This window comes from Manacus candei, unplaced genomic scaffold (genome assembly GCF_025592945.1).
Source record: "Manacus candei isolate 608988 ecotype Guabito, Panama unplaced genomic scaffold, ASM2559294v1 h1tg000008l, whole genome shotgun sequence".
NCBI lineage: Eukaryota > Metazoa > Chordata > Aves > Passeriformes > Pipridae > Manacus > Manacus candei.
The window spans coordinates 13,559,041-13,631,129 of NW_026138056.1; positions in this window are offsets into that span (position 1 = coordinate 13,559,041).

A 72,089-nucleotide genomic window follows, 5' to 3' on the forward strand; every position below is an offset into this window, starting at 1 on the left:
TCTGCCTTTCACAGGCATCTATCATGGAGAATTGTTTAATTGGGAATGCAAACCGCAGTAGACGTGGATATTTTTAACCACAATGCCTCAGAAAGATCCTGTTACTGTTGCAGAAGTTATAGGAGAAATCTGACCAAATTAATTCAGGTATGTTCCAGATTAGTCACGGAGGCAGAGTCACTGAGGCCATCTAACCATTTATGGCAGGAGCAGCATACGGCCACAGCCTGCTGTCTTCCCTCAGAGACTGTTTAAGGAAGCAGGCCAGGAATGCAACTTATGCTTCTAGAAGGGTAGAGAGGATTCATTAAAACCTGATAGTTTGTTTCTAAATAGACAGTTTAATATATTCAAAATGAAAAAGACATGCAATTAGTGTGCAATTTGGTATCTAACAACATAGCTATAAGCATGAAGATGTATTTCAGCACTAAGGTAGTCAGATCACATTCAGATTAAAAAAAAAAATTTAAAAAGGAAGAAAATAAGCCTTGTTCTTCAAAGTATTAAAGTATTTATGCCCCTTAGCTCTGTGTTCAGTTGCATTCAGTTCAACAGGTAGGTCCACACCAAGAGACCATCTGCTATGCAAAATGTAATCAATCTCTTTTTTAAAAGGATAACAAAAAATCTCCTATTCTATACTGGCATTCATAACATAAACAAGGGCATCCTGTGTCCTTTCTGCTCAGCCATGAGGAAGAAGAAGGAATTATCCCTTCCTAAAATAATTTGCCCAGTAAAGGCAAAAGGCATGTGAGAACACCTCACTGATGGCCAGATAGTTTTGGAAGACAGAGGTCTCTCTTCAGAGCCAAGAAGCAGTGAGGTGTCACCCTTGGTGCCATGGCTGTGCATGAAGAGAGGACATACATACGGTGCAAATTTTGGTTACATAAAGCTTTTGTGACAACCCACACCCAATGATGAAATAGAAAGTGATATCTAAAGGTAAAAACCATAAGAGAAAAACACTTAGAGGAAGCAGCTGTTCTCCCACTGCTGCTTCATCCTTATTCTTCGAATCATAAACCTTTCTTCCTGTTTAATTTCAGAAATGCATTTGTTTTACGTTAACCTCATCAAATTATCTGTCTGATAACAAAACAAGAGATTAAGCAAAAAAACCACAAGCATCTGTATGAGTTCAGAATTCAAAATACAACTTCTTTTTTTAATCAACTTTTCACTTCACAAAAGTTTAAAATTTGAAAATATAGCAAGTCCACTTCAAGACTCATTAAATGCAATGTACATAGCCTGACCAGGTAGCATTTTTCCAGACCTTTTTTTAAATGTTACTCTTTTATTTTTTGTTTTATTTCAAACTTCTAGGGCAATAAATGACTTCAAAGTCATACTCTTACAGAAGATGTTTACATATAAAATGGAGCCTTCTCTTAAGGGCAGTTTTGAACTGGTGCATTCTGGCCCCTTTGGCTGCCCACTGGCTCAGGGAAGGTCAGACTTGTAAGCCTTTGTGTTTCTGTGGTGTAAGTCCCTTCTTATTTTGTGCTCAGTTTTTCTGTTACACTCTTGTTCTGACAACAGTCAAATAAGTATAATAACATTTACCTTATCTACAGTTTCTAGTTAAACTCTGGAGTTACTAAGGCTAGATGTTATGCAGTGGTGGATACAGATCAAATACCACAGTTTTACTTTTAATCCAAGAGGATCAATATGAAGGTATCTTCTCTTTCTCTCTCTAGAAGGGAGAAAACTATTAAAGGGTGGGGAGAAGAGCAGTTGTTTCTTTCATAATAATGAGTATCCTGCTTTGTACTCAAATGCATCTGCTCTGTAGATGAAGACCAATGAAATCCATGAAAAACTTTCAATAAATAATTGTTCTAGGCTATCTGCTGCAGTTTATATAATGAATATTAGTACTGTAGCCAATGGATGCACAAAACACGTGCAAAACAAGGGCAAGTTTTTGACTTTGGTCCCATCAAAGAGAGTACATTTTTATTGTGGTTAAAGAATCACAGAATCATTTAGGTTGGAAAAGACCTTTAAGGTCATAAAGTCCAACTGTTATGTATTTAAAATTAATAAGAATAGCTTTAAAGTTTTACAGAGGGAGAGAAGTGCTCAAGGAAAAGGATTTGCTTCTGCCTTACAGTGTCATAGTGACTAGTTACTAAATATTCATGGAAGATTCAGTTCTGTACTGCACTGTTAATATTCTTGTGTGAAGGAGATGTGACTTGAGGAAACATCACTCTTCAAGCCATCAGTTTTCTTTGGCCTTTCTGTTGTGACTGTGAAACATAGTGATAATATTTCTATTTGTGATAACAGCAGCTCAACTCTGGGGCAAGTCACCAGGTCACATTATGCATCTGACAGGTTCTTTTGTACTGTTCTGTTGAGAAGTCAAAGAAGTCAGATAGTTTGTAACTCAGTTCTGAATTCATTTTCTGGGGGAAACAAGCAGTTCCTTTTCAGTCTGGGCCCTGGGAATGGTAAAAGTAACTTAAAGAGTTTATGGGCATTGTGAACCACAATGGATGTGTCTTTCTATCCCCCTCATCACATTCAGTTGTGCTGAGGACAAGTGGACTGCAGGGAAGAATAACATAAAATTTATCCTGTCTTTCAGCTGCTCCCACAGAGTGTGAAGGAAATACTTCTTCTTACCACAGCAGTATAATCTGTATGTTACCATTTTCACCGGTAATATGGGAGATTGAATTTCCCCTCCTTTTTTTTTTTTCCTCATGGGAATTGTGGATTCAACATTATATCATGGGTGACGGGGAATATGGATGCACATTAACATATCCATCACATCCCTCCATGTACATCCATTGCATATATTCCCATTTTTGTAACTCTTTAAATGTCACTGGAGTAAAGAGCTGAGACACTCACTTTACTAGAAGTTTTTTCTATAAATTTAGCTGTACAGACTCCCTTCCAACTCAGAGCATGTCTTCCTATTGGGGAACTGGACTACCATTTCCCTGTATATTTCAATGAAATTTGGGTCAAAAACATCTTCTCATGACCCAATTTCTGTTGAAATAAAACCTGGATGTGTGGGCAGCAAAGGACTTGTGGTCTGCCCTAATACCTCTGGACAGAGAGATCAAACTTCAGTGGCCACCATGAAGAACAAATATTACACATTTAGAAAAAGATTTGATATAACTAGTAAGTATATAATGAAACAGACCCTGTGTAATGAGAAAGATTGAGGTTTCCATGTGAGTTTCCATGTTGAAATGCTTAGTGGTTACATTATTTCTCATTAAGTTTTTCTTATCTCACACTTTTTTGTCCTACTTAAAAGAAGGGACACAGGTTCTTTCTATTCTTATTGGTGATCTCCAAGCACTTCTTAAGGGATGGCCCTCACTTGCCATGTGTATCTAGTTCATTATTCATTGATTTTTCTTTTCATTTGAAAATGAAACATTTCATACAGAATGAAATTGCAGTTTGACATAACACAGTGTAGTGGGTTTTGTTGGTTTTGTTTTGTTTGGTTTTTTTAGCCAGTACAGCAAAATTAGAAAATAAAGTTCAAACTGAACAGATAATAGGGTTCATTCCAGCAATGAAACTGGAAAAAAAAAAAATCAATTATCCATTTAGCTTTTTTAGGAGCTGTTTTTAAGTAGAAGGCTCAGATTTCTACTGGATGTCTACTCTATTTGGATTGCCTAATGGCTTTGGACCCAAAGTAATCCCTAACTCAAGACATGAGTTGGAGAAAAATAAAACCATCCTTTTCTTTTTGTTGCCAGAAGACTATCAAGCAACAAATTCCAAGGCCATATATTTTCTTTCAGTTTTAGAACTTTTGGAAAAGATCACAGACGGTGACGGATGACATTTTGTTACGTATATCATAAGCTGCTTGCTTCAAGCACCAAGAACTAGGTAAGCATGTAGAAAATGCTACAAAACAATGAACAATTTTGAGCAAGTCCACTAAAACAATATATAGTTTTATGTGATATCCTGTAAAAGATACAATGTGGAGGTAAAAATGGTATTGGGCTGAACGAATAAATATTGTGTCCCAAAAGACAACAGAAACTTGATGCCAGATAAGGAAAAAATAAATCAGGTGTGCCTCTATTGAAAACAATCAAACAAACAAACAAACAAACCAAAACAAAACAATCGTTGTATAATAATTTCAATCCTTTGTCTTCCAAAAGAATAAATCCTTAGTTCAGAACCCAGGAGTTAGAATTCAACATGAAAAACTGACATGAAAAAAAGAAAGTGTAATTCATATTCGGGGTTATAATTGTAGAAGTAGTAAGAAGCACATTCATGTTCACAGAAGCAAAGAACTTGCAGGAAGAGTTGATGGCTAGTGTCAGAAATGATTTTGTTCAGTTCCTATTTCAATGGGAAATGTTCTAATAAATATATTTAATAGGAATATACCATTGCAGAAGAAATATCTATTTCTCTGGATTAAACCCAGGGGGTTTTATTTTTCTGAATACTCTCTGTGTCATACTCCTGTTGAGAGTTATTCACTGAAGCTGTTCAATTAATGAACATATATTAAAGAAAACTGTAATTTGAGGAAGAGGTGAAATTCACTGAATAAATGATTTGTTATGAATTATTCATTTACATCTAGTAAATATGTAATTTGCTCTATTTTTTAGTAAACACTAAAGCATTTGGTTTTCAAAAGACATTAAGTAATCAGTCAACATATCTACTGCTGTCATTTTTCAGTTGAGGACTAGGAAGAGGTCTATGGGCTGAATTCAGAGCTCTTTCCCTTCAAAGAAGGTTTATATTTGTTATGTCAAAGTCACTGGAGTGTCCTTGAATTTGTACCTTGTAAATGAAACTAAAATCTTACCTCTTCTCTAATCATTTTAGTTACTTTAGATAATTAAACAATGTTTTCACTTTGTTGTAAGCACTCCTCCAGCTTATACAATTTGCATATTTTAAAAGGTTTTTCTTATTTGTTTCTTTATTATAATATTAAAATGTCAGAAAATAATGAGTCAATGTAAAAATGGAAAATGAAACCGTTGGTACAGTTGTCCACTTCAAAAGTTTGCTGGTTGCTTTCATCAGTGCTGCAAAAGTTTATCAAGATTGTATGGAAATTCCCAAATTACCAAACTTTTGTCCAATTATAAAGACAACTAAAACAAGGAATTCTATGTCTTTGAAAGCCAAACAAGCCACACTGACAACTTACAACAGGTCTAAGAAGATTCCTCATTGAAACTTCACTGCAAAGAGCATAAGAGCTTCTGGTAAAAAGCACCTCATCTTAAGAACTTCAATGCTTACATTACAGAATGTAGAGCTAGCCAAATATGCTGTATCTATAAAGATAGAAGGACCTATCTGAAAAGACACAGTAGTCTGGAAAATTTCCATGCTCAGAACTTTGGTGAAACAAAAGAAGACTTCCACAGGTGAGGCTTTGTGAAATAGGCCTCTAATTTCATTTAATCTTGTGTATAAAAATATGTCAGCAGGAAAACTTAATTTCTCTGGTGACATTTCTTGTTCAGTTATGCATTAATTACCATTATAAATTCTTACCTTGTAGCTATTAGATCTGCTCAACATTATAATGCCCTGTACTTACCACATTTTTTTGTCCTTTCTCTACCAGTTTCATCTGTTAGCTGGTTTATCCTGGGACGTTCTTGAAGGGAAATGGGAAATCTGCCAACAGCTTGATTTCCTGGTGGAACGTGGTGAAATTGAAATTACATGTTTTGCTAAGTGGCAACAATATTTTCACTTTAAAACAACAGAATGTAATTTGTTCATTTCTTAAAACTGGATAAGCAAACTTTTACTTTTTAACATGCACCATGTCACTTCAGTTCACTGAGAAGCAAAACAGTGGCATGGTATTAACTGTAGAAATATGTCATATGCATTAGTCTATTCTGAAAACAAGGTGCTTATACGACCTCTTGGCACCAGATAACTAATTAGCTTTGCCTGTTTGGAATTACTGTCTCCAACTACAGTACTTATCTTGACTAATTACATGTTTTCTCTTTTCTATGCCAGAATCAATTGTGTAAGTGGAGGGCTTTCATAATGATACTCCATACTGTCAAGGAACAGATTGATTCCAAGAAATCTAGAGGATGAATTTTTTGAAACTTAAAGCAATACAGTGACTTCAAATATAGCACATAGTAGATGTTAAACTGGGTCATCATGTGCAAAATACATCAGATATTTAACTGTAGCTATTCCTTTGCCTGATTCTCTGCTTTCCAAACTTATCTGGAGAACCACTTTCCATAGCCCCTTTCAAGAGTGTGTCCCACAGAGCAATTTTCCCATTCATCTCTGACTCTAGTCTACACTTCTCTTCATCTCAAAAAGTCCATCAGGTCTTCTTCCCTCGGCCTTTTCTTGTATAACAAATCTCATGTCATTAACACTATCCATTGCCTCCTAAGTTGCTTCTCTCAAAGTATGGGTGAGATGTGAAAGCATTTGGAAATGGATGGTCCACTGTTGTTGCTGAGTTAGAAACCAACACTGAGGCTTCCTGTCCTTGGTGCTGCAGAGCATCAAAAAGGGATCAGAGAGATCATCTGCCACTAGAAGAGTTCATTATTGCCCCTCCACTTCTTTGGTAGTATCCACTCTATGAATTAAACAATGGAATCTTCTGATACAGGCAAAACAGACAGCAGAACAGTGATTTTTCCAGCATACTGCTGTCCTGTAAAATGGCCTGATTTTTGTACATCTAAGATCAGCTTTGTACAGTGCTAACACTTGCATCATTCCAGATTTGGGTGTTGCAAGATACAAGAATAAATGGTAGTTGTAAAAATAAAACTCACTTTAAAAACATCTTTTTACTGCTATGATGGAATATGATTAAAGGTTTTTATATTCTGCCCCCCCATTAAACTGTGATTAACTTTTAACAGAATTAGACATGCTCAGTCTGTCCCCCAGACTAGACCCCTTCTCTATATTTGTTCTGTCAATTAAGTATATTTTTGCTTAGTTCCTGAACTCAGATATGTATTTTTTCCGTATATTAAGTCCAATTTAAATGCATTGTGAATGATACATAGAAAATGTGACTTACCTTTGATAAGTCAAGCTAAAGAAGTTCTTTATCCACCCTATTAGATTTCACGGTAACCTTCGACATTTGTTTCAGATAAACATTTTTCTACCAGAACTTGCTTTCACTTCTGACATTTTATCCAGCATTTCCTTTTTAAAACTCATGATCGGTGACCCAGAAGTTGTTCAGACACACAGTAATCAAGTAAGGGGTGGCCTTACTTTCAGCAGATCTTCTGTCTTTGCCCTTTAGTCTAACTACAAAGTTGAATCATCTTCAAAGATGCATTTAGAAATATTTCAGTGGGGTACTCTTTGGAAAGTTTTACCTGTTTGGCCCCCATCCCCTTTACACAGGATTGCAGATATTCTGAGTCACCACTATTCATAGTTGTGTCCTGTTGAAAGAGACTAATATTGTAATTACTTTCTGACATCCATTTCAGTACTTATGTTCATACCTAGCATAGAGATACAGATAACAAAATTTAAAGTACAAGTCTATAACTGTTAGCAATACCTCCAACTGAAATATGCTAAAATATTAATACTTTATGTGAATTTAAATGTACTTCTGTTTACAGAGTAACTCTTACATCATAAGTGAGGGGATATCCAACAAATATATTAGCATCCCATGCAGAGAGTGCTCAGTATTGAAAAGGTACCTAAGTATAAGAACACGGGGATTTTTTGAGGATGTGGAAACTAAATAGACATAATAAAAAAAACCCTGTTTCTGAAAAATGTTTTACAAGTGAAGTACATATTTCTACTGAATATAATTATGTTACTAAATTCCAATTTGTTTTATTGATATTTAAAGAAAAATTTTAATAAAGAATGATTTTGAGGTCTTCAGATGCTAAGTGACATTAATTTAAAGGGAACATACCCCTAAGAAAGAATAATGCCCAAAAGGTTATTTATTCTTATAAAAGATATGAAGAAAACATTTGAATATTTCTTCACAGGAGAACTGTTTATGACTTTTTAAAAATAAATATAAACTTTGTCTGCCATGGGGCTGAAGTTCAATATTATGTCATAACTTAGGCCTGACCAGGAAAGGATTTACTCTGTCAGCAATATGTAAGTCAATTATATTTTTAAGATTATGATCTCAGTGTATTAAGAATGATGACATCAACATCTATAACATCAGTGATTTTTATATTTAGGAGAGGTGCAGAAAGAGAGATAAGAGAGCATCAACAGAAATGGAAGTAGCCATGTTGCAATGACTGAAAGTTACTTGTAATTTCTGTAAAATGTCAATGTTCCCACATTCATGAACTCCATTTCTCTAAAATCCACAGTGAGATAGGCTCACATTTCACTTTATTTATTTTGTTTTTCCTAACTGAAATCCAAATGAGCACAAGTTAAGATGAGCATGCAACTTAATCAGTTTTCTTTATAGCATGAACTAATTAATGGGGATGATCACGTTTTCTTAAAATATAATAAGCAAGGAGTGCTTAAGTCCAGAATTATTCAGAGGAAGAAATGATAGCTTTTGCTGCTATTGATTTATAGCTGCCATCAGTGAAGACAAAAGATATCCTTGGACAGTACTATTGCAGATAAATTTAAACCTGACTACAAAATAAGACATTACGAAGCTCATGTATTACAAAGTACCTACATAATACCTTTCAGTGTAACCAAGAATTTGTTACCTACATCTAAAACAGTCCTGACTTTTTCTTTTGTTTATGAAGTGAGATTAGGTCAAGAACACTGAAGAATTTTTAGTTTATTTTAGGAATATTAAACTGGAGCTGAACTTTCATTACTTTTTATACAATATGTAGTTCAGCATAATGAACAGAATTTTAGAGTGAAATCAGTGGTACTCATTGTGTTTATATGTATAAATAAAATAAACTATCTAAACTAAACCAAATTTGTTTATACTACCCCAGCATAAAAAAAACGACAAAAGATGCCCTGGTTTCAGGCAGTTGAATCCCATACCATTTGCATAAATGAGAGAAAAAGAGGTCAGTACAGCTGTCTTCACTTGGATCTCTAGTATGATTTCAGATGCTCAGGAGCACCCAACCTGGCCTCTGGACAAGGTATTGGGTTTCAGACATGACGTAGCTAATATGGTCAGTGGAGTCTGTGGCTGCTAAAGAACTGCTCAGCTCAAAGAAGACACCACTGTGTAGCCAGTTGAATAACTCTTAAGGTCTCCCTAGTTTACTGACCAAAGACTTGTCATTTGCGTGCACTTAGGCATCCAATACTACTTGATATGCTTTAGGGTATAAGCCTGCATCAGTCTGGCAGGCATGATGGCACATTCAACTCATTACTCTCTGGAATGGGAGCTGGAGATGGGTCATAAATACATCTAGTGCATCTCAGATGGTGTGCGTGTCTGTGTGTAAATAATTTAATCAAGAAGAAAAATTATTGAACTGTAACTACCCAAGAAATCTAATAAGACAATAAAACCATATTTCTCACAATTCTGTGTCCATGATTTCTTTTTTACTCAGTCTTTCTATTCAACAACATATGAATATTTGGCTTGGTATCTACGTCATGCTGCTATAAAACATTTTGATGCTCAAGTTCCTTTGAATAACTAAACTTAATCTGTCTTTCTTTGGCAACAAAATGGGAGGACAAGAACTTATAAGTATGAAGTGATGTGATAATGTTGCAGCCACCTCTTATTGTTTCTGAGTCATCAGAATAGCTCTGAGACATTTTGCTTTATCTTTTGCTGAACAGCTTGAGTACTACGTTTTAAGTACACAAAAGAAAACTATAAGCATTGGACAGCAAAGGAGAACCTGATCTTGCATTAATGAGACTTCAGTTATTGGTTACCAAATTAACCTTGAGGAGAAGCAATAAGGGCAAGGCCAGAGAGATACCAAGGAGCTAACTGCATGCTTTTAGTGCAGAGAATCAACAAAAAACCCCAAGACTTTTTATTACATCTGACCTACCCATCTTTTTATAACTTACAGCATAGAGAGAAATGCAACAACCTATAAAGGCAGTAGCAACTGTCATGTAAGAATAAAGTTTTTGGGAAGTGATGTTATAGGTTCACTTAGGATGAGAAAATACAGACAATCCAAAGTCTCTGTCAAAGTTTTGGACATTTTAGGGTTGTACCTTTGCAGTTTGCAATTCCATTATGACTCAAGGCACTTTTTTCTTGCACTTTAAAGCCACTTTAAAACTAATTTTGCTTTAGTACACTAAAACTAGTTTAGAAATTCAGTATCTAATCATAGGCAATTATGTTCATATTTCTACACTCAAGCGACTCCCTTTATGAGTTCAGAACCTTGTCATAAAGTCTAACATTTGACATATAAAAAGCAGTTTATTTGATTGGCATAAATGAGTCCAGTCCATCAGCCACTTTAGGAGAATTTGCTTGTCTGACCTCATGTATCTTACTGATACAGACTCTTGGCTTTCACAGAAGCTGACTCCAGAGGGGGGAAAAAAAAAAGACAATGCAAGTATTCGAAAAATACCTGAGAGTCCCCTGTTTATGTTGTAGGAAGATGTTGTCAGGATACTACCATATCCACGATTCTGTCTTTGCAAGGTGCCATTGATCAACTGGAAGAACAGAAACTTAATAGAGGTAACTTACCATTGTGAGAATCCAAGAATTTTCAAACTGAAAAATCATTTGACATGCTGAAAATTCAGATATGCCTTCATACCTACAAGCAGGGAAGAACTGGTCAGGAAAGTGAAAGTTGATATCGCCCTTGGTTAGCAGTGTTAATGAGATAGTGGAGTTAAGAAGGGAGTAAAAAGCATGATATTGACTATGGATTTCAGGAGAGTAGTCTGTTCAAGGATCTGCTGTGAAGAATCTAACAGAGAACAAACCTGCAGAGAATCATAGAATCACGGAATGGAAGAAGTCCCTAAAACTATCTAATTCCAACCCCCCTGTCATGGGCAGAGACAATTCCAATGATAAGGAATCCACGAATTTTCTGGGTAACCTGATACAGGGGACTGCCCCAGTGCAAGACCTTGTTCTATTTGGCCTTATTGGATGTCTTGAAGTTCACATGGGCCCACTCCTCAGGCGTGTCATGGTCCCTCTTGATGGCATCCCTTCCCTCAAGCAAATCAGCTGCACCACTCAGCTTGATAGACTTGAACCTGATCGTCTTTTCTGATGGGAGGGGCTCAGTAGGCTGTGACCAGCAAATCAGAATCTCGATGGAAACTAGTCAGTAATGACATGTTCCAGGTTCAATGGCGGGTCCAAAACTGTTAAGAATTTCCATTAACAAATTGGACAAGGGTTCAGAGTTCATCCTCAGCAAATTTGCAGATGACACAAAAATTTGGTGAGTGGCTGTTACGACCCGCCCCAGGAAAAGGGGAGAGGGGGTAACTCAGGTTTTTATCAATAATTCCCTTGGGGTGGATTAAAGTGAAACAACACTAAATAATTGGTGTCTGAAAACATACACTGGCAAGGTTTATTTTAACAATTCTGTATCAACAGGCATGCTAGCAGTTTGGGTGCTATCATACAACAATGTGACACAGAGATAACCTTGGGGGGGGGAAGAAAATGCATAGGGGAGAGAAAGGCAGGATAAGAGCAAGGGAGAGTAAGAGAAAGAAAAGCTGAGAGTGGACAGATGTATATAGTCACCGCCCACGGGGTCCAGCGATGCTTCCATGTCTGTCAGTTGAAGTGGTGGCCTTGATCTGCTGGGGGTGAAGGAGGGAAGCCCCCATACTCCAAGAAGTTATGAGTTATATCCATGCTTAGTGCCACAGGCCATGCCTCGAGCCTCCAACATCTCCTGGGTCTGTGCTAAGTTTTTTTTGTCTCGCCTGGTTCCCGCCTTGTTCCCGCCTTTCAAGATTAGCAGAGGGAGGGAGGGGCCTGATTGCTCATCAGATGTATCAACAGTCAAAAGCCTGCAAGCTCAGCTCTTGCCTTTTTAGGGCTTCACACCTTCAACACTGGAGGGAGGGAGGGGCCCGACTGCTCATCAGAGGTATCATGCAAGTCAAAAGCCTGCAAAAGTCTCCTAGAATGCATAAATCATCAAACATTTCAGTCTCTGACAGTGGCTGATGGGCCAAATGGATGTGCTGCCTTTCAGAGGAACCCTGGCAGTCTGGAGAAGTGATCAAATTGGAACCTCTTGAAGTTCAACAAACCCCATGTGTCAGTAGAGGCTCCATCCAGTTTTCTCACTTGCACCTGTGGGTCCCATGGACTGTTGAACTTTGCATTTTCTTCACTATTTTATACTTCCAACACCTGGTATAGTGAAAAGTGTCACTGCCCATGGCAGGGCAGTTGGAACTAGATGATCTTTAAGGTTTTTTCTGATCCAAATAATTCCATAATTTATGGTTTAGGGATGGAGTTGGCAGTGCTGGGTTAATAGTTGGACCTGATGATCTTAGAGGTCTTTTCTAACCAAAAGGATTCTATGATTGCTTGGTGAAAAGTTTTGAATTCTTTTTCTTGCCCTAAATTTGGTGCCTAGGCTTTAAATTTGGTGCCTAGGCTTATTTTTATTTTTAGCCTGTTTGAAGGAAGAGTTTACTTTTTCTAAAGCAATACGGTTACAGCACAGCCTAACACTAAGATTCCCTTGAATAGAATAAAACCAAGTAAAGTGGAAAAGTATAACCAAAATATACATATTAACATGATTAAATCATTAGTAGGCAAAAGGGTGGAATAAACTCTGAAAGACAATATGTTGTCATCTTGAGATCATTTAACCATAGTTAGATCTAGACTATGAAATGAGAGTCAAGTCCATAGGTATATTTTGGCTTTTCAGTTCTAATTAGCCCATTTGGACTAGAGGAGCAGCAAAATATGTAATTTTTAGTTTCTGAGCTAAATATAGCTTTGTGATTTTTTAAAAATACTGTATATAGCAGCTGATGTACAAATTAAGCTATGCAATTAGACATCTGTTCCAGTATAATAGTAACATCGCAAAAATAAATGCACCTGGCATGTTTTTCAACAGGAATGAAAGAGCTCCTATCCACACAGGTCTTATTCAGACCTACTTTACCTACAAACGATGAACTACACTTCAGGAAGATGTATGACAAGAGTGATCTGTAAATTAACTCTTGGTTTTGTTTACAGCAACTGGCTACCCTCAAGTAAAGGCATAGAATCATAAAAAGTAAGAAATTATTTTCCATTTACCCATCAGAGTATCATCAGTGGTAGAAAATTTTCTGAGGGAAAAAAAAAAGCTAAGAAGTGTTTACAAAGAAGAAAACTTTATCCAGCACAAGAAGTTTCACCTCAGTATGAGGAAGAATTTTATGTTGAGCCTGAAACAGGCTTCCCAGGGATGTCATGGAGTCTCCCTGTCTGGAGATATTCAAAACCCCTCTGCACACATTCCTGTGTAATGTGCTCTAGGTGATGCTGCCTTGGCAGGGGGGTTGGACTGGATGATATCCAGAGGTCCCTTCCAACTCTAAAAAGTCTCTGATTCCAGACTTTTATATTATATGTGCCCCTGTACCTTTATATTTTCAAATATGTCAGCTCAGAATGACCACTGCAATGGAAAAGAACGCCTAACTTTAATTTCATAATTAATTAAAAGATCAATGGCTGTTCCACACAGCTGGGTGTTAAGCTGTCCTAGAATCTAATTCCAGCCTTTAGATACATAGTTTGAGGCCTTTTTTCTTCTTTTCCAAATGTCACATAAAACTGACCGAGTAAGTTTACAGAATACCTAATAAGAAAACACTACATCACTCTTAACACAGAGCACAAGCAAACAGTTTTATTCCTGTTTGTGCAGCTTAACCTTCTGCAAAAGTAATTAGGTCTGTAATTAAAAAGCTATTTGGAATGATTAAAACCCTGTTATCTAGTGGCATTTAAAGACAAATGCAAATGTCAGAAAGGATGAATTAATTAAAATTACTATTTAAAAGAAAAAAGTATATTAGTGTAAGAGCTGGAGGATGTTATTTACTGAAATGTTACAATATGAGGTGAAGTTAGATGTTCAGAGGATATAGAGAAGGTTGAAACAATTTTATCTGGCATTTTGTAGTGTGATCTGCTGCCATTCATGAATATATAGTGTTATGTACATGCATAGCTATATGCCTCGGTCACTATTTTAGGAGCTACAGGGTTGCTCACAGAAATCCTGTGTTTTGTCTCTGCTTTCCTGTCCAGGGCAGAGAGAGAATCACTCCAACAAGATGTGCCAGCTAACAGCAGATCTCCCAGGTAAAGTGCAGAGGTGCTGTGGAAAGGTCTACTTCCTTCCTTCCTTCCTTTCTTCCTTCCTTCCTTCCTTCCTTCCTTCCTTCCTACCTACCTTCCTACCTTCCTTCCTTCCTGCCTCCCTCCCTCTCCTTTCCTTCCTGCCTCCCTCCCTCTCCTTTCCTTCCTGCCTGCCTGCCTTCCTGCCTGCCTGCCTTCCTGCCTTCCTCCCTCCCTCTCTCCCTCCCTCCAGTAGCTGCTCTGCATTAACCTTTGGGAAGAAGCTGTCTCCCTTCTCTGATAATAGAAAATGAACCTAAGGAGGTATGTTTAGTCTTTGACTACTGTGAATGCCCTCTCTTGTGCCAAGAGGCCTTGTGACTTTCTTTACCAGCCTTGATATAGAATCATGAGAGCATTTTTTCTTCACAGAAGATTCTGCTTTCAGAGCATGAACCTCTCTTCTTTGTATCTTAAACAATTAGCTACAACATAAGAGTGTAATAGAGACAACATTGCTTTGCCCTCCAATGACAAACCACACTCAACCAGTGGGCTTGGTCTCAAATGATTGCATACTTGAACAATTGCTGTAATTTACTTCTGGATTTATCATTGTAACTGTGAATTTTTAGTTTACGGTCAATATATGGCTAAAATGGCTATTTTTCAAACTGCTTTTTAAAGGCAGTGATACTCATTACAAGGTAAATTCTCTTCCCACTATATTGTTAAAGCACTATGACCAGGAAAGATTAATTTTCAGTGCACACTCCCACATGCTAACACAAAAATCATCCAAGTTTTTATTACTCATTCAGAGACAGTAACCTCTATTAATTCGTATGACTTAATTTGACAAATCTCTGTTTATAAGGCTAGTAGTGTCTTTTCAACTTCATTATAAGGAGTTCAAGAGACATGTAAGGAATGGCTATGTGAGGGGAAAAAAATCCCTGTGAAATACAAAAGATCAATTAGCTACAGCACAACATATCTCAGTGTCTTCAAGAAATGTATCGACTCATTATTTCTTAAAAAGATTCACAAAAGAAGAACTGTAAGTTTTAAATTATTTGAAAAATGCTACAAATTTCAGATTTTAAAAGATTATCTTTTGGGCTGAATATTTCAGGATGCTTCCTCTTCACTTTAAAGGGCACAGGAAAGCTCAGCCAAAATCATTTGCATAAAAGACGTTATCAATGACCTATAGTTCTACAACAAACATTTTATTATTGATTAAAATGCCTAACCTCTGAAAAACCTGGAAAGAGGAAGAGGAAAACCCATCACTAACTCATTAATTTCTAATATCTAATAAGGGATCGCTGCCCTGATATTAATTTTTGGATGTGCCTTCTTTTACTCCTTGTTTATATTGCCAGTTTCCACTATAAGCTCACTGGGGCTGGGGCTGGGGCTGAGGCCTCGAAGTACAATGCACAAAGTAGAATGCACGAAGTACAATACACAAAGTACAATGTGTTTTCACAGTCTCATTCTGATTCACGTTAGGGCATTTAGATGACGCTGTAACATAAACTGAACCATTTTAAAGTAATAAATCAGTTAACTAATTTCAGATCTCTCACCAAAAAAGGTCAGCGAAAGTGTGTTTCTTCATTTTTCTTTGCTATGTTATCAAATAATTTGATTAAATTATTAGCATGTTAAATCTATTACTGTTTATGTGTACTAAAGCCTTTTTTGTACAGAGCACAGCAGGGAACACAATGTCATTAAATTTCAACCCCAGTGTGAGTTTCTGCTTTATCTGAACATAGGAAAGGTTATGCTCTAGGCATAATCCTCTGCAGTGAGGTCTTGATTCACAGACTCACTGCACAGTTCACAGTAAACAGAGGAAACATCAGAACTGGTTAGCTTAGTCTTCATGTGGGAGTAAGAGGTTAGACAGAAAGCACTTGTAAATCTCAAGATACTTACGCTTTTGCTCCTTCATCATGAAAAAAATAAGGTTAGAAGAGACAAGAGGGAGTGATTGAAATGTGAATGGAAAATCTTTGAAAGTCATTCTCCACATGTGCAGGTGCTAGAGAAGAATTCCTTTCTTTGGCCTCGTTACTGTGTGTAGAAAGGTGTAGTTCTGTAGGTTTGGGGTTTTTTCCCCCTAATCCCACTCCAGCTCATCACTTCTTTTCTCTTATTTTAGGAAAGCTGTTGTTCTTACTGATTGTGCGTTGTGCATCTGAGCTTATGTCATCTTTATGTGGGAAGGGGCTGAAATAAAGAAGTTGACACAACCTAGGGCCTGTTTTGCCAACGTGTGTTTTGGCTGTGCAAGTATTTATTTATTTAAATTTCCTTCACATTACAGGTGTTGACTTATCTGATATGAACTATTCTATATGTCTTTTTATATTAACAGCCTTCTAGAATTCCAAATAGCAGAGTATAATGGGAATTATAAATCTTATTTGTTCATTTTTTTTAACACGATAGACATAATATGCCCTCCTATGGATGTTACTTTTTTTGGTTATCGTTTTGCTGTTGTTTGATAGGCTTCTTGGCCTCCCAAAATATATGAGCAGTTATCACATCAGACTTAAGTTTGTTTATTTCCACTGAATATGTATATACTAACATGTTATAGGATAGTTAATTATTAAACTAATAAAACTGACAGACCTCTAAGTACTAGATTTATCTTCAACTGCCATATTCAAAAGTAAATGTAAGTAAGCCTATAATTCATGTTGACTTTTAGGAATAGTAAGTTGTTAAAGCCTTTTTGGAGACAGAAATAAACATGATCTGTTTCTACTTCATGATATAGATACATAATTATATATATGCTTGGTCTTATGTGAAGGTCTCATGGTATTCAGTACTAGCTATTTAGAGCTATACCTGTCCCATGAATTATTCAGAGTTGAATGTTGTATTAAGGTTATTGTTCTTTATTTTCATTTCTAGAGTTAATTTGTGGAAAATTTCAATGTAATTGATCTTATTCCCACTGTCTCCTTGATCTTTTTGGGGAAAATAAGATATATGGGTGACTATGGTAGAAATTCTTTCAGTGATGGGAAAAAGTACAGTAAATAGCTATCAGTGAAGTTCTTTAGCTGTGGTAACTCTTGCTTTAGCAGTTGCATTTCCTTTGTTGCATCCTCCTCTGCCACAAGTCACTTGCAACTCCTATCTTTATATGGGTCTGTTGGCTAAAGCATCTTCTATATGGAAACAAAATCAGTGGATAGCAGTCCTTGAAATGCATGTACTCATCTTTTTTTTTCTTGAAGAGTAAGAAAATGAACAAATCACTACCTTTCACTGGAGAAAGAGAATAAAATTCTGGCAGGTGGGATTTTTAAATGGAATGCATCTCATCTGGCTTGTAGAGAGCCAACAATTTAAATTAGAAGCAGACCTACATAAACCTATGTCAGAAAGACACAAGGTAAGGTAATGAGAAATGTGATCTAGACCTATTTCAGGAAATATCTGTACTCAAAACCTGATGTTTAGCATTCTAAACTGTCTCTTTAACACATTCTTGATGACTTTCATTACATTGCCACAGAGAACAGCATAATAATAATGCAAATGACCATCAGCAACAGATGATGCCTAAATCACCTACTTTCACCAACCACCCATATTAATCCTAAATATAGTACCACTCCAATATGGCACATCCTTAATGATCTGAGCCACATTCCAAATTTTCACTTAGTCAGACACTTAGTCACAAACTGATCCTGTTAACTGCAAGGCAGCAGACTGGAGATAGAGACTGAAGAATGACTGAAAGAAAATAAAAAGGTAACCATTTAAAAAGACAGAAGTGTGATGATTTATTCAAATTCAAAAAGAAGAAGGCTTAAGAATCTAAATAAATTAGACATAGGCAGATACTATGAATCTGTCATAAACTTGAAATTGGATAATTTATAGAGAAACCTCAGTTCCATATGAGCTGCAGTTAATGTTTTAGTTCCCTAAGTGCCATCTGCACAAGTGTCTCATTTTGAATACAGGTGAGTTCAATGAGGATCCCCAAAGTAGGTGCTTGATCTACTGGGGTATTCAGGAACATTCCCAAATCCTTTCAAATTGTAGTGAGACCTGTCACTTTCATTTAAATCACAGCTTGAGTGGAAAAACAGAAACCCTCCTACCTTCCTGTCTTCTCCTCTTTTTTATTTATCAAAGTAACTAATCCCTGTAGCCTAGTAAGCAAAGCCTGATGAATAGGGGCCTGCATTTACTGTGTGACCCAATACCAAAACATTGAAACTAACACTTTTCAACACTCTCCACTCCTCTCATTCCTTACTGTGCCATTAAGATGGTCAGCCAAACTGTCCTGTGCTTTGGAAAAAGGAAGAGAGCAGTTCTCAGGCAGGGTGTAAACATGGTACTCCAGCTCACCCAGAGGAAGGGGGTGACCTGAGGGTGCAGGGGATTTAGGTAAACTAGGCAGTGCTGCTGCAGCCAATCCAGTTGAATCTCCTCATCCTGGAGGAATCACAGAATCAGAGTAGTTGAAGTTGGAAAAGACCTCTGGAGGTCATCTGGTCCACCCACCCTGCTCAAGCAGGGCCACCTAGAGCCCAGAAACATGACCAGAAGGCTTTTGAATATCTCCACAGCATCTCTGAGCAACCTGTGACATTGCTTTATCAACCTCACAGGGATAAAAGGTTTCCTAGTGTTTAGAGGGAAGCTCATATGTTTCAGTTCGTGTCCATTTCTTCTCATCCTGTCACTGAGCATTACTGAAAAGAGGCTTGCTCTGCTCTCTTTGCATCCTCCCTTTATGTATTTATATACTTACTATTATATATATATGCACTATATGTGATATACTATATATATACATAATTTATGTACTCATTATTTAATAATAATTTCCCTCCTTAAAATTCTCAAGGCTAAACAGTCCCACATGTCTCAGCCTTTCCTCATAGGATAGCTATTCTAGTACCTCATCATCTCTGTAGCCCTTCATTGGACTTTCCAGTAGGTCCATGTCTCTCTTGTAGAAGAGCCCATAACTGCACATAATACTCCAGGTGTGGCCTCACCAGTGATGAGTAGATGGGAAGGATCACTTCCCTTGACCATACGTTGTATTAGTATTAAGTATTACGACAATGTATTAGGCAATACTTTGTCTAATGCAGGCCAGTATACAAATACATTGGCTATGTTTGTGGCAAGAACACATTGTTGGCTCAAATTCAGTTTCTTTCACTGCCAGCTGTCCTGCTGCTATAAACCTCCTTCTTGTCTCATAACCTGCTTCCAAACTGCTCATGTGTTCAGATGTGCCAGGTTATGCCCAGGTGCTGATGGCACCAGAAGGTTCTGCAGCCTCACCACATTTCTGGGGGCTGACAGCTGGTGTGTGCAAAGTCATCTCTGTTACTGTGCAGCTGTGATCCTGGATCACTGTGAAAATAGCTACATTGTGAGAAGGAGCTGTCAGAAGCTCTTCTCGGGCCTCCCCACCCATCCTAGAGCTGGCCAGGTCCCGGTCTCTTTGCTCCCTGCCTGACTTCTCCTTGCTGACCTAGGCCTGAGTCCACATGGAGATTTGCGCTGTGCCTGATACTAACACAGCCAGATCTGCTCTGCCCTTCTTCCTGGGGTACCTTGGGACAGCATCCCATGTGGTGAGGGCACTGCCCTGTCAGCAATGCTCCCAGCTCCCTAAACCCTGAACTAGCTACCTTGCAATTCCCTCACTCTAGGTTAGCATTTTCAGGGCCAGAGAGCTGGTCTGCCACGTTCAGAGTGTCTCTAGGCTTCCTGACTTCTCTCCTCACACATGTAAAGCAAAGGACAGGAACTGTTGTACCTACATCCTGTTGAAAATACTCATACTTCTGAATGGCTTTGGCATGGATTGGTCATGTTATAACACTGGAAAAGCTTCAAGTGAACCACGTTCTTTTAGGAAATAAAATAATGAAATTAAAGAATATTTCATTTATTTTCATATGTGTTTGATTCCTGTTTACTGCGATAATGGTTACTGGTCTTTATGAGAATTATTATATCTCTAAAAATAGTATTGGCAGAGGAGAATGTGCCAAAATGTGCCTGAAAAAATATTGAACGCAGGAGATTGTTTGTAAGACTGAATATGACCTACCAGTTTTACTGATGTCAAACAGGTATACAGCAATCTTGTCTAGATTTTGCTTTTCCAGTTGGATTTACTATATTTTATATGCTTAAACATCTATAGCATTAATCTATAATGCTCTGGCTATAAGCAAGCAAGTTCCTTTTTTGTTTGGTTGGGGCTTTTTAATTTTTTTTCCCTCTTTTGTCATTTCATTGTTCAAACTACTTTGTATTTTTATCAGGAAAAGAATCAGAGTTTATTGACAAAAATATTTTTTTTCCTTGTTAAAACTGGTGGCAAATCTAGACACAATCAGGAAGTGTCTCTAAGACAATCAGACAAAATCAGCTCTTGTCATTTTGGCATATCAATCTGCTTTCTTTGGCTGAGTATCTAATGCTGTTTTGTGGTCACAAAAACTTGTTTAACAAGACATAGCCATTGCTACCCTTTCTTGAATTTGCAGGAAAAAAATTATATGACTTTTTTCTACTTACATGGGACATTGTGAAAGCAAACAGTTGTTACATCAGGTTTTAATAAATTTTTTTAGATCATTGGAATCAGTATTGTATGATATTACTCAATGGTGTGTAAGAACTTCTAAAATTGCATGCAGTTTCATCAATACAACGTATATGATCCTGGCCCAGCATCAGTTATTCCCTTAACACGAAGCTGCCCTTTGCACCAGCAAATGTAAGATTCACTGCAGAGGTCCTGAACCACCGATCAAAAGGCACTATTACAATGTCTTCAGTGGGGCCAACATTTACCATTTTATTTTCTAAGGATGCTCTGTAATATAAAGCTCGTCCTATATTATGAGCAGGCAAACTTCTCCTACTTACCTTTATTATAGATTTATTCATATGTGCTATTTCTGCATCTCTGGGAATCCTACCAGAGTGGTGACAGGGTTAATGTACCTTTTTTCATTGAAGCAGATGTAGGAATATGCTGTAGATGAAAGAAGGACAAAGGTTTGCACTGCAGGTTTTTTTCTACAGCATTTTTTAACTGTTATTCCAGAAATACTCCCTTGATGTATATCACTCTAATGTTTCTAATGTCCAAATGTCAAAAAAGTAATATTAGACTGGTGTCACTCCCCTGGTGAATATGACAGAAGTCTTAGTAATGAAAACCAGTGTGGTTTGGTATTTGTGTTCAGAGAATCTTCATAAAATGGAGCCAATTTGTATACATAAGGATTTAAACCTATGTTTCAGGGTATCAAATCAAAGACAGATTTATATTTCATATTTGGTTATCATCTCTTCCAACTGAATATTTAGGAAAGGTTTTCAGAATATTATCCTGCAGTTTATATCAAAGGAAAATCAGTATCTTGATAGGTTTTAGACAGAGCCTAGACATGTTCACATATTGGTTCAAGCGGTTCCTTAGCTAAAGTAAAAGACAGTTTGGATTACCAGGATTCTTATTGATCTATTAATGTCTTATTAAGTCATTACTCCCTTTTTATAACACCTTCTTAAGCTTCCAAGCCTGTCACTGAAAAAATTGGCAAGTCTCCCAGGTTGTGACTATCCAGTATCAGAAGTATCAGAACTGCTTTTCCAGATATGCAGGGATTATATTAGAATTTTTTAAATTAGAAAGGTGTCTTGGGTTTGCATGGCCAGGTTTTTGTAGTGGGGGATTATAGGGGTGGCTTCTGTGAAAAGCTGCCAAAAGCTTCCCCTGTGTCTGACAGAGTCAAAGCCAGACAGCTCCAAGTCAAACCCACTGTTGACTTGGCAGAGCCCATCAGCAACAGTGGGAGCTCCTCAGGGCTTAACAAAGTTAAGAACAGAAAAAAACTCCACACAACCCTGCAAAAAAGCAAATTGCAGAGGAAGAAAGGGGTGGGAATATGTGAAAGAAACAGCCATGCCGACACCAAAATCAGCAAAGGAAGGGGATGAGGTGCTCCAGATGCCAGAGCAGAGATTCCCCTGCAGCTCAGGGCGGGGGAGAAGATATTCACCTGCAGCCCATCGGTGCCAGAAGGAACCACATGCCAGACAGATCAGGTGGACACCTGAAGGAGGCTGGGACGCCATGGAAAACCCGTAATGGAGCAGGGTCCTGACAGGACCCTTGTGCTTGTGAAGAGAGGAGCCCAGATTTGCTGACAGGACTTGTGACCTTGCAGGGGACGCACACTGGAGCAGCCTGTTCCTGAAGTACTTCACCCTGTGTAAGGGACTCACACTGGAGCAGTTCACGAAGAACTACAGCCTGTGTTATAGGACTCAGCGTTGGAGAAGTTCATAGAGAACTGTCTCCTGTGGGAGGAACTCCATGCTAGAGCAGGAGAAGAGTGTGAGAAGTCCTACCCCTGAGGAGGAAGTAGCAGTAAAGACAACATGTGGTAAACTAACAGCAGGCTACACTCCCTGTCTAATTTTTAGAGGTCTCTCTGCAGGGCCTCTCTGCCTTCGAGGAAGTCAACAGATCCTCCAAGTTTTGTACTGTCAGCAAGTTTGCAGACAATAAAAAATTGGGAGGAGCTGTTGACTCCCTGGAAGGCAGGGAGGCCCTGCAGAGAGACCTGGACAAATTAAAGGCCTGGGCAACCACCAACCATATAAAGTTCAACAGGGGAAAGTGTCGGATTCTGTAACTGGGATGGGGCAACCCAGAAGGTGTTTGGGCACTGGAACAGGCTACCCAGGGCAGCAGTCACAGCAGCAAGCCTGATGGAGTTCAAGAAATGTTTGGATTATACTCTTAGACACATGGTGTGACTCGTGGGGATGATCTTTTGCAGGCCTGAGTTGGACTCGAGGATCCTAGTGGATCCCTTCCAACTCAGCATATTCTGTGATTCTGTAGAAGGAGGTAGAGAAAATCAGGAGCGAAGTTGAGCCCAGAAAGAAGGAAGGGGTGGGAGGAAGATATCGGAAGACTTGGTTTTATTTCTCATTATCCTACTCTGTTTTGATTAGTAATAAATTAAACTAATTTCGCCAAGTCAGGTCTTTTTTGCCTTTGGCAGTAATTGGTGAGTTATTTCTCCCTGTCCTTATCTTGACCCACAAGCCTTTTTTTAAATTCTCTCTCCCCTTCCCACCTGAGAAGGGGAGTGATAGAGCAGCTTTGGTGGGCACCTGGTGTCCAGGCAGAGTCAACCTACCACAGAAGAGTATATTCCTGTTTCAGTTTAGGCTATGTAAATATGTTCAGAGCTTGTCTGGAAATATATATGAGAATTGCAGCTCTAGATTTTCACAGATATCCAAGTATTCTTCAAAAAGAAGCAGCATCTGCGGCAGGGGAGAGCCCCACTGCAGCATTAAAAGCAGAAAGCTGTTCCAGGAGCAGTTCATTCATAAAATGCTATTGGCAATTCTGGAGTATGGATAGATGAAGAGATCAGTTACATAGCTTTGATACCAGAAAATAGCATTCCTAATTTATCAATATAAAATATAATGGAGTAGATGTTATGAGCACCATTTTAGTAGAAAAACAAGCCAACCAAGCAAAACAACAAAAAACCCCAAACAGAACCCCATCAAACTTCTGCTAAAAAATACCAACAAAAAAGTTTTAGCTTGTTATATCTTATAAGAGTTATGTTTAGAGTATACTGTTTGTATCTTGGTTCAATTTTCTATAAAAAAATCAATTTCACATTAGGAATCATTTAAATTAAACACATTTTTCAATGACTACTAGCTCTTTTTCCAAATGTCACAGTCAAAATCAAACACTGAGGGCAAAAGGTCCATGCCTACAAAATAATGGATTTTTTCATGTATATTTCCAATAATGTTTAACATAAATCTATTTCCATGTTATTTAGAGATTGACAAAAATAATGTTGTTCATACATTATTAATCAAAATTATTTCTCCTAAAGATCAAAAGAATTCTGCATCTATTTCCTTTACTTATAACACAGTTTTATTCTTAGTTGTATGATGAAAAGAAAATTAAAATGTAAGGTATGTATGTACTGCTGCCAGAAGATTTCTGAATCTGGTGAAATGAATTGCTTATGCTAACACTCAGTTAAAAGGAACATAAATCTAAATTTACAGTGGCTGACACCTGAGTCTTGGTGAGGGATTCAATTTATATACACTCTATATGCATTTCATTACTGTAAAGTCTCTTTATAGAAAACCTCACCAAACGAAAGGCAGTTCTTTCTCTCTGACTTAGTAAATAGCCACATCTAACCCCTCATTTCTAAAGCACTGGCTATGCCCATGCAAGTGACTATTCTTAGTATAATCATTGGCTCATGCTAAAAATCCATGCTTCTTTGTGATAACACTTCTTGCAATCAAGACATGATATGACAGGATGTGTGTCACCTTGCCTCAGGTGGCCTATTAGGTTTAAAGGTCAAGGCCAAGTGACACAGTCATCTGTGCATTGGTACTGTTTCTGTCTGATACTTTTTCCCATGCCTCTAGTCTAAGGACTTGGTTACCAAGTGTCCCTGAATAATATATACATATATAATAAAAATAAAATTGACAGTGATGTATTAAATTTATCACAGCAATTCTCAGAAATTGAATAGATTCGATGTCTATACACAAACTTGCCATTCTCTTAAACTATGTATAGCTTTAAGGCCTTTAGGCCTTAAATAAAAACTGCAACATTCAGTGCATATATAATACAAATTGTAACATCTAATTAGTTGTTTTCATTTTATGCCCAGTGTGCCTGTAACAAATGTGGATAGAGCCTTCCCAAATATTCGTTCGCAAAGGCTAGCCATGAATTATATGCCCAATAATATCAAAGGATGATTACAAATGTCAATGTGCTTTTGCACACATTGCAGGTCTTGTGTATGTATATAAGTACAGTTTGGGGGTTTTGATAACCTAACAGAGAAAAAGAGGTTAGACGGATGAGACAGAAGAAATTACTTTTATTTACTCTTTTTTTTTTACCTATAATTACCCATTCTTATTCCCAAAGTAAGTCACAAGCCTGGAGTGCACCAAATGCAGGTAAGAATAAACAAACACCTCAGGAACAAGTATAAATCTCCAATGACTGAATCCCACTCATCATTTTGCTCCCAATGAGAATATATTAGCCATGCATGCAAGATGATGTGTACCATTACTCCATGCAAGAATGAAAACATGCCACAAGCATCATTCATCCACCCATCCCAGTGTACCTTCTGTCTAATCTGATGGCTAAAACAGTCAAGTAAATGTTGCTTTTTTGGTTTTTTTCCACAGGGATTCAAATTTCTTTAGGAGAATGAGGGAGTTGAATATGAATCTTTCACAGTCTCACAGAGTATATCTACCACAGGGCTACTGTAAAAAGAATCAATTTTTGCTGTCTCAGTTCTGAAAGATGAGACTGCCTCTCAGTTTTTCACATGTACAAGTTGACAAGTAAAATTTCCCAACATCTAAACATTGAGGAAATGCCAAAACTTTTTTTTTTTGGTATGTGAACATTGAACGGTGTTATCCTTTGAGGTAAAACTAAAATCCTGTTCAACACACCAAGATTTCATTCATGTGCCCACTGAGCCTAAGAACTATCTATAGGCTTGCTTAGTCATTGGGAAGGGGAAAACATACTTACTTTACTGCACAGGTGAACATTTTGAAAGGACTTGGCCAGCTAAGTTACTCTTAGGGTGAGTGAGAGGATCTGATTTTAAGCCAGCCAGGCTTAAATCAGTACAATAAGCACAGCACAACATTTTGGATTTTTGGCCCTAATGATCCAAGGGAAGCTGCAAAATCTGGTCCAGTTCTTCCTTAGCAATCTTTTGAATGATCTCACTTTTACTTTTTACCTTGATTATTTAGTCCCTAGTTCATCAAAATTCATTTATCAGACCTTTTTATCAAATTTGTGCTTCTTACTGTGAGAAAATACATTTCTTTTCAAGAACAGATGTCTTTTTATGTTACAGCTTTATTTTTATACTCTTTTCAGTCTTCTGTTGATCTTTGTTCATAGAATGTTTTATCTAGAAAATTTAGTTAGACAGAAAAAAGCTTCCAACAGTGTATAGTGCAATGCTTATTTTAAAAATTATAGTAATCTCTATAGTCTGTTGTGATACTGTGGGTTTCAGTCTTCAGCATTGACAAAACCAAGCCAATGAACCAAAAACAGCCCTTAGAAGAAAGAGCTGCTCTCATGTATGCTTCCCTGACATATTTCTCTCTTTTTTTCCCTGGTAGAAATAGCACCCGATCTCAAGTCAAATTTAATGACTAAATGTCATACATGAAGCCGTAAAAACTTAGCCAAAGGGACTATTTATCCTCGAAAAATGTCAGAAGCGAAAGACTGTAGCCTCAAATCTGATTTCCCATTCATACCACCTGTCTCGTTCTACTAACATAAATTTCCCTGGCTAACAGAAACATAATGGAACTTTTCTGTGTGTGCTTTGGGAAAAAAGACTAATAAAGATGGATAGAAAGAGCTAATATCATCAATGGTTTATCCAGGACACCAAGGAATATTTTCTGAAGCCCTTGCTGTTTTGTTTGTCAGAGAGAAGTGTAGTAAGGTACAAAATGTTACCTGCTACACTTCCTTCCTTGGCTGCAGATCTCCTCAGGCATCAAAGAAATTGTGCTGAAAAGAGCAAATCTGAAGCTTTGCTGGTTGCCACTGGACAGCACAGTACTGCAAATGACAGTCTCAACGTTTCCTTTCTCTGCTTTGACCAAATAACCTCGAAGAAACAATCTGAAAAAAAACTGAAAGATTTTTTTTTTTTGAGAGATATACATTAAGAAATAGTTTGTAAAAAGAAACAGAAAGCCCCTCAAAAGTAAGGATCACTAAATGAACAGACCAGGCGTGACAGCGATTTGTAATGAACATCTAATTAGCTCATTAGGCCACACCTCTAGAGTAGGAAGACGGGAAAGACCTTTTTTCCCATGGACCATCACCAACATTCAAAGAGAAAAGAAAAGAAGCCCCAGAGACCTTCAGCAATTGCAGAAGAACAACAATTCAGGAAAAGAAGAAAATAAGGGCATGATGGTATCATAGAAGACTAACAAAAGTATAAGGTGAAGGTTGCAGGAAGGGAATAGACTCATAGATGTAGATAATTTGATTTGAGTAGGGTATATATCCATCTTAGAGCCAAAGCGAGATAAATCCTAGAATATCTGTTATTCTCCTATCCATTCAGTATGTATCCATTCAGTAACTGCAGTTTATATATTTATTTTTTGGGTTTTTTTACTTTGTGCACACCACTCATGTCATGGCCAAGTTCATATTCTCAGTTCCCGGTGCTCTGTAGGTGGGACTTCATGGCTACATCTGCAGACACGGAATGAAGTCTCCCTTTCACAGAATCACAGAGGCTGGAAGAGGCCTCCAAGATCATCGAGTCCAACCTTTGATGGATCACCACCTTGGCAACTAGACCATGGCACTAAGCGCCATGTCCAGTCGTTTCTTGAATACCACCAGGGACTGTGATTCCACCACCTACCTGAGCAGACCATTCCAATACTTGACCACCATTTCAGTGAAGAAATTCTACTTGATGTCCAACATGAACAACCCCTGGTGCAGCTTGAGGCCATTTCCTCTTGTCCTGTCACTGATTGTCTGGGAGAAGAGACCAGCCCCCACCTGGCTACAACATCCTTTCAGGTAGTTGTAGAGAGTGATGAGGTCTCCCCTGAGCTTTCTTTTCTCCGAGCTAAACAACTCCAGCTCCCTCAACTGCTTCTCATATGACTTACCTTCTAGACCTTTCACCATCTCCATTTCCCTTCTCTGGACATACTCCAGCACTTCAATGCCTTTCTTGTAGTGAGGGGTCCAAAACTTATCACAGGATTTGAGGTGCAGCCTCATCTGTGCTGAGTACAGAGTAACAATCACTGCCCTGGTCCTGCTGGCTGCACTATTTCTGATAGAAGCCAGGATACCATTGGTCTTCTTGGCCACCTGGGCACACTGCTGGCTCATGTTCAGCCATCTGTTGACCAGCACCCTCAGGTCCTTTACTGCTGGGCTGCTTTCCAGCCACTCTTCCCCTGTCCTATAGTGCTGTGTGGGGTCATTGTGACCCAAATGCAGGTCCCGGCACTTTACCTTGTTGAACCTCATGTTGTTGGCCTTGACCCATCAATCCAGATTGCTTTGCCTCTTTCCCAATACTCCTTCTTTTTCAATACTCTTTTTTTCCACTCTGTTTTTTATTGGTCTCTAGTAGCTATATAGCTTTAAAAATCTGGCATTCTGACTTTCCATACAGTTGACTCTTCAGAAAATATAGTATGAGAATTGATATTATTTCTCTTCTAATACACATTCTTCTTTTGGGGAAAATAAAAAATGGTCTGAACTTTAAGGGCTCAGAAAAAGAGTTGAAAATTATGACAGAAAAAAAAAATCTATATCTTTTATTCAAAAACAATTTTCAAAGTAATATCTGTTAGTTGAATTTTAAAAAAGTTTGCAGAGATACAACTCATGAGATTGATATGGTTTGAAGCTGGCTCCCTGCCAAGTCTTCAAACCTTACCACAAGAAGTCCCTCCACCCCCAAACCTCAGGGAGAAGAGGGAGAAAAACAACTAAGAAAAACCCAAAATGAGAGAGAGACAGCTAAAGTGATATATATAAATATATTTACACTTTTTACAGTTATACATATAATAATTGAAATATATACAATTTCACAAAGGAAAGGGAAGGGGGAAGGGAAAAGGAACAAAACCAAAATAATATATATATATATATATCCCGATTAGTAGCCCAATATCTAACAACTAAAAGAGTTAGCAAAGAAATATCTCACTACTCTTCTTGGGACAACCGAGAGTCGCTCTGGAACGATCGCCGGCAACCCCCGTCTCCCAAGGTCGACAAGGCCTAACCAGGCCTCGCTCCCCAACACGGCAGACTCAACAGCAGGGAACCTGCACCTCCAAACCGCTCGAAGGAAAAGAGAATGAAGGCCTCTCCTCCTTTCTTCTTATAGTCTGGCTTACGTAAAAATCGTAGGGAATACTGGGTAAATCTGGACCCTTCCTTGGTTACAAACTGGTCACCAAAGAAGGCCTAGACCAAATCACCACAGTAGCCCCAGTGTTATATTTTCCAGTTTGCGAAGGTCTATTAAAATCAAATTAGGACACAATTCAGTCTTACATTTCAGTGGTCCTCAATGGTATTTCTTCACTGACCTTTAGGGAGGCATTCATCTCACTTACATTTAGCTATCTTAAGTGAATTGCTTAAGTACTTGTACAGCTAAGATGGAAAGGGGAAGGCTGAGAAAAAAAAAGGCAAACATTTAAAGAATAATTGTTCTTTTCCTAAAAATATCCATAAAATGGGTATTATGAGTCATTCTCTGTCTTATAAATAACCTGTGGACTATATGCATCTTCTACTGGTCTTCGATAGTTTCCGCTAGCCAAGAAAAAAATTACCCACAATGAAACAGGAATGGGGACTTTTTGAAGGCCTAATTCACTATGAATTCTGGTATTTTTTAAAGAATAGACTAGGAAGAGAGTCACATGCGAGTCAGAGACTATAAGTGGGTGAGCAAAGCATTTTCAGTCATTGTGAAATGCAACAGGGTTGGTAGGTTTGATGTTCAAATGTGGGTAGATCACTAAAGATTACTTCAAAATTAATTCTAATTGTCTGTCCAGTGCTGTAATATCTGCAGAGAACAAAAACCAAGTTATCTGTAGGTGTTAACTGCATAGAATTGCAGTACAAATGCTTCTCAATCTGTATGACAATAATTTCCCCTTTCTCAATGAATAAGAAGAATGGAATAGGGGGAAATAGGATGCATTGGCAGGTGTGGTTTTGGAGATTAGAATGGTCTTTAAAGCTTCACAGTGTGATAACAAAAAATATCACTAACAACTTACCTTTATAGCACATCTGTATCTTGATTCACTGAGGAACATTACATTACAAACTTTTACTTTATCAGATCTTAATTGTGGTAACAAAACAGTATTTTTATTTGTGTACCTTGTTATTCTGCTGTTGCTCTTTGCCTCCTGTGCTACTTACAACTCAAGCAGTAAAGCTAAAAATGATGTATTTGGAAAATTGAATCTCTGAGTCACTCCAAGGTACTAAAGCAAATTAAATGAAAATTGGAAGAGCTAGAATTTTTTTCACATGAGTGAATAGTTTCTTACAGAATAAATACAAGGTTGTTTGAGTGGAAAATACCCAGATTGCCAAAAGACAGCAGAAAAGCTGTTCTATTTTACATATAAATGAAACAGAGTAAATAAAAAAATATGTTTAAGTCACAGAAACAGATTGAAGTCTGGTTTAAAAAATACAAACAAACATAACCAACAAAAACCTCAAAAGCAACTTTTGATCTAATTAACCTCTTTCCTCTTCAGTTTGTTGCAGTGAAAGATTCTGTAAAAAGACCATTTACTATGCATGCAATTCAACACCCTCTGAAATCAGTTGAAAGATTCCCTATTTCGCTTGTTTTTGTCAAAAGCTAAGTCTTTTAATGTTTGGCTAAGGCCTTATTCAAACTCCTCTAAAGAGAGTCAGAATCTGCTTTATCTTACTGGTCTTTAGATTATATCTTCTAAAGTACTGAGGTGATCTAAAAGAGAAAGCAGGAAAATTACATTTCTAAATGTCATATTTTTTTAATCTGTGATATGTATTTCACTCCTACCAAAATGCTTTTTTTTTTCCTTGACATTGATTGAGATCTTATCTTACACTCTTTTATAAGCTTTCATGCTTTGAGCCCCAACCTCATCAAACACCTGTAGCAAATCAGTTACAAGACGCTGCCATTTTCCTGGGACCAGTGCATTTGTCTCAGAGGCCATTTGTGACGGTTACACTTTTCTTTTGATCCATAACAGTAATGTTAGGAACATTCAAGTATGTTATTGTATTTGTGCAGAGCTGCGCTGTGAGACTGACACAGAGCTATGTGCTTCCCTTTCACAGCCTTTGCTCTTCTGTGTTGAGGACAATGTCCCACTGAGTTTTTGTGATTATCCTCCTGTTATCAATATGCTGTAATTCTGCAGTGATTTGAAAAGCTAGCAACGTAGTAAGTGATTTAGAAGGAAGAAAAAGGAAGTAGTCCATTATCTCCCAGGCAGAGCAGTTCTTCTGAAGTAATTTGTTCTTTTTTTTTCCAAATTTCCACCATGCCACAAATTTTCATATCATGTTTTGCTGAATTATGTTAGTATGTATCAACTCATATCACCCAAAATACAGGGTTATGTGACAAGATATGGGGTAGTGGAATAAAATTTGCCAGAGGTTTTAATTATTTTTCTTTTACTTCTAATCCACTGCCACAAAACAAAGGCTGGCCAAAACCAGCTTGCCATAGTCTGGCAATGTACATTTAAACTTTTTGCAAAAAATAGCGAAGTTTCATTTGCCAACTCACGCAAACTTCTTCACTGGAACTTTATCCCCCTCTCATATTGTTAGATATTTACCTTTCATTAGAAAGTACAAATGGAAGATTTAATCTCCCAGTTTTAAAGCTGTATTGCAAAAATCATTTGCTTGTTCTGCCTCTTAGACCTGTCTGCCAGAATTTGCATTTTGATTCAACTGTCAGTGAAATGAATCCAGAGCATCAGCATCTCCAAATAGCATTTCCTATTGCTAATAAGGTTCCTATTGTTTGTGGAGCCAATTTTTTATTTCATCTGCCCTTTGCTTTGAAAGCATCTTTGGCTTCTATCAGCCAATGATTTGAAAGAGATTTTGCTACAAATAATTTATTTATGTCTTCGTAACCGGTACTGAGATAGCAGAAATTAAACTGTAATCAACCTGTGAATACACTTTACTCCACCCTCACAGAGGGTCCAAGATGCTTGGTGTCTCCCATATTCCTATGGATATGTTTTTTATAGAAAGCAGCTACAGATTTGTCACGCTTCTCAAGTAGAAACCAGTATTTTTTCTCTTTTCTGTAATATCTTGTATACTTCCCTGATATGTCTGAAGATACCACTTCTTCCTCAGATAACTTCAATTAAAATTATCTAGAAGATGTCAGCAAAAGTAAACTGAGGAGTTTTGGTCTAAACTAGTGCATTTTTATAAACTGGTAACGATGGGAAAAAGTTTATGAGAAAACAGAAGTTAAAGTGTTGTTTGAAGCATACTGACTGAGAACAAGCTGAAAGTCTTTCTCTGAATGTAATTCCTCAGACCTGCTCGGATCAGGCATCTGAAATTTTTTTTGCAACCTAGTCTGTCACAACCTCCCCCTCTACCATGGAAGGCCTAGATTAGGTATTAGGGAAAATTCCTTCTCTGAAAGGGTCATCAGGCATTAGAAATGACTGTCCAGGCAACTGGTGGAATAACCGTCCCTGGATGTATTAAAAAAAACACATGTGGATGTGCTGCATACAGTGGTGCAAGTTTAATGGTTGGACTCAATGATCTTAGAAGTCTACTCCAACAATAATATTTTTATGGTTCTATGTTTTGAGGAGGGATAGGATAGGATTATGCAGTCTATTTATCTCTGAAAATATGCCTCTGTCAGAATATTCTAGTAAATACTTTTGCCATCAATAGCTCCTCTCCATGAAGATCGTATCTCCACATATACTTAAACCCAAAAGTTAGTTAATAACGATGGCAGCAAAATCTGTATTTTCCTCACAGACCTGATTTTTCATCACACTTAAAATATTAGGCAATCATTAAAAATAAACCAAAAAAAGCCCCCAAATCCTTCCCTCCCTCCTCCCCCACGAAGTCTGGATGCTTCAGTGAACTATTTTGTTCATTATTATGTTTAAAATAGAAGGCCAGACATTTCCATCCTGATGAATTGTCTTATCACAGCTGCTCAAGCCATGTGATCTTCAAAGCTCTTTACCTGCAAGATCAAAATGATTAATTTTCACTCCTCTGAAGTTATAGAACCTGCAACTTGTTGGGGTTTGAATCAGAAAAAAATCAGTGTCTGCCAAAGTGTTTTGACCATCTGTAGCAACGGATAGAAAAGAGTCTGGGTGAGGAGATAAATATGGCTACTTAGGCTTAGGTTGAGCACTTGGACCACGAAGCTTGAAGAAATCTAATTTTTCAGTTCACCTCTTCCCCATTATTGAAAGGTCTCCAAGCTCTGCAATCTCTTTCGTTCATACTCTAGTGAAACCATGCTAAACTAAAGGATGTAAAGGCCAGAACCCAAAACAGGAGTTACAGAAAAGGTTTACGGAAGACCTTAAAAGCACTTGGTGTTCTCAGGCATTGGCTTAGGCTGCACTACTATCCAGTAATTTTAGTCTGTAATCTGCAGAGGCATATTAGGTTCTTACAGAAGTGAGATTGAAAATACTTTACTGAAATTCATCATGTACATTTGTATGCTTCTGAAGCCTAACCATTGAAAACACATATATTAGGTTTCTTCTCTGTGTTTGTCAGGCATTAACATAGAAAAACATTAGGCAATAAAGTGATATTAAGAAAAGTCAGGGATGGTTATGTTAATCAACAGATGCCACAAGTTTAGACATCAGTATTGGCCCCTGGATAGCTGTGTTTTTCCAAATTTACAGCCTATGATATCAAGACCAAACCTGCTTTAAAACACTCCCGCAATCAGGGGGAAAAGGCAGAGGGAAAGAAGGCCTCCAAAAGGCTGAAGTATAAGTTCCTAGTGGGATATTACTGCAGCCTCACTACGCTAAGTGACTCTTCATAGCGTACAGCTGTTTTTATAAATTTTCTAATTAGATTTTTTAGTGTATCATAAGGCCAGATTGTTCTCCGATGAAATCAGTGAAAATATTGCTATTGATTCCACTGGAGACATATGAAGCTTATACACAGTTTGTCCCCCAAACCCTAGTGAAGTTTAATTAAAGGGCAAGTTAGCAGCAAGGGAACTTGAGTGGACAAGCAGATCTGATGAGCTTACAGATGGAGATCAAATGGGTTTGCAGCTATAACACAATGATTTGTACAAGTAAATTATAATATAATTCCTACATTCAGTTCTGGGGAAGATGATGGCAACTTCTTGCCTTCCTGTGATGCGAACTTTGCAATCAATGGCCTCTTTTCTTGTAAGAGTAAAAATTATTCATGGTAATAACTCAATTTAATATTAATTCCTACTGACTTGCTTAGTTTTGGTGAGACTTTAAAATCTTACAGTGTTTAAAGAGTAAAGTTATTAGTGACTTTTAATGGCATTTACAGGGCTTAATAAAGTGCTTGGCTTTTTTTTTTTAAGTTTCTTTTTGCATTTCTATATTCCAATTCAATGCATCAATGATAAGCCTGCTTCTTAGCCATTCAACTTGATACATATTAGCCTGTGAAATCAAACAACAGGTAGTAATGATGTTGGAAATAGTTACACAAACTCTTTCTGTGAAGGAGATATTTTTGATACAGATTTAATGAAATGCCTTCATTGAACTGGGATTTGCAAGGAATGTGCAAATGACTTGAGCGGCCTTCATCTTCCCACTATTATGCTTGCTAGGCTTGTAGGTTACTTACTTGTTAGCATATGTGTGTGTGTGTAGCTTTAAGTGTACAGGGATAATTTAGCAGGCAAAGAATTTAAAAATATAAGTGTTTATCAACTAGGCTGGCAGAGCTGCTCCATTAGCACATCTGGTAAAGCTGCTGCTTTGAGATGTGATGTGGAGATGGATGAGCTCCAAAGTAACCTCACTTCCCACAGGCTGCAGGAGCCAGCAGGACTGCCTGCCAAGCCCACGAGGTTCATTAAGCTCAGTAGAACCCTGCAGGAAAAAACAATTTTTAAAATAGCTTTCAAAGGCTCCCTGGGTTTAAAAGTTCTGGATTCTTTTCCATTGCACCATGCAGAGAAATCTTTGCTTCTAAAGCACAATTTACATCCCCTGAATAAAGAGAGAGAAAAATATCTTTTTGGTCTCTTTGATGCACATGAGCTGGCACTTTTGTTGGAAGTAATTTACCCTACTTACCAGGGTTACCTAATCCTTGACGGGAGACTTATAAGTGACTTAATGTTAGTAACTTTTTTGAAAAAAATCTCTTGCCCTCTGCAGTTCCAGAAAGGCTTAATATCCACACCTTAAAATGCCAGGCTGGCTTTCCAGGAGTATACTTTCTCACCACCATGTTTTTGGAGGTGCTGAGAGCTCAGGATTTTGTTGTTGTTGTTGATGCTGTGGTGGGGGCAGGAAAGAGGTTATCAGCCTGCAGCCAGTAGAACTAGGGGAAAAAAAAAAATCTCTTCAAATTTGCAAAATGTGTCATCTAAGGTATGCATATCTTTTCTGATTTCTTACTTGATTATCAATATTGATTACTAAACTCTTCCCATTCTCCCCTGCAGTAAGGTAAGGTAAATATTTAGACTTTTCACAGACTAAGCAGAAGTATGGATGTGAACTTGTTGTGCTTGGTACCCTCTTAGTTTTACTTCAAAGGATGATGCAGCTCTATAAATTGCCCAGTTTCTTCACAGTAAAGAAAAATGTCATTGAACATCTCAGTTAATGAAAGATTAAAATCTTATTAATAGTTCTAGACCTCTCAATGCTACAGTGACAGTCTGTGCTATAAGAATTGTTCATGCATATCAGACAAATTATGGCTGAAATTTTTAAAATATACAGGTACTGTCAAAATGCAGTCACTGAAATTCCATCTGACTTATGCATGTAAATTCAGTATTTTAACACTGAGGTGTTGCTGTATGATACCACTTTCTGTATAGCAGCTAAAAGCTTCAGAGGTGTTAGAAGTCTCCTATTTCTCATATGACAGGACATTTTCTCTTACCTATGCCTCTTGATGCCACTTCAGTCTTTCATAGTCTCCTACTGAGATTGCCAGCCCAAATCAGTTGATAAAACCTTAAATGATCTAATATTACCTGTATGCTGGGATTTAAACATAACTTTGTGGAAGTAGAGGAAGATCTGCATCTGATGCCCTTTAAAGAATTCCAAATTGTGACTCAATCAAAAAAAAAACCCTAACCACCCCTAACCAATTTATTTTTAAAAAATTATCTTTTGTGATATCTTTTAAAAGATAGGTTTATTTTATTCTTAGTATTTGATTTGGCTAAATAGGGAAAAATTTGATTCTAAAAATCCTATTGATTTTAAAACTAAATTTTCCTTTCACACATTGCACATTCATAGCAGTTACAAGACATGAGTTTTTTATGAATTTCAGTGAAAAGGTATATGTCTGACCAATGGAACACAATCACGTGTTATTTGGCACTCTTTTTTTTTTGTTATAAGAAATATGCAAGAAAACCTCTATATCAAATTGAGATGACCTATGATAAAACTGTCATCTGAAATTATAAAACCTGATAATCTAAGGGGTTAAAAAAAAACCCAAACAACAAAACTCCTGTATGGCAATATTGAACCTTGTTATGCGACAGAGATCCTTGGGTTTATTGACCTCGAGAACAGCAAAAGGAGTTGTTGACCAAAAGTACCAGATACAGAGTTTAGAAAATTGCACACTTCTAACTTTCTGTCCCTTACTGAAACTGCAAGTTTCTGTGAACAAATGTGAATAAAGAGTTTGGTGCTCCAAAAGTTAATTTGTTTTTAAGAGAAAGAAAAAAAAAAACAAAAAGAAAAAGAGAATGAGCTACTTTCGGGCAAGTCAAACTGTATTAAACCCCTTAATTTATAAAGAAAAAAATTAAGGACATATGTAAAAAGAACAAGTAACTCATGAAAAATGTGAGTCACAGAATTTGCAGGACTACAGGAAGATACTGAAATGTATTGATGACACTGGCACAAGAAAGTGTATAGCACAGGACATGGTTGTTCAAAGCTGTGTGTGCGAAACGAATCACGTGATGCCTGTTAGTGTCACTGAGAATTTTGCCCCATGCATTTTTAAAAGTTAATACAACACTTACAAGCAAAATTTAGTACAGGCACAGGGAATCTGTGCTAAATCTCTGTACCTTCACTGTCCTTATTATGCTTTTGTTAGTAGGAGTTAAGGCTGATGGATTTGTCTGAACTTTGGATACTTTAAAATAGCATGTATGGACTGAATGACAGAACAAGTATGTCCTAGCAGAGATATTGTTTCATCATGGGAAGCTTCTGCTTAAATATCAAATTTTAAGTGTTCCTCCTTGATGAAAGAGTTTGACAGCTGTCAGGTCAGACACTGAGAATGTGAGGACTGAAATCAAAGCCATCTTCCTGCTCTTCTTTCTCCATAGATTCTGCCTGATTAAACAACTCTACCCAGATATGCAAGTAGTACACATAAGAATCTCTTCTTGTAGCACATTTTGTCAGTCAACCTAAGTGAAAAAAAATAATTGGACTTCCAAAATTTTCAGGTTTGCGTTAGAAACAAAATCCCACTTCTTAGCTCATCATGATGTGGGGACAATGTCATCTTCACTAAGTGGATACAGCACTTCATTTTCACCAAGCTCCCTGAAAACTGATGCTTATGTTTGTGAGATGTAAACCCCACTGAAATCAGCCGGGTTTGTTAAGGATTACATGATTTACTGACGTGCTGCGACTTGCAAGATTAGAGTCAGTTTATTGGTAAAAAATACTGGATGAAATAAATTCCTTTTTATTGACAGGAAAGGAAGTGTTTAAGCAGACTGGAAGAACTAACAGATATATGGCTGACAAGGCTTGAATTAATTAACTTGCCCTACCTGAAAAGAAGAAAAAGAGTGAGGAGGCAATAGCCATGAGAGAGGGGTTTATGTCCCAGATTTGGAGTATGGGAGTGATCCAAAAAGAAAAAAGGTATCAGCAAGGGCCTGTCATTGAATAGACAAAACCAATGTTAACACACCTGTAAAGGCCAAGGAAGGTAAAGACTGAGTATAAAAAGTCCTGTTAAAAGAGTTAACATTGTGATTTCTAAGGTAGGATTCCTTGGGACCACCACCAACATGCTCTATCCCTGAAACTGGGTGGGACTTTAAGCAATGCAGTCTAGTGGAAGATGTCCCATGGCAGTGGGGTTTGAACTAGATGATCTTTAAACCTCCCTTTCAACTCAAATCATTCTATGATTATATGCCTGTGAGAGGACATTGTTGACAAGCTGTTCCCTGTGTGCCAAGATAAAGCCAGGCATATGAAAGTACTTCTACTAGTGGAATTGAAGAGGAAATTTTGCTATTTATGGCCTGCAGCGAAGTAGCTCAGATGAGAACTAATGATAAACAGATTGATATTTGACACTTCTTCCAATATTAATGATATTGGAAGAAGATTTCTGTCAGATACCTTTCCTGTTGAGCAGAAGGTTAGAGAGATTCAAATCTGATTGATTATACTTAAATATTCAATAAAAATCCAATTTATTTTCCACCTGCAAAAGGGGGTACAGATAACAAAAAAAAAAAAGAAGGAAGCTGTTCATGTTTTGTTTACCAAGAATATGTTATTCTGAAGAGCATGGTGGTTTTAATAATTTTCATTCAATTCCAGCAGAAAGGGAAAATATAAAAGAATTACAAACAAGTATGAAAGAAATTATTACCGTGTATTGATGAAATAGAAATATGTAGTTAGAAAATGAATGCGATGGGACTGTAAGCAGAAAAAAATTCCTCTTACAGTAAGTAGAAAGTTTATTGTTGGACAGAAAAGTTTGTTTAGGCTTTAAAGTTATAAAATCAATTTTAAAATCTTGAAATATTAAGGATGCAAAACAAAGAGTCCCTATAATTATTAGGATCTTGGACTACCTCTCACAGGATGTTGGAAAGATACAGAATTAAAAAATAATAGATGATCTTCAATTTATTGAGCAAAAAAGACCATCAGTCTTCTGACTAAAGGATTAAGGAAGACAAGCAATTGTCTTATACTGTGGATGCAACTGATATCACAAAGGAACCAAAACAGCCAGGAAAGTGGGGCTTGGAGGGTGAACCTATATGACACCACATAAAGTTCGTATGCTGTGGCTGTTCTCAAAAGATAAGTGGCTCTCTGACATTTGGGGGGGCGGAGAAAAATAAAGGTGGCAAGAAGATCTATCAAGAGTCCAACTGAGCAAGGGTTTTCACATGCCGGAAAACTGCACAGTATGAAGAAAGGATTGATAACAGCATGATTAGCACAGAGGAATTTTTCATGGGACCAGTGGAAAGCACTGCAGCAGAAGATGAATGGGCTACTATTCTGGAAACAAATGGAGCATTTTTTGACTAAGTAGGAAACAGGTGCAGTGGAAAATATGGTAGTCAAAACCACGATAAGCACTGGCAGAGCAGCCAGAAACAATGTTTAAGATACATAGATAGAAGAATGGCTTCTGCCCCAAAACCAAACACATTAGGCAAAACTGCCAGCAATTAATAAATTGAGAAGGAAAGAGGAAAGGAAGAGAAGAATATCTTTTGAGTGTATTAGAAGGATGAAGAAAGCACAAATTAATCAAAATGCGTCAGATCTCCAGACTCATCAGGAATGACACTGCACTGAAATAGTTAAGAAAATGCTAGGGGATCTCTTCCAGGGAAAAGAAAGATTCCAAAAAGAGCAGAGAATTGAGATGAAGAAAAACCCGTTACCCTAAGTGATTCTTATCCCTGGGATTATAGAGTAGGAAAGAGAGAGAACAGAAAAATGAACACAAGTAACGCCTGGGAGTAGGAAGACATGTTTGACCAACAAACTGTCAATATCTATCTCTTTCAGGAAAAAAAAGAAACAGGTTGAAGTTATTTACGTCAGGAAAAAAAAAAGGCAACAAAAACCCAAGAAACAATGAAAAAAAAAATAAAAGACAATAGGAAAATCCAAACAGTTCTGAGAACTGTTAGAGCTCAAAACCAAAATTATAAAAATAATTGGAATTGTGTCCTGTTGTATCTGAGGGAAGAGAGTCAAGCAGCTGCACAGGGAACAAGTAAAAAAGTTACAAAATAATCCCCCCATAGATGGTAGCGTTGTGTTTGGAAAATGATGTCTGACCAAATGGAGGGGGTATATACGCTGCTTCACAAACACAGCAAATATGTGATCCAAATCTTATTACATAGTTGAAAGAACTTCTGTCCTTAATCTTGAGAAATAGAGTGTGACTCCAGGATTTCCTTCTGTCTAACATTTGTCCTTTCTGAAATCTTCAACAACACTACTCTAGCTGAACTTTACAGAAACTCTTTTCATCTCATTTTTTTTCTAAGCACCTCTCTTATTACACTATTTTTGATATGACAGGAACTTCCATTCAACACATTAGTCTTATAATCCAGATGAAAATTTATATTTTAGCATTGTAGTTTATGTTTTTATCAATGTTGATAGAGGATGGCCCTTTAAAATTTTTCAGTAAGCGTCTTTTTCAAAGACAAAACTGCTAATGATTCCTTCAAAAAAGGGTGTATTTGCTTGTATGTATAATTACTAAGGTTGTAAAGAAGAAATACTTTGTCTGCATTCAGGTCAGAAATTAAAATAGATAGACTGTATGATGTTGACAACCTAAGTGACAAAATTTGAAGAAGCAAATCACATATGTCATAAGACCTGATTTAAAGCTATCATATTAAAATAAGCTTATTTTAGCAAGTATATTCTTAATATTCTATTTATTTTAATTTTTCTTTCAACATTAAGCCCTTGGATGAAGGTCTTAGAATTAAATGATTTTTCCAAAAAATCTATAAATAGAAAGATATCAAAATGATATTATATTAAATATTCATAGGAAATATATTTTCAGAGTCAAAAGTATCCATCTTGAGTCTTCAGGCTAGGTCAATAAATTTTTCTGATAATTTGCAAGGCTGATTTAATGTTCTGACAAGAAAGAATAACAAGGAATATCAGTGTTAACATTTAGTACAACTCTAAGCATGTCTGTTCTGAGACTAGATGCTTCCATAAGCTTCAGCAAACTCAAACAGTTGACTTTCTCTGTTTATGTAGTCAACAGTAAGCTCTATTCCCTTCCTTCCTGCCAAACTTGACTATTAATTGCTTTCTGAACATTTACACATTGTCAGAAGCTGTATGAGACCGAAGATGGAGCAATTATTTTCTACAGATTATTTTCAAGGAAAGCTTACAGAGAAGTGTCATCCATTAAAGCAGCATGGAAAATACTTTCAGAACCACAGGGACTGCTGAAAAAAACACCTGAAATGCACACAGTGATGCTTCTCCACATGTCAAGCCCAGAAGTACTCAAAGCTTTGGATAATATTTAAGGAGAAAGAAGAAAATAAAAAGTTTTGGCACTATTTGAATACTCATCTGAGATATAGTGACCACATAAAATGCTATTTATAAAAGTATTTTCATCTCATGAATAAGCTGACCAAACTATGTTAAGTTTCAGTAATACCATATGATATGTGGTACTGAAGTTATGCTAAAGAGCCATTTGCTATTTTAACTCCATAATTTATTGTGAGTTCATAATCCATTCTGAGCTCAATAAAAATGAGTAACAGAGCCTGAACAAGACAGCACCAATAGGGATTTAAAGGTCAAGCACCTTCAGCCTACAGAAGTCACTGCAGTCCTGCACTGGGATTTTGTGGTCCCAAAAACATACTGGGAGCACCCATAGATAGAGATCAGAGCAGAAAATCCAGAGAAAAAGAAACCCATAGGGTTAAATGGAAACATAGTTCCACATCTGTTTTGGAAGAAAAAAATATTCTTTTTCCAAATCAAAATTATATATCCAAATAGCTCCCCTATTCTAGGGAAGACAGAAAAAAATCTCTGTATAGAGAAATCTTTATATAGAAGTGTTTATTTTGAACCAAGCATAATTTTTTGTATCTTATTTATTTAATTATCACATAAAAATAAAATTGCTACTGATATTTAAAAAGAAGACCAGGGAGTTGCTTTGATTATTTTCTAAGAATTTATATGGTATCTGTTCTGCATTTCCAACTGAACCACAACTGTAAAATAAAAGACCATTTATGTGCACCTTGTGCATATATTTTCAAAGGCAATTTCAGTGCATTATGTGTAAAAGAAGTCCTGCAGTTTCACAGGTTTCTTACATTGTAAACAGTGCAAATTGTATTAAAAAGAGATGTGAATCAAAGCTCTCTGGTGATTGACATTCAACACCATTTATGAAATGATGACTGTAAGTTTCAATACCTCTTTAACCACAGGAACCTGGCCTTTATCACTTTCAAAACTGTGTACTATGTCCTTACCATTAGTATTTTACAAAGAGGGATAACCTACTCATTCTGACTTTGAAGGAAGATAAGTGTTCAAAATTTCAGACAGTGAAACAAAGCTTAACACATTTAATCAATTGATCTCAAACATTTATTTTGCTGTATTTACAGAATTCAGTGAACAATTAATCAGAAAGAAAAGTGATGACCTTATGATAACATTTCCCATAGCTGAAAACGTTCTCCATCTTCACTTATGTCTTAATTGAAAAAATGGAGGTTTCAAATGCAGGTGGGCTGAGAAAAGGAGGGGTGAGACTCAAGAAAATATGAAGAGCATTTTTGAATGGAATTACTATGAATGGAAAACAACAGAATGGGAATTTATGCTTTGTGTTTCGCATCAGTTTACACACTATAAGCATAAAGGTAAGAAGTGAGGGAAAATGCTTTATATGTTCACTAATGACTTTCTGAGTCAAACAATTTCCAGATTAATTTAGAAATCAGACTTCAAGTCTTATAAGTGTAAATCAAATATAGGTCTAATGGTCTTATAAAATACAACTAAAAAAAGAAGTGACTGAAACTGAGGTTGCTGCAAGGGTGAGGATTTTTTTTATTTAAAGTTATTTGGCAGTGTTCATAAACTTGACTATGAGTTCCACTCCCTTTCCTTTGGGGAGAACCTGTAGCCTACATGAAAAGAATTAACAAGTTAGTACGCTCTGGAAAGTCTCAGTCAAATGTCTGACAACAGAAAACATTTTTTAAATTGATAGGGCTGAAGTATCATAACATATCTCTGGAAGAAAATTGAAGGGGTTGGTGGCAAGTGTACTTGTGCTCTGCATTTTTCTTCTTGCCATTCAAGAGCTGTAGAAACCTTTCACTCACCCCAACTTGGCCACAAAGGCCCATGTTATCCTGGCATGCATTAGGAAGAGCATTTCCAGTGGGTTGAGGGAGGTGATCCTGTTCTTCTACTGATGAGGCCTCACCTGGAGTATTGTGTCCAGTTCTGGGTTCCTCACTACAAGAGAGATGTGGAGCTCCTAGATCAGAGCTCTAGTGCAGGTCTACGAAGACACCCAGGGACTGGAGCACTTCACTTATGAGGAAAATCTGAGGGATCTTTAGCTTGAAGAAGATAAGACAGGGAGAAGAGGATGGAGCCAGGCTCTTCTTGGTGGTGCCCAGCAATAGGACAAGAGGCAATGGGCAGAAACTGGAATACAGGAAAGTCTGTCTGAACATGAGGAAGAACTTCTGTACTGTGTGGGTGACTGGGCACTGAAACAGATTGCCCAGGGAGGTTGTGAGGTCTCCTTTACTGGAGATATTCAAAAGCTACCTGGATGCAATCCTGAGTATGTGCTCTATGGGATCCTGCTTGCACAGGGAGGTTGGACTAGATGACCTCCAGTGGTCCCTTCCAATCTCACTTGTTCTGTGATTCTGTGAACGTCATATACACAAATCCCTTTAAACTTAAATGTCAGTTAAAAGGCTGATGGGATACTCAAACCACTTTGACCCTAGATGGGAGCTAGGTAACCATCTACAAATGTTGGGGTTTTTTCTAAAGCCTGTCACCAGACTTCACTCAAACTGCTTTCTTTCCCAAGATGCTAGTGGAGCTACAGGGGTGTAAATAAAAGAGACAAGAGCAGGTTTGCCTCATCATAAAATATGGCGCAGCCTGGCAGGATAAAGAAAATGTTATTGTTTCATCAAGAACAACCAAATGTACCTGATTCAAAGGGGAGGGAGGGGAATAGGGGAAGAAGCAGCTTTTTATAATATTAAACCCATGAGAGTTTTTCCTTGTAAAAGTCATTTCTTCATTAAAACTGTAATTGAAAAGGGACATGCTGTTCAACAAGTTCAGTGTTTTATATATGCCACAGAAATCCCACGATGTGTCTAAAAATGAAATTCATATTAATCACTGACGTCCTAATCCTCCTGATATAAGATCTATATTCAGGGATATGTTCTCTTCTGAAACACCAGAATCAATTCTGAAAATGAGATTTTAGATTAGCTCTTTAGATAGTCTACTCATAGGCTCATCCATATGAAATTTGTTATGTGCTTTCACAGCATCTGGGGATAAAGAGCTTCTCACAGTGCCTGCATTTGTCATACATGGTTAGAAACCTAAGGTGCCATTCATACACTTCACTTTGTAGTTTTTCTGAAAACATCAATCACAATCTGCCACCCTTTCCTACAGTGATTGGACAAGTCACCGTTCTGAACACAGCATAAACCTCAAGGTCATTTTACCCTAATTATTTTGGTCTACTCTAGAAACTTTATAAAAAGTTCATGAAAAGGCTTGTGAAAAAGGCAGACTTTTAAAAAGAGACATTTTAGTATCTGACGTCTTTATTTCCTACACATTGGTCTTTATTTGTTCTTTTGACTGCATTTTACAGTGAGGTGCAGATTCCGATAATAAATCTACATTAGAATTCCATCAAAACTGCCATGTATATGTGTTTCACTATAAGCAGTAAAGGTATCAGAGCCTACTTTATTTTCTAATTCCTTTCTCTTTCACTCTACATGCTTTTGAAAGGATTTTTTGGTAACAGAGTTTCTCCCCACAATTCACAATGACAGTACAGGTAATAATATGCAACAGGTGAAAGGGTCTTTCACAAAGTAATCTACAATGCTGGGGGAACATTTTAAATATGTGCAAGAGTTAGGCAAACTAACTCAAACAAACTAGAGTTAGGAATGAGTTAGCATAGTAAAATACAAATCTTTCAATCCATAAAAAAAGCATGATGTATACTGTACCAGATAGAAAATTCATAGCACTCAAAATCTCTTAAAGTCACGTCAAAATACTTCTATCCAAGTTTTACAAATCAGAAATAGATAAAATGGCATTTTGTTGTTGTTTTCATATTTCTTTCAGAAGTAAATACTTCCTCGCTCTTTACAGACTGATCAGAAATGTGAATAACATGATGCAAATGTACTTCTAAGATGTTTTAGCATCTTCAGTATTGCATTTGCAAAATCTGTATTGTCTTAATCACTTTCTCGGCAGGCTTGCAAAAAATATGAAGTTCCATGCTTCCCACAAACGTAGAAAACTAATCAAATACAAAACCACACTGTGCACTGTATGGATTCTATCTTGTTTGTAGTTTAAAGGATCAACTTGAATGAAGATTAGCCCCATTTTGGCAGGATTTAGAAGCTAAGTCTCTCGTGCATCTTTTTGGAAACTTAATAGCGTGTTGCTTTACAGATGTTCCAGGTAAACTGCCAACTCCTGGGAATAAAGTGACTTTTTTCTTTCTTTCTTTCTTTGTTAAATATAATAGACACTCTGTACAAGTATAGACTTTCCATCCCTCCGGAGATAGAAATGAGAGAAAATTTACTTATTGCATAAAACTGACGTTAAGCTAATAAATTGCAAAACACTTTTTATTCTTTAGCTACCTTCAGTTTATTATAAAATTATAATTTATTACTATGAGGCTATGAGGTCTTTATGTGAATGCAACGAATCCTTGAACTGGATCTAGGTAGATAAATAGAACTGAAACCTCATATGCTCTCCATTTCTAAAAAAAACGTTGAAACAAACCCCCAAAAAGAAAAAAAACAAAACCCCATAAAAATGAAAAATATACCTACAGAAAATTCCACTAACCAAATTATTTTAATTTAATTTCTTTTTCTTTTCCTTTACTGAAAATTATGGAGACATTCCACAATCTTACATAATTTCCTATAAATACCAGACTGAGAGATTAATAGTATATTGTCCAAATTCTCAAAGACAGCAAAACATTTATGCAAAACCAGTTATGTACAATGTTCCTAACTGTCTCTGAGTTCTTTTTGATGTTTCCCTCAGTCCTTTCAGATGGCCATTCCTTCTCAGCCTTCAGACTTGCTCTATGTCATTGCCATGGAAGTCAGACTGCTACTTGGAGAGGTCTGGAGCTTAGGACATCATTCTTCTCAGTACTTCATCTGAGAAACTAGTTTTAAAAGCCAGCCCTAACTCCCAGCTGCTTTGTTCACTTTTTCGGCCATGCACTTTCCTCTACAGGTATCCTAGAAAAGGAGGTTTTCCATAGGCTGTAACTGACTTTTTTTCCCATGGCGTCCCTGTTGCATAAGAAAACTCCCAAGTTAACATCCCTTTGTTGGTCATATTGTAAGATATATGTGACAAAAGCCCTAAATGGCTGTTTTCATATACCTATATGCAGATAGATTCAGCTGGCTGCAAGGAGAACTAGTCAAAGCAGATTGAATAGGTAAAGTCAGAGTTCAAACTTGCATATGTTAAAAACAACCATTTAGAATTAAAAAGAGACTAGTTTCTTTGCAAAAGAGACTAGAAATTTAAAGATGTAACTGTTTGCATAAGAGGGAGTACATGCTAAACAGTGCATCTCACTTATATTCCTACTATCTATAAAACTTTTCTTTTGTGCTTGCATAGTAATTACTATTATTTCTGGGTGGGATTTCTAAAATGAGAACTGAAAAATACACATTACAAGAAAGAATAGAACACCTGATCTCCAGGATGACCTAGGAGGAGCATGGTGGACATTTAAGGTCAAAACTTTTATACCAGCAAAAATCCATCTTTTGCCCCATACTGGTCAATTTGAAGAGCAATGCAGCAATGTCAATTTATTCTAGGCCACAAAAATCCAAGATAAGAGTCCCTTAAACAGCGAAGGTCCTTCTCTCCACATAGCCAAGTTAATTTATCCTGAGTTTCTGAGAACTTATACTCTGTCTTTCTAATTCCTTTTTCCTGTATGTCATCATGGATATCTAGGAGCTCCATTGCAGGGGGTCACAGGGTATAGGAGCACAAGAAGATAAGCGTAACAAAGAAAGGAACTGAGTTAAACAGAAGCACAGAGCTTTATCAAGGGACTAGCAATCCATCTTGTTTCACAAACCACACGTCTATGTGTTTGAAATAATTCATTCAAAAGCTGTTCCCCCTGAACTGGTCTTAGCTGGAACATTGTTCAGTCTGCTGCTGCACAAAACGCACCAGCAAAATCCCTCTTGATTCAGGATGATTGTTGCCTTTGCCATCTCTTGGCCTGTATTTCAGTTTTTATCTTCCTACAAGAAATGCATTGAAGTACATACTTAAGTTTTCACACCCTCTTAAACCATAATGGGAAAGCTTAAAATTAAGCTCTAAAGGTCAGATTTTCAAAAGAATCAATATGAGTTAGGCATCTCAACTTATTAAGCATTATTTGAAAATTCCATCTGTGTATTTTGGCAGCTAATTTTTTTATCCATGAGAATCTAGACCTAATTATTTTCCTGCTCATGGGTGACCTCAAACAGTCTAGTGGTTAATTGTTTTTCTGATTTAGGGCATGAGCCCTGTGACCCCTACATGATACTGAAACATTCTAGCAGAGTTAAGGACACTTTTGTGGATTTATGATGCTTAAAATGTAAATGTCAAATTTATTACAGAGACTTAAGGCCTGCAAGGAGGTAAATAGGCATAGTTCCTTCCACTGTGATAGAAATGCATTGATTTTCATGAGTTGAAGAACTGATCCAAATCCTTTAAAGCTGAATTAGTTATCAATGTATTTGCTAGCTGTGAAAATGTCTCACAACTGGCTATACAACTGCAGCACATCTCAACATACAACTTTTGCCAGAATTGTTGCTATCAAAAAATATGCATGCATGCATGGTAGACTTGCTTCCCTGATGACTGGCTCATGTGAAATATGACATTTTGAAGGCAGGGAGAGGAACACGAGAGAAAACAGCAATCCTGATTTCACAAGGAATAGAAGCAACTGAGTAAAAATAGCCTCCAATCAAATATTTTAAAAATATTATTAGTTATTATTAGTTGAGGGGAGGGAATACCAGTTCAACTCATTATAATCTATCTGTAACACTTTCTGCCCAAGAAATATTGTGGGATGGCTTTGCACAGATATGCAAATGCAGAAAGGTCCCCAGGCTTTCCGTATGCAGCTCTGAATTCTGTCAGAAGTGGTTGGTTTGTTTGTAAGCTGTGACCTTGTCCTCTTCTGATGCTCTCCCACCTTGGGAAGCAGTAGTCTAGGTTTCCATGATGTTAATGCATCTGCACAGACTAAAGCTGTTGAAGTTTAACATAAAGTTGTTGAATCTCTAAATGACATGTAGCTCTTAGTTTTATACCAGCTTATCCACATCCTCAGAAAATCAAGTAAGTTTTCATGAAAGCAGAAGAGGACCCTCAGTAACCAACTATCATAGGTGATAGTTTTAGCACTATACCCCTCCAGCAGTGGAATTGGCAATTTTTAAGACAGTGCAAATCATGCTGTCATCTGATTTTTACCTGTCTCAGAAAGTCATACATGAGCACTCAGGATAGTTTTAGAAGAATTGTTAAGCTTTCTTATCAATCTGTTCTCTAATCAGTCTTTTACATCATAAGGCAATAAAAATTTAAAGGAGAAAAAAAATCTTATTTTTCTCTTGTTATTAAGACAGCAGTGACTGTAGCACAACAGTGGGTTCCGGATTTTAATTTTGAGAAGCATGTGACAATTAATGACATTAAAATGAAAATAGCACTAACACATTAATGTAATTATGAACAAACAATAACAGAGAAACTTAAAAAGAATCAGTAATGCAGCCATATAGGTCAAAGAAAGGATTTATACATCAAAGGTAATTATCTAAATGTTCAAGATCCTCTGCAGACCCAGTAAAAAGAAACAAATGAAAAATCCCCGCTAACATACTCTGGCTAAGATAATAGGAAAGTAATCAGGAACACGAGATTTGTTGGGTGACCTGGTACAGTGGGAATACAAAATTAACCACATGGTATTATGAGGTAGAGTACTGAAAATTCTCAGCAGTTTATGCCTTCTAATTACAAACTGCTTGCAGGTTGGTCACCTCTCCAGCTCCTTCAGAATGAAAATTATTAAAAATCTCAGCTTTTCCTTTTGAAACCTGTTGCCACAAGAAGCTTCAAAGCATGACTTACAAACCAGAAGGCAAATGATGCTTCTCCAAATGTATCATTAAATACAAAACCCACTGAGACTTCCATAAGCTCCTTTTTCCAAGCAGGAGAAAGAAGAGATCATTTATTCATGACTCTTACAGGGTTTGTGATTAGAAGGACTGCCTAAAGTCAGTAAAGCAGTGAAAAAAAAAATATGCCCAGTGTTGCAGTTCTTTAATGGAAGTGTTCATATCTCTTCCTGCTCTTTGCTTAGCAAATCATATGAGACTAGAAGAAAAAAGATTTGAGCAGCTGAGCCATTCTCCATGCTGGACTGAAACCTGACGGCTCACTCTCAGTGTTTGTGTTCTTTTTTTTTTTTTTTTAATCTTGTCCAACAGGTCCATTAAAACTTTTTGCTTCGAGGGAATGTTAGGTTTCCAAGAGGCTAGGGTTTTACATGAAAAAGTATTCACAAAACCATTCTGATCTGAGTGCTAAACATGCTTGTGGTTATTGTAGGTGTTAATGTTTTTAGATTCTTTTTCCCAGTAAAGTATTAGATAATTACTGATTAGATTGCAATTGAGTCTGACAAGACTTTTGATGATCAGATGATGGTGATATGTTTGATTCCAACTGATGCAGTAAGACATTGTCAGTCTCCATTATAAAGGTCTGGTGTTTGTGAGGGGGTCTTTTCCCATTTCCCTTCCTCAGTGCGCAGCCAGGTGATAGAACATACTCAGATGGTGAAAGTGTGCATTTTCCTGGGTCATCTAAGCAGCATCACTATTAGCATAATGGGGGTTGGCCCAATGCTTTGGCATAAAAGCAAGCTATGTCTCACCTCTGAAAGCATGCAAGAAAGGTACTAATAATGTCCTTCGGAAAACACATAATGGGATTTTTGTGAATCACACCTAGCAACTTATTGTGAGTTTGTACCAGATGGATTTCTGATTAGGTTTCAGGTAATTCAGGAACCTCTCTACATAAGAGATGTCCACTTAAAGCCTGCGGAAAAGTACACGGGATGATCAAGTACCAGGTGATACTGGCAACTTGTAATTTGTCGAGTATTTCAGATGACCTGGAAACATGACCTTTACAGAAAGTGGATTCTTTCAGCTTAAGAAATTTTACACTACCTTTCTGTTTTACAAGCTTCCCTGCTGGTTGCACAGTTAATCAATGATAAATTCTGAAAGTGTTACCCTAGAGGTATCTGCTGATCTCCCCACAGAAGGATAAAGCCTCTTCATTAAAGGGACTCAGTACAGATTGCAGATGGATAGATAAGCAACATTATCTTTATTCCAGGAAATATTGATGCAGCATGAAAAAAATCAAATAAGTCATACTTTTAAAGTTGGCGGTGTCCTTTCAAAGCACAGGACCAAAACCAGCTTTACAACGTTTAAAAATTATTGCATGCTCCCAGAGTCTTCAGATGGCATTTTTAAGAACATTTACCAGTTTTCTAATTGTAGCAAATTTAGCAGCTTTTTTGTCTTCTTGCCTCATAAAAAAACCTTCTATTTTTCACCCTGGATAATTTCTTTTCTAGTCTGTTTTTTCACATGCAGTCCTATTCTAATCTTATTACTCTGATACTTTCTAAATTACTATTAAATCCCAATATGCAATTCATATACTTCTAAGTAAATTACTTGCCTTAAAAATATAGATTTCCCTTGATGTTTCAACACAGGAGCATCTCAAATGTATAAAGATGACAAAGAGCTCCAGTGCCCAAATTACCAGACTACAGGTGATATGCACAGCATTAAAAGTCTAGCATTTATAGTTATATTTTATTCTGAATAGAGCAATAAAAAGTGGCTGGCATCATCAAGTCTGAGAGTTATTGTGAGCATGAAGTGAGTTTTGAAACCTTGAGATAGAGGGTAGCCACAATTCCATTAAACTAGGGAATTGAGTCAAAGATGTTCCCATTACTACTGCACAGATACAACAAAATGAAATATGGAGCTATTTTCACATATCTCTGCCATGATGAATGACAATATAAACGTAGATGTACCTAGAAAAACAGTGTTTGAGTTTTATGCCAGATAGAAGTTATGGGGAAACTCTGATTCTTTTAGATAAGAAGTTTAAAAAATAAGAAAGGAGGAAATAAATATTCTCCAGAATGTTCTTAATAAACTTCAAGGGAAAGTAGGTTGAAGCTGAAGATGTGCATTTTTCTACAAAGACTCATAATAGAGGTACAGAAGTCTGGGTGAAATTACAATAAATCATTGATTTATCTACATCTCTGGTCAGTGGCATTACTTAACCATTTCACTTTCCAACTAGAATTGGTTAAGCATTCTCAATATACTAAAGAATTCCCTATTAAAACTTAGATATTGCAGTTATTCAGGGAACTGGTGTTGCGCTCTGGATTAAGCTATAAACTGCCCAGAGTGGTTTACATTTTTATTTAAGACTTTTAAAAACCTTTTGATTCATTATAAGCTCTAATTAGTGTCCAGAGAAAGAGTCACACACTCTTCTCTAAGAGAAATTCTTTTTAATTTAGCGAGAAAAATAAGATGTTCTGGCAAAAGGTTTTTACAGGAGTAAAATACAACCACAAAAAAAGCATTTCACTAAAAACATTCAGCACAAAGACCTATTCCACAGGAAACACCCACTAAAAACAATCCATATACCAGCTTTAGTAAAACACAGTTCATTGGTTTTAAGTTACCCACAAGAGAAGGAATAAGAGAAAAAAACCAGATTAAAAGGAGTTGTCATGGTTTGAGATCCCCAAAATCTAATTCCCTAGTCCTAGCCCCCTGTCACATCTCAATTCAATGTGAGATGGGTTTTTTCCAGACAAAACACTCCAGACTGAAAATGGGGAAAGGGAATATATTACAATGACTGTACAAATAAATATTATAATACATTATACACACGATCACAACTATCTCTACCATGACATAAGTATTTACAATGGATCAGATCTTTTCTCCCCTCCAAATAAAAGTCTAGGAGGGAAGAAGGACAGATCCCTTCCAGTCTCTAAGTAGGAGTATCTTCTACAGCAGCAATCTGTCTTCTTCACATGCAGCAGCTGATAGTTGGATTTCTGCCAGCACTCACGAGGGGGGTATCCCCCTCGGCCCCGTTGTTTCCAAATGAGGGGTCTTCTGTGGGCTACGTTCACCGCAGACAAAGGTCATTCCACCACGGTCATACCACGAAACACAGGAGGTCTTTGTGGCGGTCTGGTATCTTCAGGAGACTTAAGCCTCTTGCAGAGCTTCTGTGCCCTGCCTCAGGATGGTTGCGAGCTTCTTTGTAGCTTGCAGCAAGGGAGGGCCCCCAAGGTCACCCTCTCTGCATTCCGTCCTGGCTCAGCTCTCAGGACAACTGAGGTTCTTAGCTCCTCTCTCTCTCCGGTGCTGCATGTCCAAAACTCCTCTCCAAAATAGGAGTCCATGTCCCTTCTTTCCCAGAGGTCTCAAAGGAGTTTGGGGGGTCTGGTTCAGTTCTTACCCCCAAAACTCTGTAGCTCTGCTGCTGACTCTCTTTTCTCAGCTCTCCTTCCAAGAGTCCTCTCTGCGGTGCTGCATGCCTCTGTTGCTTTGTCTTATCTCTTCTGGCCCTGTGCCACCATTTCTCCAGTCAGTGTTGGTCTGTTGCTACTCCTGCCGCTGCCCATGGTGGAGAAAACATCTCCCAGCATAACTACAGACACTTAGCCCAGTCTAACACTGTTCCAAGTCTCTGCAGTCCCCCAGCCGGGGTCGGGTGGGTAGAGCCCCAAGGGGCTCAGAGCCCCTTTCCTCGTGGTGTCAGAACATGGTTACCACTTCTTACCACCCAACTACAACTCGTCTCTTCCGGTCTGGCTGTGGTATGTTTATATTTCACAGGAGTGCAGATTGGTTCAAATCTCTAGTGTTACCACCCCTGGGGGTTACCACTTTCTTAGCTTCAGGGGGGAAACCTGGTTCAAACCACTACAGGGGTAAAGAAAGAGAGAAGAAAGAGAGAATGAGAGAGAGGGAAAAAAGTGGTTACCAACAAGATTCTAGGATTCACATGCTGCCAGCTGGAGAGGGAGAAGAGAGAGAGAAGAAGACAAGAGGGAAACCGCATGGAGTCTCATGTATTTATAGAGTTCTGTTTTCGCTCCCAGACAGGATATCCTGTCCATGCCTTCCAGGCCAGAGTGAGTTGCGCTGTAGCAGTCACAGGCTCCAGGGGTCATGGTGTGGTCGGGCTACCAGGCAGCTCTGCCTTGACTGACAGCCCGGCTGCAGGGCCTGCAGCTCTGCCCTGTGCTTTGCATGGGCTGCAGGCCTTTGTTACGACCCACCCCAGAAAAAGGGGAGAGGAGTAACCCAGGTTCTTATCAATAGTTCCCTTGGGGTGGATTAGAGTGAAACGACACTGAATAATCGGTGTCTGAAAACATATATAGGTAGGGTTTATTTTAACGATTTCATTTTAACAGGTATGTTAGCATTTTGGGTGTTGTCATCTATATTATATATCATAGGGATAACCCCTGGGGGGAAAATGCATAAGGGAGAGAAAGGAAAGACAAGATAAGGCTAAGCGAGAGAAAGGAAAGCCAGGATAAGGCTAAGGGAGAGTAAGGGAAAGAAAAGCTGAGAGTGGACAGCTGTATATAGTGACTGCCCACGGGGTCCAGCGATGAAACTTGGTAGTTGCAGCTTCCATGACTGTCAGTTGAAGTGGTGGCCTTGATCTGCTGGGGGTGAAGGAGGGAAGCCCCCACACTCCAAGAAGTTATGAGTTATATCCATGGTTAGTGTCACCGGCCATGCCTCGAGCCTCCAACCTCTCCCCCAGGCCCTGCACAGAGTTTCTGTGTCTGGCCTGGTTCCCACCTTTTTTTTAGATTGGCAGAGGGTGGGATGGGCTGTTATGGGCCATCAAAGGTCCTGCCTTTTCAGGGCTTGACACCTTCAATTGCCCATCAGAGGTATAATGCAACAGTCAAAAGCCTGCAAGCTGGGCTCTTGCCTTTTCAGGGCTTCACACCTTCAGCACTGGAGGGAGGGAGGGGCCCGATTGCTCATCAGAGGTATAATGCAAGTCAAAAGCCTGCAAACTTGGCTCTTTACTGGAGGGAGGGATGGGCCCAACTGTCCATCCGAAATGCAAGTCAAAAGCCTGCAAAAGTCTCCTAGAATGCATAAATCATTAAACATTTCAGCCTCTGACAGCCTTGCCTTCAGCTCTGCCCTGTGCCCTCAGCACAGGCCTGATGTGCAGGCCCTGCCATGTTCCTGCAGGTCCAGCCCAGCCCTTCCCCACACGCACTCAGACACTCACAGTGAGTTGGTTCTGACCCACATCCATAATTCAGTGAGATTCGGATCCAGGATCTCACAACTGGTTATACAGATTAATGTTGATTGCTTTAAGAACAGGAAAAAATGGTACAAAAGCTCAAGTAAATTTAATGTTAAACATGAAAAATTGAGCTCTCTAAGGAAAATGAGCTTTTAAAGAAAGACATTTCTCCTCAGGCATTAGCTTGGCCATATTGCAAGCAATATCATATTAAGATTGCATTTATGATATTAAAAAAAATCTAAAGCAATTTGAATTTAATTTGAAACATAAGGAATAAAGCCTGTCACATTACTATTTGTTGATTCATTGATTTTAATGCCTGAAGAAAAATTTCCAATTGCTTGTACTAATATCAGAGGACAGAACTGTGCACAATAATTTCTTAATCAAGTTTGCAATTTATAATAGAGTATTGTAGGTATTAGTCAGTATAAATCTGTGTTATGTCTTCTAAAAGGACCTCCAAAATTCTCAAATGATGAAGCTATATTCCAAATTATTAATGTCGTCCTATTATTATTATTCATGCAGCAGTCAGAGGCCTGGGCTGAACTCATAGCTCGACTGTGGTCAGCACAGTGCAAGTATGCTCTGTAAAACCAATGTCTTTTTCAAAGAGAAGATTGGTATCCAGTGACAGACAAAATAGAGGCATATGAATTGCCTGAAGGTCGGAGGCAGAACTGGAGATCTGCTCCTGTGTCCTAGCTACAGAATTACATCGCTATGAAGCAGTCACCTTCTTTCAAATGTTACCCATGTTTTCTTCAAGCTATTTATTCTTCAGTGTTTTTTCCATGCACTGAATTTTTATTAATGTCAACTTTTCTTTTCTCCCCAAAACTGTTGTTGTGGTTCTTTTCATTTAAAGAATAATAAAAATACCAAAAATCTGCAAATTGTGAGCAATCTGAAATGTCTGGTTGGAAAAATGTTAATCTCAGAAGTACATTTATGAGAGGCCCAGCCTCCCCTATTTATATTGCTTGGTGAGCTCTGTATCAATGCTGACAGAGAAGTGTAGTGTGGCACTTTTTTTGCCTCCATCAGATTTGTGGCTCCATCAACTACTACTGTGGAAGTAGTTGACATATTAGCTGTATTGGTTCTCTTCCTGTCCTCAGTGTTATTGTTGTGCCTATTTCACACTATCTTTCAACAAGATGTTCAAAATCTTGAATATCATACATCTGCTTTGTACATCAGTCACCCTGAGCCAGCCTCTAACAGTTGTCTCAACAAGAAATAGTTCAGCCTAAATTGTATTTTTATAACAAAAAAATCATTAATAAGTCATTACATACACTGTGCAAGAAAGAAAGGAAGAATAATCACATTTGTTTCAATTATTCATATTTGTATGACATGAAAAGACTGTGCACTGCTGAAGCATAATAAGGCCTGACAAAAGGCAGCCTAGTGCACAGACAGCAGGTTTCCAGTAAGGAGAGTACATCCAGGTCTCTCTGTTGGCTACAGACACAAGTTATGGCAGTTCTTGCTTCTGTACATCTACAACAACTACTGCTGTGTGCGGTATGTGTACACCTCTGTGATTCCACCTGGAGCCATGTTTTTGGGAATAAATGAGTGACAGGACAAGTGGTAATGGCCTAGAACTGAAAAAGGGAAGATACAGGTTAGATATTAGAAAGAAATTCTTTACTGTGAGGGCAGTGAGTCACTGGAAGAGATGTCCCAGAGAAGCTATGGATTCCCTCATCCCTGGAAGTGTTCAAGGCCAGGCTGGATGGACCCCTGAGCAACCTGGTCTAGTGGAAGGCCTATGGCAGAGGGGTTGGAACCAGATGATCTTTAGGGTCTGTACCAACTAAAACCATTCTAGGATTCTTTGAAAGTTGAGTAAAAGAATACTAAAATTTTAGCAGAAATCTGTACTTCAATGTTTCTAAGGAGCAACAAATAAGAGACTATCATAATGGGATTAAATGATTCTTTTAATGAAGACTTAAATTAATAATCACAAGAGAATACAGAATGAACTTTTTATATTTCAGACTATTAAGTATGTGACCACGGCAGAGTAAAACTAGGTAGTATGTCACACTGAATTATTTTGCTATTATTATATCATAAGAGAAGATAAATATATTATTACCTAAAATAGACTCAATGAATATTTTAGGCACAAAAGTTGCTAATTTCTTCAGTTTCTAGTATAGTGAAATTCTTAGCCTGGAACTTCTGTAGTGCCTCAATTCAGATGGAAAATGGATGTTCCATTTTGGTGTAAAGTTGAGGTTTTGAATTCAGTGGGCCTAAGACTACATTGCTTGTTTTCATGTCTACCTCAGACTGGTATTTTACAATAGTTAATGTCTGAGATGATTAAAATGAAAGACAATTTTCCTTTAACATGTAATTCACATGGGATTTTATACACGTCCATTTTTAATAAATGGAAACCAATTACTGAGTATTGGTTATTATTTTGTAAAACATATCATATATTAGGAGAGGAACTAAACAGATTTACTACACTTCAGATGGGAAAAAAATTATTATTCACAAGGGATTTCAAAACTTTCCCATTACTTTCCATTATAGTCCAGTTAAACTCAGTGCAAATAAATGAACTGACCTTTATAGCAACTATGAACAGCATATGTTCATTAACTCTTTACTGTATTGGCAGTTTTTACTTTGATTTTCCTTTCAATTAAATGTAAGAAACATCCTCTTCCTCTCTGTTTATGCCTCCTGTAACATGCCGAATATAAAAAAACCTGAGTTTGTGTGGTCTCTTACTTTCCTCATCTGTGGAGAGTGAATGCATACTTATCAGTGACTACAGCTGCAATGGAAGAGAACTGGGTTTTCAGAAAGTGTAAATCAGGGGTAAATCAATTTGAATTAATAAAGCTATGCCAAAATATAACATCTGAAAAGCACTAATGTATTTTTAAAATTATTACAAAGAAATCAAAAGTTATTTCTGAAAGAAAATGGATAAACAATAATCACAATGTGCTCAGAATCTAATTAATGTAAAAATGTGGCTTGCAAAATAATTTAATTAATGTTTTTCTTAGAGATTGTGGTGATTTGGGATATACTAGCTGCTGTCCTGTCATGCAAAAATACCAGGCAGGCTACAAGAGAACCTCAAAATGTAATGGTTCAAAAGTGTATATATATATATATGCGCTAATTTTTCACTAATTTCTATTGTATAGTGAAAAAGTAATTTTCTGGCACTGAGGGTATTTCATAGAATCCTAGAATTGTTAAGGCTAGAAAAGACCTCTAAGATCATTGAGACCAATAATTTAAATTATTCTTTAGAGTACAAAGTCTAATTTTGCTGATATGACAAATCAGAAAAGAATATGAAAACAATGTTAAGGGAAGGTTTGAGGATATAATGCCCATAATCCACCTGATAATTATGTTGACACCATATTCCCTATTAATAAAAATTAGAAAAAATGTTCCATATTACTTTGTATAGAAATGCTATCTCTAAAATTGATTGTAAATGTATTACCAAAGAAAATGGATTTTCCCCTTCCTTTTTTTTGAGTTTTAGAGACTGAATTTTCTTCCAGGTAACCACAACTACATTAGGGAGGGATAGTGGTCTTCATTCCGTAACACAATAACTCTATAACAGTTTCATAATGAACAGTGCATTTCAGATAAATAGTTCATTTTAAGACTGATGAAAACATATGTTACTAAGAAAGCAACAACACAAAATACTTGTCAAATGTAAAACCTTACAAAAATTTTCTTTTGGGAAGTTATATAAAGGATTGTCAGAATGTCAGGATTCTTAGCTTTAGGCAAAAAAGAAGTAGCTCATTCTGTTTTAACACCAGTGGAATACACTGCCTAGGCAATCAATTATAATTGACAATTGGTTAGGAGTATCCATAGAGTAGAGGATGAACACTTTCCATTGTCAGTTGCTAATCAATTCCTTCTGTAAATTAACTCAGAGATTGTATTTTTGTTTACACCTAACTATAATTAAAATGAAGCATCAATCCTAATTCTTGCCTTCTATTATTGGTGCAGTAGAGTTACTTGGTTCACTTTCACATCAGTGGCCGTGCTCTCAATGATGTGATGAAAGTGTAGACTTTTAGAATAACATAAAAACTTTCAGAATTTGACTGTGTAATGACACAATGCAGCTCCTATAAAATGACAACAAATCAAGGGGTTTCAGCTATGCTTCAGATCAGTAGTGGCAGTTTGAACAAGCCACACAGAGGAAAATATTCAAACTTAAATGTCAACGAAGTAATGCTGGCCACTGTTGTAACTTTCTGTTAGGTACTTTGGTGCCTACCTTTAGACATTCCAGTTTGAAAAGGTTGTCTTTAACCTCTAGCTATTGTAAATTCACCTTTCATCTGAGTTTGGCTGCACAGAAGTAAATAGGAATGTTCCTGTTGACAAAAGGACATTAAGAGCAGTCTAAGTATAATATAGATTTCATAACAGTTTTCTATTTTTGCCTGAATTTCCTCCAATTAATAATGTTAGAACAGGGAGAATAACATTGTTCCTGCCCTTCAAAACAAGGTATGAACTGACAGAGAAATCCAAAAGAAACACTACAGATCTATTATTAATAAAACTTTGGTGGTTTGAACTCTGATTGTGGTCTTAATGAACTTAATCAAGACCTGCCTTAAAACAAATGACAAGTTTTATCCACATCGTTTTGATGTGTATCCTAATGGAACACAGCTCCAGCTGGTTCCTTCCAGCTTGCAGAAACTTGTTTTATCTATTTTTTCACCAAGGAACAGTCTGTTTTCCCTGTCTGGTGTTGATCTCCTTTATGCCTGCTCAAGTTTCATTTTGCTCCTTTCTTTTACTTCCAGGAGATTAACTTTTCTTTTTGTTTTAGATTTTAAAAATCATGCACAAAATTGCTGATAAAATCTTAGCAGATCTTTGCACAAGGCATGTTGTGTTGGAAACTTTAACAGGTTACATCATGGGACTCCATTTGTCTGTTTCACCTGGGGATCATATGGACCGCTTTGCTTCAGCATATTGAAATGAAATACTTCAGTCCTAGAAAAACAAAAAAGATTTGCTGATACAGAACTAGTTTAATAAAATATTTTGAAGAAAAAAAAGGTCAATATTTTTAGGCTGTTTTATACAGCATGATCACCTATGCTCCAGTATTACCCCCTCCAATCACAGAATAGTACTTTTCATTAAGTTTACTCTGAAGATTACAAATTCTTTTTCAAGGTTTGGTTTCCCATAATAACTAGCCAGTAAAATAGAGTTTGAAGAGAAAACAAAACTGATTATTCTTTACAAATCACAATTTTTTGTCATCAAAGGACAGCAATGATTCTATCCCATAAGTGGATGCTGTAGCAGGACTGGAATGTGAACATACCTCTGTGAACAATGCAAAAGAAAGGAACTGTTTCTCAGACCAGTTTGTTAGCTGCCATTCCATTCCATGAAAAGGGAGACCTAGCCTGCAAATCAACTGTAAAGCCTCTGGTCCACAGGAGAGTTTTTTGGTATGAGAGGGAGCCTGAACCATTTGCCCAAGAGAAAGGTACTATGAACTGACAAAAAAATGAAAAATATGAAGGTGTTAACAATATCAACTCTTCCTAATACTAAATAAGTCTAATAGAGTAGAGGCTATTAAACTCCACATGGGTATCTGTGACTCTTTTGTTTGACCCTTTAAACAGATCGTGGTGAACACATTCTAATAGCCAAAGTCCAGAAACAGAGAAGGCATAGGTCACATTAGTGAAATCCTATAGGAAAGGCTGCAATTTCTTGCATTGCCTACTAGACATTTCACTTGAAACAACTGAAAGCTTCATTTGAAATTAGGCTTATTTACAAACATGGTTATGTGCAATTAAAAGAGAGCTATGAAAGACATGGGAAACTCCCAGCTTTAAGAAATCCATCTTATCTATTTTTAACACTTCTTAAGATAAACTGTCAGCCAGCTCACTCATACACATGGTCTATTTGCAAAGAGGCATAGTAATACACGTTTTACCTTTGAAACATAAAGTTGTGTGCCATAGAATCATGGGTTTTAACTGGGGGCTTCTATAGCAGCTCCCCAGAACCTTTCATTCTCTAACCAGAACAACCCCATCCTGTTCTCATACTGGAGGTTGTCCATCCCCCAGTCATCTTCACAGCTCTCCTCCTCAAATAGGTCCATGTCTTCCTGATGCTCAGGGGTATAGTACTCCAGGTGGGGTCTAATAAGAGTAGAGGGGCAGAATCACCTCCCTCAACCTGCTGATCACACCCATTTTGGTGCAGCCCAGGATTCAGTTGGCTTTCTGGACTGAAAGCATACATTGCTGGCTCAGATCAGGCTTCTTATCAACCAACACCCTAACGTCTTTCACCTCAGGGCTGCTCTCATTAGCACATTAAAGCCCTTTCTACCCACAAGAAGTAACTTTCCTACTTGCTTTATATACCTATCTGAATAAGAGGTCTGATGGATTAGATTCTCAGCAGCACACCTGTGAAGACAGAAAGTTGTTTGATATTGCTTTCTGTGTCTTCTAGAAAACAGTGAGCCTGGATTTGAGATGGGAGTCTGTGTAGCATGAAGGTAATTGGAGGTAGTAAGTAAAGGTTGTTGCATGATTAAAATATTCAGTGAATGTGTTTATTTTTAGTACTGGACACTTGGGCTGTGACTAGAGTGGTAAATTAAACATGTTTGGGATCAGTTCCTTGTGCTGAAGACAGCTGGCATGGAATGGCCCCTGTCTATGCTATTTAATTCTCTTTTTCTCACCATTTTCCAGACATGCTCAGGATTTACACAGAGAGTGTTAGCTGGCCCAAGACAGAACCATGCAAGGGATTATTCCAACATTTTAACAGTATAAACAATCAAGTTCCAATGTCCCAGAACTATTCACTTTCTAGACATTTTAACTTGTTAATTTGATTTTATTGTATATATTTAGTATCAAGGGTCAAATTCCTCTTCCATTCCTGCTCTGCATAGGTGCTGAGAACAAGAGCTAACAATTATAAGTTTAGGGGTTTTTTCAAGTCAGGAAGCAAATTTGGTTTGTTTTCCCAGGTTTTTTGCTAAGTTGATGAAGAAACAACAACAGAAACATAAAGATTTAACCTCTTCTTTCAGAAAAAAGTGAAAAGTAGGACACAGAAAACTTTGATCTGGCCAAATTGATGTAGCTCAGTATCCTTCCTCTGACAGGACTAACAACTGTTATCTGTGGAACACTATGAGAAGAAAATAGTGATGGTTATTTATGGCATACAATTTCATATTCTGCTACCAAAAAAAAAAAAAAAAATTCAGATACAATGTGGGAAATAAAAGGCTGTTCCTTGAATAATTAAATTAAGGAAACCTGTTTTTCTTAATTAATGTTGTGCAATATGTCCTCATTTGCAATATCCCAAACTATGTAAGAGCTAAGACTGTCTCATAAAGAAATTATATAGGTTTTCCAGATCCTCCAAAGCATTCTCCTGTGATGTGCTTTGTCTCTTTATAAGCTATGTGCTTACCAATTGGTTGGTACATGGTCAGCAAGCCTTGCAGAGACAGATGTTGTGTCCTCTTTCAATGAGGATACTAATTTCTTCTGTACAATGTCAATTTTTACTAAACTCGTAATTTCCTTGACACCTCTGTTAAATTACATTGGGATTTAACCCTAAATTCAAAAGGTCCTTGGAAGAGATTGACTGGCAGAGGAACAGATGGACTGTAATTCACATAAAAATTATCTTCAAAAAAGTTAATTAAACGTTACCAGTTAGATGTAGTTATAATCCCTTCCCTTTATATACATCCATCCAGAAATAACATTTTAGAAGTGCTTCTATTTGCATACCATCCATTAGGTTCAGTATGTTAAATGAGGTTTGTTCGTAGCTTTAAAAATAACATATGTGAATTCAAGCTAATAAATAATCAATTTAACAAAAAACTAAAATAGAAAGAGGAGGCAGCTATTACTTTCTCTGCGTATGACACGTTGAAAACTGAGTTAGTAGGCTGCCATGCTTGATATTTTGGGGAGACAGCAATAGGGTCACATATGTCCTGTCAAGTAAGTTTTCTTACAGTTACAATTGATATTGCTAGCAATCTTGGTAAATGAAAGCAGCTGTCATCACCCTGATACCCCCTTCAATACTGATGAAGTGAATGGGAAGACTCTACTGACTTAAAAATTGTCTGAGTTTTGGCATATTTTCAAAGCTGTTGTTTTCCATCAAGTAATACAGTTGTAGGATCAAGATAGCTCTTACTTCTGTTCAGGAATTACCGCCCCCAAGTCCTGCTTGCTCTCTCAGTGGGTTTCCTGGTCACATCCCTTGTGGTGTGGCAATGAGACCTCAGTGGAAACTGTCCTATGTACTTCCTTTTGAAGGAATGCAGGGGCTGGGAGGTTACTGTGGTGTGCTCTAGTATGTCTGGATGGTCAGAGGACTGACCATGTACTGCAGAAAGCAGAGAATTGCTGCCAGCCGCTGTGGACACAGCCTGAGTATGCACTTACACCTTGCTTACTCTTTGAGGCAGAGGCTGCTCTGTTGCACTGGGAAACACTTCAAATGATCTACTAATTAATAATACCATTTACGTTACCTGTTTATTGTTTTTCCAATTGATTTAATATCCATATGGATTGGATGCCATTAGGGCATCCAATTCTTATTGACCACAACACAGCTGCCTAATTTAAATGTATATCAAATCAACAGTTGCACTTACTGTTTGATTTCTAAACCCAAAATATCCAAAATACATGATAACACAACCTGTATATTCAAACCTAGTAAACTATCATATTTTTCCCAGCTAATAAAACAGCGCTATAGTGTCTATGGGTTTACCATACAAAAATGGAGAATCTTTGACACAAATATTGACTTAGTCACAGTTCATTCATTAGGCAAATTTCTCAGGTCTAACTTTTTCCTGCTTGCATTTCTGTAGAGCTAAACACCTTTATTTAGTCAATACCATGGACTTTTGGGAAGGGAGATTACATTTAGGAAAAGAAACTATTTGTGTTTACATGGAAAAATACTATAAAAAATTACAGCTATGTATTCCTTCAGAGAAATACATTTTGCATATAATTACAAAACCTAAGGCTTTAAAACAATAGGCATTACAAACATGAATACATGAGACTGAAAAAATTTTGTAGGAATATTTTGTGCACTACAAACATTTTACATTAGCTACACAATGATTTTTTCCGTTCTTATAAACTGCCTTTAATAGACTGCACTATTCCCACCTCATTTACTTATCTATTCAACTGAAGTGAAGAAGAAAAATAATTTAAAGGCCAGTAAACTTTGCAAATGTGCTTTATTGAATTTATTGCTATTTTAAATAGAAAGAAATTAAGGCAGTATGTGTCCTGGCTAGATTTCTAATCACCATGGCAGCACGTATATAGGTACAGGCAGAACTTTTCCTGTCAGAGGTGTTATCACATTACCACTTTTTCAGTCCTTGTGGATATAAATCATCAGAACCAGGTACCACTACTTTACTGCTCAGTGTGTCCTGAGAAGCAGATGCAGTAAATTCTACTTCTGTGACCTTTTCAGTATTCTGTGTTTTGACTGAGTGTCCATTCTAGTCACAGGTTGCTGAGGTCACAAACAGAAGAAGATAGAAATGGCAAGCGAATCAAATTACAGAATACTAAAAAGGTCAGAGTGGTACCATTTATATTACCCTTCACAGAACAGATGAGGCAGAAAAAGTTATACCTCTGTCTCACAACAAAAGTTGTAATGATTCAGTAAACAGCACCAGTGACAAATTCTCGTTTGTGCCAAAGAGTTACACTATACAGAAATATCTGTAATATCCAATGTTCACATTTGGAACTGTGATCCTGTTATATATAAAAATTAAGTCTTTTGGAAAGTATGTTGTTTTTCAATAGTGTAATTAATTTCAGGAATAAATTTTAATAAAATCCTTCTGAAAAAAATTTCAAAATTACATTCAACTGATCCAAGTAAATTGCTGGTTTTGTATCCATGTCATGACTTTTTCCAAATGTATTTTATACTCATAGCAGTATGATGCACTAATTTTCATATAAGATTATGTTTTTTGATTGAAATCCTCAGACAGCAAATAGTCATCATAGAATTTCAAAAAATCACTGCAAAGCATAAACTTTGCTAGTCTACTGTTGGATTAATATTTATCAGTATATGTAATTAGGATTTTGTATCCAGTTGGTGAGTCCTTAACTCTTCTTTCAGTCCTCTACATCAACCTAGCTTTGGAACTACCTTTCAAAACATTGATATAATCCATTATTACTTCTATAGTATATTCAAAATTCTGTAGCAAGTGCAATGATATGGCAGGGTTCTTTAAATTGCTGCGTGATGTATTTACCCATCAATCATTTCAATCATTTTCCTTCTCTCTTTTTATTTTTTTTTTATAATAGCTAATATCATAATAGCAAAACCTCACTTTAAAATATAAAATCTTTAGGTTTTCAGGAAGTTTTCCTTTTGATCAAAAGCACAACAATGTAATCTGAGTAGAGCAGCTGCATACACTAAATTCTTTGTAATGTGATAAAAATGGTGACCAGACAGCTGAAGTCTTATGACTGGCAACAAACCAGCAGCAGAGAATTAGCTATCATGTTGGGAGCACAAAACACTGAAAGCATATAGCTCACAGTAATGCAGAACATCCGCTTCATACTTGGTACAATTTCTTCTCTATTATACAAAGATTTTCTAGGTCATGCTACCTAATTTTTCAGAACACCCAGATACAGATCTCTGGCCCACCACCTTCTTTCCCTGAATTTCTTGCAGACTTTTGATACTTACTTCTGGGACAATGGTTTACTTAGAGGACTCAAGGGAATGTATTTAGGCCAGTTTTCTCCTAGTTCTTATTTATCATAGAAATCATAGAATGGTTTGTGTTTGAAGGGACCTTAAAGATGATCTAGTTCCAAACCCCTGCCATTCCTAGGGATGCCACCTACGAGATCAAGTTGCTCAAAGCCCCATCCAACCTGGCCTTGAACACTTCCAGGGATAGGACATGCGCAGCTTCTCTGGGCAACCTGTTCCAGTGCCTCACTACCCTCTGAGTAAAAAATTTCTTCATGATATCTAATCTAAATCTCTTCTGTTTTTGTTCAAAACCATTTCACCTTGTCCTATCGCTACTTGACCATGTTGAAAGTTGTTCTTCCTCTTTTTTATAAATCTCATTTAAGTACTGGAAGGCTTCTCATCAATTCTGCTTTTGTCCATAGTTTTCTTTAAAAATAAGGAACATTTTATTTATTTATTTTTTATTTCAAATTGAGGAGCTGTTACTTTACTTAAGCATCCGCTTATCTACAGTTGCACTCTGTCACCACGTTGCTCTGGGCATACCCACAGGCTGAGATGATCTCAGAAGTTGTTTTAGTCCTGGAAAGCTAAACCTTTACAAACCTATTAACCACTCTTTCTCAGTAATTCCTGTCAATGTTTTTCTATCTATATCTATGCTGTTTTCCTTTTCCCTTGTTTCATCCTTCTCATGCAGTCCCCAGTTATTGTTGGAACATCTCATATGTAGTAAAGATATTTCATTTTTTCACCATCGATATCAGGTCTTTTTTTTTTCTTCATGCAAAATAACCAACTCTTTCATTGTTCTTTAGTTCACGTTACTTTTAATAAATAAATACCATTAGTCACCAGCATATGTTTTTCAATTTGTTTTCTAATCAGTATGAACATACATTCTTCAGTCTGTATTACTCTACAACCATACATAGGGTAAGTTTCTTTTAGAGAAGAAACAAAAAGCAATTTTCCTCTACAACAGCTTTCATGTTATGTGATTCATAAACCTGTCCCATAGCAACTGACATCAAGATTTATCAGAACAAAATAAAACATAGCTACATGTAGCAAATCTTCTTTTGATATTACTCAGAATTTTCAAGCAAATAAGCAAAATAATGTACCTATATTGGCATATTCCTGGCATATGAACACACATACTACTGGGTAGTTGCATGTGCAGTTCATAAAATACCCCATGAAAGCACATAAATAGGCAATATGTTTGCACCTCAGTTTGGAAATCTAGTTATGTACATCAACAAATACTGATTAAATATCACAAGGATTTTAGATTCTGAAGATGCTACAGATAAATTTAACATGCATTAGTTGATTTAACCATGACTAGAGAAAAAAAACTTAAAAAAAAAAAAGTCCTTCAGACTATTTACCCCTGTGTATGTATGTGGGTGTACTTGACATCTGTGCACTGAAATAAAGATCCTGAAGAACAATTTATAGCACAGCAATTCCACTTTCCCACTACTCAGGAGATATATCACAACTGGAAAGACATATTCACCTCCAAAGCTATAAATCATTTTCTTTACAAATATAAAATAGAAAAGAAATATTAATTATACCAATTTTGCTTTGCACTCTGATCACCTTTTAACCCATTTTGGTTTTGTCTTCAACGGTAACAATTATACTTTCTGGAACAAATCCGTTTGGCTGTTTCCCGCAGGATATGTGGTATATGAATTTAAGCAGAGCTAGTAATATGTAAACATTCATAGAATGTTACTTTGAAAAAGACCTTTAAGATTATTGAGCCCAATAATTAACCCAGCACTACCAAGTACACCACTAGCCCATGTCCCTAAGTGTCACGTCTACGAGTCTTTTAAATACCTCCAAGGGTGGTGACTTGACCACTTCATTGGACAGCCTGTTGCAATGTTTGACAAACTTCTGATGAAGAAATTTTTCCTAATACCCAATTAAAACCTCTTAGAGGCCATTTACTCTTGTCCTATCTCTTGTTACTTGGGAAAGAGACAGACATCCATTTTGCTACAAGCTCCTTTCAGGTAGTTGTAGAGAGTGACAAGGTCTTTCCTGAGCCTCCTTTTCTCCAACCCCAGTTCCCTCAACCACTCCTCATAAGACCTGTGTTCCAGACCCTTCACCAGCTCTGTTGCCCTTCTCTGTACACACTTCCAACACCTTAATGTCTTTCTTGTAACAAGGGGCTCAAAACTTAACACAGGATTAGAGGTGCGGCTTCACCAGTGCTGAGTACAGGAGGACAATCCCTGCCTTGGATACCAGCTGGATGTAACTCCATTCACCACCACTCTCTAGGCCTGGCCATGCAGCCAGTTATTTACCCTGTGAAGACTGCACCCATCCAAGGCATAAGCATCCAGTTACTCCAGAAGGAGGATGTGGAAAATGTGTCAAAGGCTGTGTGAATTGATGTAGGTGCAATTCAGTTGAGCCGTAATTCCTACATGACCATTCTCAGGTGCTTCTGTGGTTTCTAATGAATCAATAAACTTTGCTTCTTTGCTCTGCATGGATCTCCATCCTTTACCTGTGCTCTCAGATAGAAGGACCTTGCTAGCACGCCATACCTCAAATATTGGTATGCTACCCCTATGGTTTTTCTTATCTCTAGCAAGCTTCATTTTATCCTCCTCCCTCTTCAAATGTGGTTTAAAGCTCTTTGAGTGTGCCCTGCTAACTCTTGTGCAAAGATCCCTTTCCCCCTCTGAGGCAGGAGTGCCCTGTTTGTTGTCAGCAGTCCTGGTGTTGTTAAGACCTACTCACGATCAAAGAAACCAAAATTCTTACAGTTTCTGACGCCAAGCTCAGAGCCAGGTAATGATCTTCTGGGTCTTCTGGTTTCTTCTCTCATCATTCCCTGCAACTAGAAGGACAGACAGCACTACCTGTGCTCCTAATTCCTTAATGAGTTGTCCTAAGGTCCTTAACTCTCTCTTGATAGACTTCTTGTTGCAACTTCATCACTGTCTACCTAAAAAATCAATAATGGGTAATAATCCAAGGGCCAAACAAGGACAGGAAGCTTTCTCTTCACAGCTTAAGCTTGGGCCCCAGGAAGGAAGCAGACTTCCCTAAGAAGTGGGTCTGGTCTACATGTTGTGTCTTCTGTTCCCTTCAGGAGGAGTTCTTCTATGACAATGACCACTCTTTTTTTTCTTTATGGAAGTAGTTTTGACAGAAGGCAAAGGTGGTCTTAACCTTGGCTAGGTAAACCATCTTCCCTGTTACTGTTCATTGTTATACCTATCCTTATAACAGGTATGAGTCTCATACCTATTATTGCAGAGCTCCTGGGAAGGTGGGGCAGTCACAGAGGAGATGTTCCTACTCACCTACTGTGGTGGGTAAGAACTTGTCACTATTGCTCCCTATATCTTCAGTCAGGGAGAGAGGAAAGGGAATTCTCCATGTCATGCATTCTGTTTGCCTGTTGAGCCTGTCCCAGGGAAGGCAGGATGCAATTCCAGTAGTGTTTCTCTTCCTTGCACTCCCTGATACTCCTCAACCTACTCACCTCCTCCTGAAGCTCTGTCACTAAGGAGAGGAGTTCCTCTACCTGAATCCACCTCCCACAGCTGTGCTCATGGCTGTTGTCTAACACTGGTGTAAGAGGAGAGCAAAACTTGCAGTGGCATCTGGGTGGCAACATGTTCAACCAGCACGCCGGGCAGCTGCATGAGTTGTGATGGGTACAGACTTTAGACAGTCTTTCTGTCTGATGGGTATCTTTGTTTCCTGGTGACCACACCTTCTCACTTTTAGTAGTGTGTAGAGTAGGTGGTACTGCTAATCTATGTCATATTCAGAAATTTCCTTGTTTCTGAATGAAAATTTACAGCATTTGCAAATCTTTCCAATCTGGCAATATAGCTACAGTATTATCTAGCATTATAGGGCTGCCAAAGACAACTGGTACCGGCCTGCAACAGTAGGAAAGGACTTACAGTGTCTATCAAATAATAGAATAGCCTGTGTTGGAAGGGACCTTAAGATCATCTCATTCCAACTTCCCTGACATGGAGAGGGATACCTTCCACTACAACAAGTTGCTCAGAGCCCTGGCCTTGAACTCTTACCAGGGATGGGGCATCCACAGGCTCTCTGGGCATCCTGTTCCAGTGTCATACTACACTCATAGTAAAGAATTTCTTCCTCATATCTAGTCTCAATCTACCCTCTACATTTGATGAGGCCCAGCAGAGCACAGTATGATGTGGAAGATCTTTCTACAATATTTATGTGCCTCTGACAGAGGTTTGCTTAGAGCTGGCACCTGATACAGGCAAGACAGGTGTTACACCCCAGTACAGAAGCCTCACACTTGGCTGGGCATTTTTTTTTATTTAGACTCCCAATAGTTCTCACATGAAACTTTTGCAGAGCCTTAATTCTTTGATACCTTGAGTTTGTGTACAGAGAAAAAGCTACACACTTTTTCCCGAGAGACTTCTTTTAATTTAGTTAGAAAATAAGTGTCTTGGCAAAAGGATTATGAGAGTAACATATAATCATGGAAAAGGTTCCACAAAAGCATTATGCTAAATAACAGGCTACTAGGAACAAAAAGACTTCCCTGCTTCCCTCCAGACAGCATTCTGAGCTCTACCTCTGTACCCAAGGGTTTTACAAGCCAGAAGGCATTGCTGTGGAGTAGGGAACCTTCTTTGCACCCTGCAAATGCCAACTCCGTACAATTTAAGTGAAATACCATTCAATTGGTTTTCAGTTACTCACAAGAGGAAGAAAAAAGATATTAAGAGAAGAAAGAATAAACACAGAAAGAGAGGAGAGAGAAATAATTACCTCCAAGAGAACAAGATGGAGTCCTTGTGCTTCTTTGTTATATGGTTTGGATATTGTGGCCACTCGCCATGTGGCTCCTGGGCCAAGTGCCTTCCGATGCCAGAGGCCATGTTGGCTGTGGGCCTTACCCTGTGGACACGCCTGCTGGAGGCCTGGCCCCTTGCACACACACACATACACACACAGACAAGATGATTGATTTGACCCATCAATTTGACCCACTGGAAACTCAGTGAGAAGCAAAGATACAAATCCAGCCTCTAACAGCAGGTGGCATGTTGGCCACTGCACCACATCATCTGATTTGCAACCCACTTCTTCTGTTGTTTTTGTGCACCTGCCTTCTGATGCACTCGTATCTGTTTGCATGCTTTACTTGCTGTTTGGCTTGTCATTCAGGCTCCAAATCAGAGAGGTATCCCTGCGTGAGTTTAAGGAAAATGCTGTTCAGTAAAAAAAAGCTTAACAGCACTTGAGGGCTGTGGATGAACTGAGCAACCTTTGGGATTTTAGCTTATGGGAACTTTCTTAGTCAGGCTGGGATTTCTCAGAGCACATCAGAACCCATCTCTAGCAGAGGCTTCATAAAAATGAGGCAGTCAGCTTTCTCAGGATCTTTTAAAAAGTGCCTTCAGAAAGGATTTTGCACTGTTCCCCATGAGCAGGAGTCCAATCTCAATATCAACCGGAGGCCAATACTGTGATGAAAGAAAAAAAAAACCCAAACTTTAAACAGTGTTAGAAACCATGTAGAAGTTCAGAGTGGAAACACAGTAACAAGACATCTAAATGTTGACTGTGCCTGACTTTTCAAAAGCCACAGTCCAGCAGTTTAAGCGTTCATAAAACAAAGCTAATCTGGGGAGATGATATTTTCTCCTGATTATCATGCAATCCTCTTAAAGTTAAATCCCTTCTCAGGTAAAATGTCACTAGAAGTAATATCATTATAACAGGAATTGTAATTTCATGGAAAATCTCTGATTTTAGACAAAATATGTTTAATAAAACTAAACTAATGTTGAGGTCACAGCAAGTTAATACCTGTTCTGGCATGGAAGCAAGAGGAAATAAAGCATGATCCAAAAACACTGATGTGGCAATTGGACTGTGCAAGAAAACTAAGGTCAGAAATCAACACATCATGTGTACTTGAAACCCCCACTAAGCTGAGCTGGAAGATCGCAGATTTCTCTGGATTCACTACTCTGCACCAAGTTGCCTGGACCCCAATCTATATTTTTACATTTCAGTTCCAATCAGCAGGTAGAAAGGCTAGTATTCAACCTGATATAAATAGCATCCCTAGACATACAACCGTGATTTTACATGGCCAATGTCCCAAATTACTATCCATAAAGGAGACGTTTGAAAGAAGATGCCACCGTGACCCTATGTTCCTCCTAGTGGTGACATGTCTTGATTAACATGTGGTCTTTCATAGACAAACTTC